The sequence below is a fragment of the Polypterus senegalus genome, chromosome 12, assembly GCF_016835505.1.
Source record: "Polypterus senegalus isolate Bchr_013 chromosome 12, ASM1683550v1, whole genome shotgun sequence".
In the NCBI taxonomy this organism is placed as follows: domain Eukaryota; kingdom Metazoa; phylum Chordata; class Cladistia; order Polypteriformes; family Polypteridae; genus Polypterus; species Polypterus senegalus.
The window spans coordinates 104,175,768-104,247,856 of NC_053165.1; the positions used below are offsets into that span (position 1 = coordinate 104,175,768).

Consider the following 72,089-nt stretch of genomic DNA (forward strand, 5'->3'; position numbering starts at 1 on the left):
CTAAAAGTTCCCCCTCAGACAAATATTGGAAGAGAGGATGCAATTATCTATCTGCTCCACAAGGTTTATTCTCACCTGGGCAAAGGTGGCAGTTCTGTGAGGATTATTGTTTTTGATTTCTCCAGTGCCTTCAATGCCATCCAGCCATCCCTGCTAAGGAGTGAATTCCAAAATATGCAAGAGGATGAGCCAAGGGTGCCCTGGGTAATGGACTATCTGTCGGGTAGACCAGAGTTTGTGAGACTCAAGGACTGTGTCTATGATACGGATGTGAGCAGCACTAGAACACCTCAAGGAACAGTCCTGTCTCCTTTCTCTTCGCTCTGTACACCTCAGACTATAAATATAACAGCAGGCCATGTAATTTACAGAAATTATCAGATGATTCTGCACTTATGGGGTGTATGGAGAACTGTTTCTTGGTCCAGAAAGAATGGTCTGTAACTAAACATGGGCAAAACCAAGGAACTTAACTGGTTATTGACTTTTGTTGCATTGAAGAACCTCTATGTCCAGTCAGTATTCAGGAAGTGGATGCAGAGGTGGTGCACTCTTACAAGTTCTCACACATCAATGACAGGTTGGACAGACTGGTCTCACAACACAGGGGAACCATATAAAAAAAAGGGCACAGCAGGCTGCATTCCTTTAATAAGGAACGTGACATCCTTCACATCTTCCACAACTCTGTGATGTGTGATTTTCTACCCTGTGGTGTGATGGGCAATTAATGTCACTTCAAGAAATGCCCACTGAATCAACAGTCTAATTAAAAGGGCAGGCTCAGTTATGGGACACACTCTGGACCCCTGGAGGTTGTAGCAAAGGGGAGAATTAAAACCAAACTGAGTGTCATTATGAACAATGCTACATATCCACTCTCTGACACACTAACACTGAGGACTTTCAGCCATTGAATTATTCAGCAGACATTTGTCCTTTACACCAACAGCAATACATCTTCAAAATGCTTCACTGGGTTTGGGACTGCTAGAAGATTTCTCTCTTTTAAAATGTTTCCTACTTTTTAGTCATTCTGGTGTGTGTTCAGACCATTATTTGTCATTTTATCTATTCATTTATTCAGCTTCTGTTAAAAGCTAAATTTCCCTTTGGGAACAAATAAATTAAATGAAATATCTGTCTATCTATCTATCTATCTATCTATCTATCTATCTATCTATCTATCTATCTATCTATCTATCTATCTATCTATCTATCTATCTATCTATGTTAACAGTAGACACCTGGGGCCTCATGCATAACGCCGTGCATAGAATTCACACTCACACTAAAATATGGTGTACGGACAAAAGCAGAAATGTGCGTATGCACAAAAAATGCAGATTCATAAATCTGTGCATTCACCAACTTCAATGTTCTTCTGCTCCATAAATCTCGGTCAGCGTGAAAGTAACGCATGTGCATGCGCCTGCTGCCCCTCCCCAAACTCCTTTCCAGAATTACGCCTCTTTGAATATGCAAATCAATATATATATCCCTTAAGCTCAGTGTTCTGTGAAAAGGCAATGGCCAAAGCACAGGGGAAAATAGAAGAATTTCAGCGAATACCAAGTGGAGGCAAGGAAAACGTACAATTTGTTGGTTTAAACAGTAAGTATAAACAACAAAAGGAAGTTGATTGAGTGACATAGAGTGTTGGAGAAACTCGAAAGCTCAAGTTCACAAAGTTGCACAGTGCACAAAATAAAAAAGATGTTGTCAGATATCAAAAAAGAAAACAGAAAAGGTGAGTTGTAGCAAAACCATCTGTGTCATATGAAAGCTTATTAGGGTACAGAGAAAAAAAAAATAGGCACACAGTGGGGAAAAAAGCTTGAAATGTCAACTTTAATCTTCCGCTTTAATTACGTAGTTTATTTTGTCATTAAAGTAGAACATCATAAACTTCATCTTTAAATTGTTTGATTTACTAGTTTCTCAAATCCCATCGTAACTAAAGTAGCACGTTATATGCTTTGTTTTGTATTTGATCTTCTATGTGCTCTATGTGTGTGAATCACTATGTACTTCTTAAATGATCTTTATCATTATTATATTATATTATTATTATTTATCTCCTTAGAGACAAGCTGACTGAGATGGGAGTAGATTCACACCTGGTGGCATGGATTGTGGACTATCTTACAGACAGACCTCAATATGTGCGTCTTTGGAACTGCAGGTCTGACATTGTGTTCAGCAATACAGGGGCACCGCAGGGGACTGTACTTTCTCCGGTCCTGTTCAATCTATATACATCAGACTTCCAATACGACTCCAAAGTTCGCTGATGACACTGCTATTGTGGGCTGCATCAGGAGTGGACAGGAGGAGGAGTACAGAAAGTTAATCAAAGACTTTGTTAAATGGTGCGACTCAAACCACTTACACCTTAACACCAGCAAGACCAAGAAGCTGGTGGTGGATTTTAGGAGGCCCAGGCCCCTCATGGACCCTGTGATCATCAGAGGTGACTGTGTGCAGAGGGTGCAGACCTTAAAATATCTGGGAGTGCAGCTGGATGACAAATTGGACTGGACTGCCAATACTGATGCTCTATGTAAGAAAGGTCAGAGCAGACTATACTTTCTGAGAAGGTTGGCATCCTTCAACATCTGCAGTAAGATGCTGCAGATGTTCTACCAGACGGTTGTGGTGAGTGCCCTCTTCTACGCGGTGGTGTGCTGGGGTGGCACCATAAAGATGAAAGACGCCTCACGCCTGGACAAATTTGTTAAGAAGGCAGGCTCTATTGTAGGATTAAAGTTGGACAGTTTAACATCTGTGGCAGAGCGACGGGCACTAAGCAAACTCCTGTCAATCATGAATAATCCACTGCATCCACTGAACAGTGTCATCTCCAGGCAGAGGAGTAGCTTCAGTGACAGACTTTTGTCACTGTCCTGCTTCACTGACAGACTGAGGAGATCGTTCCTCCCCCACACTATGCGACTCTTCAATTCCACCCGGGGGAGTAAATGTTAACATTAATTTTATTTTAATTTTTTTCATTTTTATTACTATTTAATTTAATATTGTTTCTTTGTATCAGTATACTGCTGCTGGATTATGTGAATTTCCCCTTGGGATTAATAAAGTATCTATCTATCTATCTATCTATCTATCTATCTATCTATCTATCTATCTATCTATCTATCTATCTTCCTCCAACAGGACACAGAATCCATTACATTCGTGATATTTATCTATCTATCTTCCTCCAACAGGACACAGAATCCATTACATTCGTGATATTACAGTTCTCTGAATAATTAAAATCCTGAGATGTATACTTGATATCACTTTCATGATGATAGGAGTTAAAGCATGTTATTAAACATGGGAACAGTGTGGCACAGTGATAGTGATGAGCTGGCGCCCTGTCCAGAGATTGTTCCTGCCTCCCGTAAGATGCTTGCTGCGCCGTGCGTGACCTTCGATGAAATAATTTATTGCAGCAGTTCTGTCTCTTTCAAACGTACTAACCCCCAATTCCTGTCCTTCCTTTTCTTTATGTAAGTATCGCCACACAATCAGCTCTGTAATAGATGTTAAGCCATATGTAAGCTTAGAATGCAGATTCTTCAAAAACTTTTAAGGAACTCGTAGTATATGTTTAACTATTCTATCCATTTATCCTTCCAGTATCATGCCAGTCCCAGGAAGAATACAATGCAAGGCAGGAACAATCAATGAACGGAGTACCAGCTCCTTGCTAGCGCTGTGACACCGTGTCCTCACATGTTTAATTATTAAAAATATACTGTAGATTATTTAAATGATGCTAACATTTTATTTGTATAATGTAATAAACATATTTTGTTGCATTTCATCTTAAAAATATGTAATCATATGTAAATACACACTTTATAAAGTGGCTCAGGTTGTGCAATATTATAACTGTATCGCAAGTTTACAGAGAGGTAATTGTACTAATAAGTACAAACAGTTCTCCAAGGAGCACTTGATGGACTGATTGAGTGCGTTTAGAGTTCTTGGGATGAAACTGTTTCTGAACTGCGATGTCAGTACAGGAAAGGCTCTGAAGAGTTTGTCGTATGAGAGCAGTTCAAATAGTGCATGGCCGAGGCAGTGTGTGCTTGATGCTGTATACTGATAATTCTCTTTCCAATCTCTTTTCCTCTCTCCACGGGAGCTTCGTCCTGCTCCCACTCCCAACTCAAGCTCCCAGACTGTAGGGAGGTGGCCCCTTTTATTCCCTCCCGGATGTGCTCCAGGTGCTCTGTCTGATGACACTTCCTGGTGTGGCGGAAGTGTCAGGAGAGCACTTGGAAGCACACCGGGCGTCCCTGGAAGGATCATCCTACATGTTCCTGGGTGTGGTGGAAGTAGATGTTTCCCAGGCCCTCTGAGACTCGGGCGCCCCCTGGCGGTGGCTACGGGCCCCCATGAGCTTGAGCCTCCTTGCTCCTATACCCGTGGTCCTCTCCCAATCCAGGGCAGTTGCCCCCTCATGGCCCGGAGGACATACATGCCACCTCCCTGTCCTTCCAGGGGTCTGGCCCCCAGCTGCTTGTGACAGCGGATAATTTCAGTGTATTTATAAAGCCGCATCAGGGATGTGCATCTAAAAAAGAAAGGGAAACCACACTTGAAGAAAAGCACTGCTTTAACGCTGGGTGCCGCCAGTTTGCAAAACTGAGCGGAGAACTTACGTACACCAAGCATTTAGCTGGTGTGAAAATGTGCACGGCTTTACGCCAAGTTTAGGTTTTATACATCGAGCTTGGAGATGGAAGTACGCAACATTTTTGTGCGTACAGACCATTTATACATGAGGCCCCTGTAGAGTAACAGGAGCCACAGCTGGGATTGGGTTTATGGAGAAGCTTCCCAATGGCAGGGACACATGACATGACATGAATGACCCATGTGCTTTACTAATTTCAGTTACTGCATGAAAGTTTTACACTGCCCTATAGTTTGACGTTATTATCATGGATCTTAGTCTTCATGTCTCACTGTTTCTACTGCCAAGCTAATTGCAGATAGTGGAACAGATTCCAACTTTATTAGGAAAGATGAAAAAGTAGATGTGGACCAACTGGGGCAAATTTGATAGCCTGTAGATGTGCAAAAGCCTGCTACCCTCTAACCCATTTAGATATTTACAAGCCCCTTCACAATGATGCTCCATGATCTTGGAGGATTACAGCCTGAACTTTATGATATGGATGGAGAGAAGAAATGCCTATTGAATAGAGGTAAAATTTAAAATTCTCACTATGCTGTCTGGCACTGCACTGGTTTGTATAAGATATTTTCAATTTTGCTTTCCTCTCCCAGAGTGTGAAAAGCTGTGAGTCTGTACACACTAGATGTTGCCATGGTGATAACCTTTACAAAGCTGGACCAGGCAGCAGCAGATCTTGAAGAAGCAGAATCACCTGATCGACCTTTTATTAGTGTAAGGCAACACAACAGGTAAAAGTGAACTTAGTCCGTCGCCCCTTTATGGCCATTATCCTCAATTTCATTGCAAAATGATTTTGCTTTTGGCTCACAAACAGCACTGGGAGTTCCAGAATGAGTCAAAGGAGATTCTGCTCTGTAAGTCACAGAAAGCCTTATTAATTTGAAAAGTCTTTATAGGAGCTATTATTTACAACAGAATAAAGTCATAATGTCCAACTTAACAATAAAAATTATGCTCAGAGGACTTCGGAGGACAAGAAAATAAAAACTCCAGTTGGTAGAATGATAGCGAAAATAAAACTGTGGAAGATCAAGGCCAAAAAGTCACTCAGATTCGTCTGGCCATTGTCCAGCCCTTGATTGTGCCCTCTTTATTAAGACACTTTGTGGAGCTCCTTTCATCTTTCAGTATCTCAGATAACTTCAGCATACTTAGGCCTCATCTATACTACTATGTTTATGTTCAAAAATGTAGATATTAGTATCCATTTTAGGCTTTTCGTTCATACTACCCTGGTGTTTGTTTTCAACCCCCAAAAATGGAGACTTTTGAAAATGCTGTCCAGAGCAGGACACTTCTAAAAACGGCAGTGTGCTGTTTTAGTGTGGAGGGGTGAGAATGCGATTTTTTGAAAATTCTGATCACACTCTGATTTGTTTGTCTTTTCCTGATTGAATCCTGGTTATTACAATGTCTCACATCACCGTCCATAGAAGAAAACTATAGTTCAACATACCAGATAGAAGAGTTATCTTAATTGAGTTTTGTACAGTTTGAATGCTGCATACAAATGCATAAGGCAAATAATTCATGTGATAAAACCCATGGCTGACAATGTTATGGTTGCAGTAAAAAAATTCAGAACTCCTTGAAAATCAGATTGTAAATAACTCAGTTGACAGCGTCTTATCAATGATTATTATTTAAACTTTATCCATTCACTATGGAGAGTCACTTTCCACAACAAAATTCATAACAATGGGCTTAACAAAGTGGATGGTTGTACAATGCAGCCGAGCTCACAAGAATACAGGTCAGTGCAGTTTAGTGAAGATGCAGACACACACGTGTGCACACATTCATTAATTTTATTTCTCTCTTAAATTACTCTGATTGATGTGATGTGTCTATGTTTAATCCTCTAGCAAATAAACACATTTTTTAAGTGTTTTTTTAACATTTGCATTTATTATTTAATGACAAGACTGCCGTCATTGGTTCCTTTACTTATAACTGGGATCAGATAATTAATATGACATGGGGGGAGATTCGCAGTGGCTCCTTCTTTTTCTTATTTTTTCTATGCTATGAACACAATATCAGAGTTGTGCACATACTAATTTTTTTCCAAATGCATAAAGCACAAGGGAATCTGATTTTCATTGGGATGGGGGGGTATCCAATTTTTTCATCATGTACCGGAAAAAAGAAAACTCACAAACATAGTGACTAGTGAGCTGTCTATAAAACAGTAAATTCAATCAAATTAAAAAAAAAAGAACCAATTTCCTTCTCCCCTCAGTATGATGGAATACTAGGTGATACTAATAAGTTCTTAACTTCTTCATATTTTCCCACTTCTGTGTGGGGTCGATGTGCTCAATCAACCTTCTCCAAACAGCTTAGTCCTCTCCTCGCCAGTCAAGCCCTTTTCCTTCAGATCTTCTTTGACTTTATTCATCTAACTCCGCTTTGGCCTCTGTTGCTTTCTCTTCCCCTGTACTTCCATTTCCATCTTTTTTTCGCCCACATAATCATTTTGTCTCCTCATCACATGTTCATAACAATTCAAACTGTTTTCTTCTACTTCTCAGATACCTCTCCCAATTTTGTTGTACCTCTGATTGTCTCATTTCTTATTTTAGTAAATTCACACGTCCATCTTGACATTCTTGTTTGTGCCACAACTGACTTCTTCTCCTGTGCTCCCTTTCCTGCCCATGTCTCAGCTCCATGCAACATTAATGGTCTTACCACTATTTTAAAAACCTTACCTTTAACCTTCACCTCAATTCTTTGACCACACAGTACTCCTGATACTTTCTTCCAGTTGTTCTATCCACACTGCACTCTATGGGTTATCTCTGCATCTAATTTTCCATCTTGGGCTACCACTGATCCTAAATATTTAAACTTATCCACTCTTTAATAGCCCGCAGGCTAACTTCTGAACCCTTAAACCTCATCTATTCTGTTTTCTTCTTATCTATCTTCAGTCCTGTATCCTCCAAAGCCCTTGTCCATTTTTCCAGCTTCTTTTATTCCATGAATCAACACATCCATAACCAGATCAAAGAGGTAAGGACCTGGTGGTAATAATTTCTTAACTGGTCATGAGAAAGCCACATGAAAGAGATGGGTTTTTAACAGTTGTTTGAAGGGTGCACCCATGCTCTCCAGGCATAAAGTTTTCCAGAGTTCCAGTGCATGGAAACAGATAGCCACCTTAGCAGTTCTTGCATGCTTCACTGAATTCTGATCAAGTCCCTGTTAGAAGATTAAAGATTAAAATTATGAATGGAGGGGGAGAAGGACTCTAAAATATTAAAAGGTTCTAGATTAGTTTAGAGCCCTTATTTAATTAAATTGCTCAAACTAGTCCTAAAGGACATTGCATTGGTACTAAGACTGGTGAGATATGCTCAGATTTTCTATTGCCAATTAAAATTGTTGCTGCTGCATTTTGACCTAACTGCAGCCGAGTGCTATCTTTTTTTTGGAAATCCTGATATGAGTGCATTGCAAGAATGCAGATGACTGAAATAATCTAAATGACAAAAGAGCCATTATGTCACATTTGTGATTACCTAAACAATAAAATGCAAACTCCAAGGACATCTCTATACCCCTAATCTTTCTGGAACTCAGTGCCATCTTTTGGATTTGTTGATGCCATTCATTGTACACATCTAAGTTTAAAGGTTTCTAAAAAGGGAATTATGTCTTGATTGCAAAAGAGTGCAGCTACTGTTAATGGAAACTGAAGTTAGTAACAGTGCAGACTTCAATGTAGCTAGTTTAGAAGATAGTTGGGATCTCTGTCCTGTGGGCATAATTGCAAGCAGTGAGTGGAGGACGTTAGAAGATTTCATCCATTAAACTAATAGAAAACACTAGATAAATTGCTAAGTCATCTCTTAGGTCATCTGCTATTATCTTATTCATTTCTTTGCACTAATTTAAGCCACATTTCGCACTACATTGTACTGTAGGTACATAAACCATTACAAATGAAACAATAATGGACAACAAAATTGGTTGGGAGTGAAAAAGGTTGGAAGCACCAAAGCTTTGATCTTCAGCTCTCACACTTAGTGGAAAATGCAACACATGCAGAATCTGTTGTGTTTCCCAAATATAAAAAGTACAGAGAAGGTACAAAGAGAACTTCTCATGTACAAGAAACATCATGGATGCATCTGCTGTTTAGTAAAAAGGTTTATATATGGAAAAATGATCCCTTTGACAGTGCACATTGTAGTGTCTATTTCAGTTTTTGCATGAATTCCAGACAAACAAAAAACAAATCATCCTTTGTATTATGACATAACATGAAGTTACATTCTTAAATCAATTCAGAGTTTCAGGGCATCAAAGCTTATCCCAACAGCATCAGGTTCAAGGTTAGACATAACTCCATCGCAGGGCCCCCTCACACAAACAAACAGGGCTAGGTTAGCATCTCCCGTTAACGTAATAGTCACATCTTTCTCAGGTGGAAGGAATCCTGGAGAACCAACTGTAAAATCCTACTCAGACATAGGGAGAGGGTGCAAAGTCCACATCAATGATGACCAGCCGGAACTCTAAATGCATGAGGCACAAGTGATAACTACCATGCCAGTGTGGTTCAGTGTGTTCAGTTAACAGCAGTGCACTGAGGATATTGTCTGTTCTGAATTAGTGAAAAGTATAACATACATGGGACCATCAGAAGATAGCTTTGTGTGGTAGCCATTAGCCATTTACAACTTGACACCCTTATAGGAGAATTAATGGCTTCATCTACCACACAATGATACAAATACTATGACAGCAGTAGTTGAGCAGCAAGAGAACTTTACCAAGGGCGTTCTGGGTATGCGGGTTACCTTGTCAACTGATCTGTGCAAACTTCAGAAACAACAGCAAGCAAATACATGTGTCTGAAAAGTAAAAGGTAAAAACTTGCCACCATGGGGTCACATTAAAGGCTCCTCTGCTGCATTATGCAAATTATGGCATGCGTTCCCCAAATTAACACTCCAAACTGAAATACTCTGCCAGGCTACTAAACTGCCTCTACATTCTAATGCTACTTATCAGATTGTTTGACCAGAGGGCCTCATTCTGACAGCTTTAAAACGCTTACATGGTAATGAGTTTAGTGGACACTTGGGGCCAGGATGTAGTGTGAAGAGTCACAAAACTACACTAGTGGCCAACCATGCCCCAGGACATTAGCAAGTTCAGTTCTGACTGTCTTACCCTGTCACAACCATAGTTTTCCCACTCCTCAAGAGAGAACTCGCATGTAGTCAGACCTTTTCAGAAAACTGCAGCTGATCTCACTAATTTACCTTTTGTTACTCAGGGTAAAGGTACGTATTAGTTGTGATGGATAATTTTACACAATGTGTCCTTTTTTCCCTTTGAAAGCTCAGCATGTACCACAGCAATTCCTTTTACCTTTGAACATTACATCAAGCAGCCCAGTATTCTGAAGTCTTTCCACAGAGACCAAAGGCAGCAGTTTGAGTCTGACCTCATTAAACACCTTGCAGCTTACTGGGCAAACTTGCATTTACCACCGTCAATCTAAATCAGGTAGTATGGTGGAGCATGATAAGTACTCATATGTCGATGGTGGTGACTGGCACTCCTATTTGCCATGGATAACTTGCATAAAATGCTAGCATCCAATGATGCGGGTTTTCATTCTTTCTTCTAGCTCATGGCAAAGAGCCCCATTTGACGGTGGATATATCATTGAACTGTGATCCAGCCATGGCATGTTCAACGGTAGGTACACCAGGTACTTGTTTGTTGTAAGCTTTCCTACAGGCCTACAGTAGTCTGCCAGAGCTAAACCTCTACAGAAGCACCATTATGACAAAAAGGCAGTGTTCAGTCCTCAAAAAGAGGGAGACTTTGTGCTTCAGGATAATCTGGAATAAACAATTGAAAAAAATGGCACCCATCTCTTGGAATCCTATATATTGTAGTAGGGTGAATGATAAAGTAGGGCAAACTCAAATAAATGGGGTACCAACCAGGCAAAACAATGTTTAATTCAAACAAAAATCAAAAGCTTCAAAAAAAAGATGTGCTTGATGGTGCTATATTCCTAGGCCCTTTTTAACTGGTTACTTTAGCAAGACCCTCTCTCTCCAGCGGAGTCAGGGCCAAAATGAGACCCCATCTTCCTGATGCACCTCCCATTTATACTAAGCCAACAGAAAGAGGTGGGGCATCTGGCTCTATAGCTCTCAAGGTTCAGTTTCTCGAGTCTGTGAAACAAAAACAAGACAAGATTGTTAGTGACAGGACCCCTTCTCATTCCGCAGTGGTACCACATGCCATAGGTGAGCACAGAAGGTGATCCTCTGGCATTCATATGTGATTCTATACAGTATATATATAAATATATATATATATATATATATATATATACACATACTAGACATTACGCCCGTTACAATAATAGGCGCTAGAACAGTAGTGCATAAACATTAGTAGGAACAGAGAGACAATATATGTGACATTTTGAAGAAATCATTTTTATGGCCTATATCGAACGAATCAGAAAACATCATCGCACTAATGCAATATTATTTGAAAACGACAGCGTCAGATCAGGTCTGAATTTATGCTGGCGCTATTACTCTTAGATCAGGAGGGGCGGGGGGGGATTGGGTGGTGGTGTTAGAGCGTGATTGTGATTGAGAGAATTAAAACTGAAAAAAGCAAATTTTTACCAGTACCATAAATTTATACCCAATGTCCCATATGTGCCTCCTGCTTTGTAATAGAAATCACAGCATAGAAAGTGTGCACATTGCAACAGATACACACGTCGTAAATGTAGGATGGACGGTTCTTGCAGCATGGAGAAAAAAAAAGAAAGAGACATAAAGGCTACTGTGTTCTTGGGAATCTTCAACAATGCAGAAATGTTTTCTAGCCTTCTCCAAATCTGTGGCTGGGCACAATCCTATCTTTTCTCTAAGCTCTGCCAGCAATTCCTTCAACCTCATGGCTTGGTTTTTGCTCTGAGACACATTGTCAACAGTGGGGCCTTCTCTAGACAGGTGTAAGCCTTTCCTAATCATGTGCAACAACACAACATAAACTTTAACTTTATTATCCTACTAGACATTAAGCCCGTTAAAATAACGGGCGCTAGAACAGTAGTGCATAAACATTAGTAGGAACAGTCTATATTAAATGGCAAGGGACCTTGTATGTGGCTGTAATATGTGTCACTGTATTGTGTGCCTTTAATTTTCTCTCGCAGTAATACTGGTTTGTATTTCCGTAAAATGTCTGTAATTTTCTCTGACAGTAATACAGTGGAACCTCAGTTCATGACCATAATTCGTTCCCAAACTCTGGCTGAAACCCGATTTGGTCGTGAACCGAAGTAATTTCCCCTATAGGATTGTATGTAAATACAATTAATCCATTCCAGACCGTACAAACTGTAGTTTTTAAGCACAAATATAGTTAATTATACCATAGAATGCACAGCGTAATAGTAAACTAAATGTAAAAACATTGAATAACACTGAAAAACCTTGAACAACAGAGAAAACTAACACTGTAAGAGTTCGCGCTACATCGCTACGAACCGCTCAGGGAATGCACAGGGAGAGACTGAACACGTGCAGCCCCGTGCATGCGCACTTCACCAGAAGACACACACACAGAAACTTGGACGCACACAGGGGTTTTATTAAAGAAGATGATATACACGTTGTAAGAACACAAAAAAAGACAAGATAAAAGGTTAGTGGTTTCCACCTTATATGTTAAATTCTCTTGATAGCAAAAAAAATAGGAAAGGTTGAGTAGTCACAGCTGGCTGTGTCCAAAACTGAGGGGTGAGGAAAAATTGGGTGTTTTATAGCTTCTGAGGGTGTGTCCAAGGGGCCAGAACTGGAAGTGATGGCACTGATAGGGAAGGTTCTGGAATTATACAGACTTCCGTTTGAGGGTCTGGAAGGAAGAGTGAAACATCCATTAGTGCATCCTGCCAACCCTTGTCTCAGCATATTACTCCCAACCAAGCCCACTGACTGCCTGTGTAACAATATACTGTATACAGTGCCTATAAAAAGTGTTCAACTCCATGAAAGTTATTACATTTTATTGTTATATATTAAATGACAATAGGTTTCATTTGGTTTTTTTGACACTGATAATCAGTAAAAGGCTTTAATGACAAAATAGAAATGTATTTCTGTAAAGTGATCTAAATAAAAAACACAAAATAATTGGTCACATACTGTAAGTATTCACCCCTTTTAATTGGACACACTGAACTCATCACTCCATTGGAGATCACCTGTCTGGAATTTCAGTTGATTGCAGTCGAAATGCACCTGATCTGGAAGATCCAACTTTTGCTGAGACAGTATGGTGAACTAACTTACACAATGAAGACCAAGCAACACACCAAGAGACTCAGAGAGAAGGTGATTGAAAAGCACAAGTGAAGGGATAAAAACAAGAAAATATTCAAGTCACTGAAGATCTTTTGGATTTCAGTTTAATCAATATAATATAATATGGCACAGCTGCAAATCAACCTTCAGCAGGTTGTCCACCAAAACTGAGTGATTGGGAAAGAAGACTAAGAACTCTGAAGGAATTACAAGCTACAGTGTCATAGATTGGAGAGATGGTGCAGACAACAACTGTTCCCCGTGTGCTTCATCCATCACAGCTTAACGGAAGAGTAGATTTTAAAGCCTGATGATCAGGGCCATCTTAACATGTAGGCACAATTGGCACTGGCCAAGGAGTATAGGGGCCCACGATGTTCCTGATGCCTTTGTATGTTTCTGTTCGTTATCAAAACTGGGGCACCAGCATACTAGTTTGCACAGGGTTCCTATGATGCTGCTAAAACGGCCCTGCTGATGATATCAAAATTAAGCTTTTTGGCCATCAGAGTAAATACTGATATATGTCAAACACTGCACATTATTAAAAACACACCATCCCTGTTGTGAAGCATGGCGCTGGAAGTATCATGCAGGTCCTGTTAGGCAAAAATTAATGCAATAACATACAAGGAAAGAAACATCTGATGCAGCCTGCAAGAAACCTGAACCATGGGTGGAGATTTGTTTTCCAGCAAGACAACAACCCCAAGCATAAAACCAAAGGAATGGCTTAAAAACTGCAATATTCATGTTCTGGAGTGGCCAAGTCAGAGTCTAAGACTCAGTGCAATCGTGAAATTGTGTCTGTCTGTTCACTTTCGGCTCTCCACGCAACTTGACAACTGTGCAGTTTAGCACTGAAGAATGGGGACAAAATGGCAGTGTCCAGATGTGCAAAGCTCAGCACACAGATTCAAGGCTGTCATGGGTGACAAAGGTGTACGTACTAGATGAATGCTTATGGGATCAACTGCTTTCTGTTTTATGTTGGTAAATCATTCAAGCCACATAGCAGAGATCTGTTTTCATTTTGACGTTAAAGCGTCTTTTTCTGTTGATCAGTGTCGAAAAGCCGAATTAAACCCACTGTGAGTCATCACTGAACAAAAATAAAATGTGAAAACTTCCAAACAGGTGAGTCCTTTTTTTAATCGGCACTGTATATAGATGTATATATACAGTAAATCATGCCATGAACTGAATAAAGAAAGCGATTACTCTTTTCATTGTCTTGAAATCAGCAGCAGAATGTTTATCCTTTCCCTTTAATATATTCTTGACTCAACGTAGCCTCCCACACATTCATTTACTGAAAATGAGTACGCTGCCCTGCTGAGGGAGTCTTCTAATACAGGAGTCTGATGGGGTTTCTTACTGAGGGGCAGTACTTGAGCCAGCCAGGGTGCAATCAGGGGCCATGCTACTGACGTTGACATTGTCACTGCACTGTCACTGTGCAAATCCTCACTGTCAAAGTCTGGCTCTTTGGCTTGAATTTCACGCTCACATGGCTTTTTTGTTCTCTGTAACAAATTGGATAATCGGTTTCAAAAGAGTTCTGCTTGGTACTAATATTTTACAAATTTATTTTAAACAAAGGTGGTGCGGCAACACACTATCAGCGCATGCTCCCAACCTACAACTATTGCAATAAATAATAATGGAAAAACAATCCTATGAAACCTTCTCATTAAGACTCTGATGAAGAATTATGGGCACAATTTTCATTGCAGCTTAGAAAGGCTAGGAGACATGAGTGAAGGTTTGGGAGGAGAGGTGTGAGCTGATAGGCACCCGTTTTTGACACAGCCCCACATTTATTAAGATTCACAGTGACAGACAGCAGTCTCCATCAGTGTTATTTTAATCACGACTGCCAGTGCATTACGTAGCAAGCTTATCTGTCTGCTTGGCCTAGCGATTTCCTTGAGATGACAAGCTGTAAATGTGGCACAAATAACCACATGGATTAGGAAGAAAATAAAAGCTGGGATGTCGAGCTCTTGTCTAATCACATGATATTTTCAGGCAAGTGGCTATAAAAAAGGCAATGTGCAGAATCCCAGGAGTATCCAGTGTGATGGAGCTGAAGGATGAACAGCGTCACAGAAGTGCAGAAAATCAATCGTGTCATTAAAGAAACCAAAGAGAAAAAACTTTCAAAGTGAACAGGTGACTCACAGGCACTCTGCTGCTTCCTTTAGTGTTAACAAGGTCTTGTTTGAGGGGGGAATAAAACACCAATGAAACGCAAAAGTGGGCTGAGAGGCAGTCCTCATGACTCTACTGTGCTAGAAGAGGTGAGACTGCCTCTATTTGGGCTTCATCTTCCTCCCATAAGTCTTGCATCCAAGCTCATTTGCCTTCATGTATCATTTTTTTTTCTTTTTATCTATGTTTTCAGGCTTTGTTGTACAGTCTTAATATATTGCACACTAATAAAGTTGTAGAATGCTAAGATAACATTAAATGACAAACAGCATGAGGTAAATTTGCAGCATATGGAGATCATGCCGGATTAAACTGCATGATGGCAAAGCCACTTTAAACTTCAAATGTACATGTAGGCAGCACCAGGATGCTTAGAGCTGTGGGGTGAGCAGCAAATATTGGTCTGCAAATCATCCATCCAGGCGTTTCATGAGGGAACCCGAACAAATGATTTTAAAATTAAACTCTTTTAAAGACATCCATTAATCACTTAAGGGACAAAATGGGTAAAGGTTTCGGAGTTATTCTCAAGTTACTACCTAACTTTATGATGCTTAAACTGTATATTTTTTTAACAAACTGAGTACCTCATCTATAATGGTTAGATTACTTCTTCAAAACTGTAGAAGAATAAACAGCATTTGATTTAATTTTTTTAAATGAATAAATACTTATAATACAAATTTATGTTAATAATAATAATAATAATAATAATAATAATAATAATAATAATAATAATAATAATAATAATAATAATAATAATAAATATGATGTTATTTGCATGTGTGGACAAATTTGTTGGTACCCCTACAGCTCATTGAAGAAGTGTTGTATTGTCCCATGTATACCTGCTTGCCTTTGATACATCTTTGAGTAAATCAAAGAAGTGCAAAAAGAGATCAAGTATGGCTTACTCAGCAAAGATATTCTAAAATGGCTTGGACACATTTGTTGGTACCCATAGAAAAAATCATAAATAATCAGATCAGAGTGATTTTGTAAACTAGTTGTTTTCTTTAAGTAGTATCAGACATGCCTCCAATCATGCAATTTGGCCTATTTAATTGGAGAAAAGTCATCACTCTGCTGTTTGGTATCATCATGTGTCCCACACTGAACGTGGACTAGAGAAAACAAAAGAGTCAATTATCTGAGGAGATCAGAAAGAAAATTATAGACAAGCATGTTAAAGGCAAAGGCAAGAAGACCATCTCCAAGCAGCTTGATGTTCCTGTGCAAACAGTTGCAAATACTATTAAGAACTGGAAGGACCATGGGACTGTTGCCAACCTCCCTGGAAGCAACTGCAAGAGGAAAATCAACCCCAGAATGGGCAGAAGAATAATAAGAATGGTAGACCAAAAACCAAGGACAACTTCCAAAGAGATAAAAGCTGAACTCCAAGGTCAAGGCCCATCAGTGTAGATCGCACCATCCATCACTTTTTTAATGACACTGGGCTCAATGGAAGAAGACCCAGGAGGACTCCAGTGTTGAAAGAAAAACATCACAAAGCCGGACTGGAATTTGGAAACCACCCTTGTTTGGCAATCAGGCTTAATTCACTAAAGAGAAGAAACCAGTCTCCCTACTTGGGTTGGTTGACACATACATGGGATAAAGTAGGTTGTGATATCAGAGAAACACCGGTTGAGAGAATGTGCAGCAGGCAAATTAAAAGCAAAATACAATGTTGCATTATATTATAAAAAACTATTAAATACAAACCAACTTCAAATTGTGTAATGTGATAGCTGTTATGTTTCTCAAATATGTTTTATTTTAAAGTTTATGCTGCTTTTCAAATGTTATTTATCACTTTAAGTTAGTTCTATTTTTGGACTGGTAATTTTACGATTTTTGTTAATGTGATACTATTTAATTATTCTGTGCATATGTATTATGCATTCTGCAAATGTTTCATTGCTTTATGCTTTGTGTTCTGTGGGTGGAACACCAAAAGGTTGGCCCACTATGACATCACTGCTGAAGGACCACCCTCAGCTAACTTAATCAGAAACTCATTGAGTTAGTGTAGTAAGGAACATTATTTTGGTTATTTTCTGCCCTATTTTTTGGGATACTGCTCTTGAGCATGCTTGCTTTGGGTTGCCTATTTAGGCAAACCATTTTTTAGTATGCTGTGGATTTTGTTTTCTCTGCCTTGCCTTTTTCTGCTTCCATTTTGATTATTTTACATACACTATTTGTATATGAATGAACATTGTTTGCCTTTACCCTATAAATCAGAGGTTTACAGTCATCCTCTCTCCTAAAGAATATTTTTGATTATTTGGAATTTTTTAATCCTGAGTGCTAGTTTGGATCTATGGAGGCCAGATAGCCTGCCATTTAAGTTTGGGGCTAGGTTGCCTAAGGTGAGACCTACTTCTGAGGCCCAAACCTAGTGGAATCTTGGTCTGCCTTTTTTGATATGAGGCCTACTCACTTTTTTTTTGTGAGACCACATTTGAGTATTGTGTGCATTTATGATTGTCACAGTATTAAACAGACATAACAGCACTGGAAGCTGTGCAAATGAGAGCAGCCAAATGCATCTCAGGGTTAAAAAGCATGTCTGTTATGGTCTGTCACAGGTTGGGTTTTCCCTGTTTTCGTTATATCCTATTTAAGTTGTATTTCTGTTTACTGCATGTTAACCCTTTGAACAATAGGTACAAGTCAAGTTGTATCTTACTGCGCCTGTCTAGGCACAACCTATGATATAACTCATACTTCCATATACAGCCACTATTGACACAGCCAGCTTAAAGTTGAGCTTCCCTGCCTTGTCTCAGTTTATTACTATAGTGCTGCCATCTAGTGGATAGCCATTGAATTTTTTTTTTGGACAGAACCTTGTGCAGAAAATAGTGCTATAAATAGACAGTCTGTCATTATGTTATCAAGAAAAAGGCATAAAGTGGCTGATGTTTTGAAACAACTAAATTTATTACAATATTAATATTTTGATGATAATGACAGTGATTGAGATAGTGAAAATCAATTGGATGGCTGCTCCAAAGGCATTTCATCATCACAAGGCGTCTGAAACATCACGACTGTCAGGACATAATTATATGGACATTCTGTCACTCTCTGACTGTAACCAGTCACCAACTACCAAATGAGTTGTGTGCAACAAGCGTGGACAGGGCAAACAAATGAATTATATTTGTGGCACACATTGTAAGCCTGAACTCTGCGTGGTGACATCTTTCAAGGACTCTCATTCAAATGGAGACATTTAGTCATATTGCTAGTCAGATTAAAGTAATGAACAGTTTCTTTACATTTTTGGACAGAGTTAATATTCATAATAAACCTGATGCTTTCTAGTACATTTCTTTGATTTTTTTTTTTTATGAAATTTGATAGAGCTCATTATTTATCATATTTGCACAGACCTAAACTGCCGTGTCCTGATAATAACTGGACCAGCAATCAATGTGTTAATTTCCTACTATGCGTGTTTCATTTCCACCATTGTATTTTATTTATTAAGATAATTTGTTAATTGCTGAATTGTGGGTTGAGACCCCAGACTAGGTGATTGCCAAGAGATGCTGTCATTCAGTTTTATTAACAGTACTTGAGGGCTATAATTAGCATCTGCTGCCATTGCTGAGGTGCAGTGGCATTGACATTGGATTCAGTTCAATTGAATTCAATTCAGTTTATTTTTGTATACCACTCTTCACTGAGTACAGGTGCATAGCACAGGGATAAGTTCAGAAGTATCTGCAATTAGAAACTTTACAATTTATTAAATCTAGAATTACTACACATAAAGGTACAGATTTGTTTAAACAAACAGGTAAACAAAATTGCTTTACACTGATCAACATAAATGGGAAGCAACAAAGTCTGTCCATTGATTACCAGTTGAACTTGTGTGTGACCTTCTGCTCCCTTTGCTCCCCTTGTCCTGATTTTTGTCTACTGCTCTTATTTTTGGTTTTTCCTTTCAAGCTTTCATATTAAGGATTAGGTTTTTGGTATTGTCTTCCTGCATTGTGTTGGCCATTATAAGTGAAAGGCCGGATAAATTAGTTGAAACTACATTAAGAACTGTGATCCTGAAAGGTGTTGGTCAGGCTGTAGAATGGGGGAAACGCCAGTCTGTTATCTTCAAAAAAAGGGTTCTGTTCTGATCTCATTATTACGTTGTAATAGATATTCAGGCAGCTAAACTCTTCCCTTTATCAATATAACGTCTCGGAGACTGGCTTTACATGAGGTGTACAAATCTCCAGTTTATTAACAAAGAGCAGGTGTGAAACTACAAGTAAAGAAACACAATATTCAGCACGCAAATAACAAACAGTTTGATAACAGCTTTAAACTATAAGCAGCAGTACAGAACGGTAACATTTTGCAAATGTAAACTTACCAGCTATGCTACCATAGGCTTAAACAGGCGGGATGAACTTTGCTGCATGTATTTGTGGCAGATACATTACTTACATTGGGAACACCCCACTGTAAGGTGGCTCAGAAAGGACAAATAGCACAAAGTAAGCATATCCGAACATAATAACAGTTTCCAAAATTGAAATGGTTAATAATTAAGCATTTTGCCCATCTTACCAAACATGACAGATTTAGATCAGACATACTACTACCATAAAGATTAAAGACATAAGGCAAAGTGTAAAATTACAGACTCACTGTAAGCAATTTTTTGAATCTCAAATTCCCCCACGTACCACCCCCACACACATTTCTATTGTGGTTGGGCGCTTTCAAAGGTAAAGACATTTTGGGATGCCAACCAGGTAGTCCCTATTCGCCACCATACAAACTTACATTTTCTAAAATGTGAACAGAAAATGCACTGTGTTCCATTATTTCCCTGACCGGGTTTTCTCTTTAATCACAACAGAAAATATGTTATTATGCGTCACCAAGACAGGGCTCCATCCTCTGGTATGCTCTGGTCTTTATCAGATGCCTTCTCCTGAGACTTCTGGGGTTTATGGCGGGTGGACTGGAAGGAGCAGGAATTAAGTGCCCTTATTGGGTAGTTTCTCTGTACTGTGAGGGCAGAAGAACAAGAAAATAAAGTTAGTGGTTTCCCCACCAGGTGGGTTATTGCACACTTGAACTGAGCCCATGGAGGAGTCCTCCAATGTGCATTCATGACACTTTGTACACCAGCCTTCATTTTCTGAAATTGGTTTACTTGTGTACTTCCCTGTTATGATCACTGAAATGCCCAGCAGTCTGGTGACCAAAATCCTTAGATTTAAATTCAGCATTTGGCTCGTTATGCAAACCTAAACTATCATTGGCATATTTTGTATGAAGCACCACAGAGAAATCAGAGGTCTGAAGGCACTCTGCAGAGCTGCGCTACTCTAGGTGCAGTGTCAGTCATTCTGCTAAAAATTCGTTATAGCAGGAGAGTTTATTTTCTATTTAAGGAAATGGAGTGCAATGTTCATGTAACTGCTGTCTTGGGAGCCGGCTATCTGTCATGGACCTCCAAAGAAACCTTCTCTCTGTGACAGCCGCTTATTAAACAGCATGGAAGAACCACAGCAGCAGACAGGGAGAAGGCAAAGTGTGCAGGCTAATGTGGCAATTAAATGGCCTGCAGCGAGGGGATATTAGGAAGGCAGCTCTGATCTCCAACGTGAGGTCTCCATCAGTATCTGTCAGAGTATGTGATGAAGTGAGAAAGCAAGCTGACGTCTTAGATGACAGGAAAAATTGCTAATGTACCACCTTGCACGATGAGCATGAAAAAAAATATTTGTAGGCAGCCTGGTGACCAAAGGACATGGATTCAGATTCTACCTCTAGTTCACCATGAAAGCCTGGCCAAGCTTCATGACCTTTACTCTGTTCCAGATGGAAGAATCATTTTTTTTCTTAATTGCATTTTGCTTAGTACGTTCAGCTGGCAGCATGAAAATGTTTTACTTGATATGCAAACAATAATCTTCATAGTCTTCTGACTTTGTCAGATCAGAGCAAAGCAGTGCAGACAAGAGAATATAAAGATGTACAATTCATATTACAAACTGAGGGGGTGCTGATGAGCCATCTCCAAACTTAAATGATAGTCTAGGGTGCCAGATGAATAACTTACTTAGAACTTAGCTCCTCCCCTTATGGCACAGGGCAGCAAGCTTCCTCCAATGTGAACGGTCTGTCTCAACATCCGTATCATCAACTTACATCGCGTTAATTTCAATTTCTCGCTGTTTCCATAGTGGTTCATATTTTTATGGTGCAGGGTTGCTAGTCCTGTGTCCTACCCTCCTCGTTACACTGTCAGGCTTGTTGACATGGTGGAGTTTGGTGAATAACAAGTTAAAAAGCGAAAGAATAACTGCAGTCAGGGAGCAACACAGAACAACAACAAAATGGAAAATTGTAAAGTCCTCTCTGCCTACCTGTGGAAGTAGTGACCCCATGGGAAGCAGCTGGTCTATTCATCTAACAATGCTATTCTCCTTCTGCACCATTCACTTCTTCATACCACTTGCACCCTGTGACACCCCGTGTAGTGGGAATTGGAATCACCAGCCTACACTCTAGGTGTCTAGTATGTGGGACCAAGTGTGACCAGGATGATGGTGTAAGACAGGGAGACACAGACACAAAAAGGGTTGGGTTTTTTGAAAAATAAAGTGAGGTTTTATTTACAGGTGCACTTAAAGAAAATAATCAAAAATAATGTCCTGCGGAATTTATATATTAAAACACAGTCCAATGCCGCAAAGGACACACAAAAACAATAATCAAATGGAGCCCTGAAATGACTATATACAATATTTACAGTGCTTCCTGAAAGTCTCAAATAAAAAAGTAAAATACACACACAGTAGTGAAATCCAAATATATACACCAAAGCAAAATGTGAAGCTGTCTTCCTACACAGTAATCCAAGTCAGGAAGCTGCTCCTCCAAACAGTGTATAATACAGGATTCACCCAAAATATTCAAAAATACAGAAAAAGTGTATATACAAAAATAAACAGTGCACCACTAACCACAGCCCAATAAATACCTCCACCAAAGTTAATCCAGAGATATTTATATGAAAAAAAATATTTACAAAAACAATGCACAAGCCGTAATGCTGTTCTGCCAGGTACCGTTCTCTAAGAAGATCTATTCAGAAAGAACCCCCTCTAGAGGCCACGATTCCCTTTTGTATTCGGCGCCCATACGCTGACCAATTAAACCGCTGTACGTCCTCCCTCCCGGGGTACGCGATGACGTGAACGCGTTTGCGAAAAGCGGCGTCTACTCCATCCATCCATTTTCTAACCCGCTGAATCCGAATACAGGGTCACGGGGGTCTGCTGGGTTTCCACCGGGCACTCCGGTTTCCTCCCACAATCCAAAGACATGCAGGTTAGGTGGATTGGCGATTCTAAATTGGCCCTAGTGTGTGCTTGGTGTGTGGGTGTGTTTGTGTGTGTCCTGTGGTGGGTTGGCACCCTGCCCTGGATTGGTTCCTGCCTTGTGCCCTGTGTTGGCTGGGATTGGCGGCGTCTACTATCCCACATAATTACTATAAAAAGTCGAGCAGCCGGCGTGCGCGCGCGCGCGCGCATAGCTATGTCGGCTTTTTAGACGTGGACTACACTTCTACCATAAAGTGAAAGTAAGCACTTTCTATTCTTTTCCTCCTTCCCCTGAGCTACAGCCCAGACAACTACGAACACGGGATCCAAATGCAAACCTGGGTTAAATAATATTAAGGCGCTTCACATTTTCTTTTGCTAGTTTAGAGTTACAGTGTCGCGGGAGGCACACGCAGTGAGTGGAGGACCGACAACGCCATCCCGGCCGGTCAATGGCAAGGCTGTCTCTCCAGTCTACATGAGACCCGCCGTGACACTCCCCAAAAGTCGTCAGCGAAGACGTCTTACTGCACTATATAAATGAAAAAAGGTAAGTTTCCTTTCTTTGTACCTTTTTTCCTCATACAAAAGCCTCCCTCTTTACCCAGCAGAGGACGCTTAAATAATTTTATTTACTTACTGGTAATGCCAGTAGGGCATATTACCACACACCCATCTGCCTGTTATGAGTGTTACACTTTACTTTACTTTACACTCACTTTATTGTGAGTGGAATAAATTCATCCTGCAAAATGTATACATCCGCTTCATATCAAGGAGCATTTTTGGCTACACAGTTTTAACCTTTGTAGCTACTGTAAATATGTTTTATTTTATTTTATGATTATTTTGTTATGGGTGATGCCATTTTGTGAGTCATGAGGAAAAAAACGTTAACAGAAACAGTCCTGACAATAACAAACAGGCTTCAACAGAACTAAAATGACCATAATAGAAATCTCTTATGGAAGATGTAATCACTCATCTGAGCTCCTATCTCCTCTGAAGATGACACTACTTTCCCAGGGTTCCGCTTTTTATGTTCCTCCTTGGAACTGTGGAAGGGGTGGGACTTTCTTCTGACCTTACTGTTGTCCACACTAGGTGTGTTTTCTGAGTTGTGGAAAAAGGAGAGGAGACCGTTAATAAGAGAGCCCCCTCTCACTCTGGAAATGTACCTCGGCTGAGCTGATTGGGAGCCCTCTGGCGCACATGCTTGACAATATGAACAGACAATTATGTTGCATAATAGCAAGCGACACTTACAGGGTAATGTTGATGAATATTTCTACTCATGCCTGGCCAATTCTAAATGGGAACACTGGGTATCATTTTACAGAAATGGCTGTGTTGCATATAGGGGCATCCTGCAAGAAAATCTTTTTTCTATTCCTCTGTTACAGATCATTTGAGAATTCTAATCCCAAGAAATCTTCCTTTATATGTGTTTATTATTAATAAATTAGTTAGGGATTTAAATGTTTTTTTATTTTCAAAGACTTTATATATATTTGATATACTAGTGAGGTCTTAGGTAGCAACTAATAGATTGTTGGAAATCAAGTGAATATTTCCTAACATTTTGGACAATAGCTGCATTTGCTGAATGGGAAGAATACACTCTCATGTCCTTCTTCAAAAAAGTGGCCATCTTCTGAAATTAAAGACGAACTTGCTAGTAGGGAGGTCAGTTCTACTTTGGAAGAAGATTTAGCTTTTAAGGCTGGCATAATGGTACCTCAGAACAATATAAAAATGGGTGACCCTGAGATGAAATGCAAGCTTCGAGATTTAATGCAGACACAAATAGATATAGGAGAAATGGAAGACCATTTTGGAAAGGTCTGCAAGCAGACAAGAGATTGTCACATCCTCTTTCCAACAGTTTGTTGTTGAGTTCAATAGATTAAACAATCAATGTGGAGGGCAGAGGTAGAGAAAAGACTTGCAGGGTGTTGGTATTTTAAAGAAGACTCCAGTTTTATGCTTTTCTGGTGAAAAATAAAATACAAAGAGTTTTTAAATCAGCCGCAGACCTACACTTCAGACAGAGCAAAATGAATTTCTTTGTTGGGTGATAAAAGTTCTTGTAGTGGGCATCATTCCATTATGACACAAATCTTGAGGATTGTAATTCTTTGGAAACAGAACTTTAAAATGCTTTCAATTTACATATGAGGGTTGAGGCAGTAATTAAAAGATTATTGGAAATTCAGGTAGAGAAATATGAGTATGAGCGAATATGTGATAACCTTTCAGACAATAGTAGCAGAAGGGGAAACACATACTCTTGTGGAGTTATTCAAAAAAGACAAGTTCAGCAGATAAACTAGTCAGTAGGGAGGCTCATAGAAATAATTGATATACTTTAAACAGTGGTATAACAGGCCGCATTGTTTCACACCACAGTTTTTTCAAAGCTCCTACAGGAGAGTTCTTTTTATTATTAAAAGATAACGAAATGTGTCTGTTTCCCTTTAAGACACAGATCACAAGCTGAAGTGATTTTTTCAAACACAACGTTTCTCAGCTTTAGATTTCTGAAATGAGTGGCTACACAATGTCTGCTCATTTCACATTCATGTCTGACTGATAAACTATGTGATGCCTTCTCTGCAATATGCCACAAAGTATCTAAAGATGGCAACTTCCCATATGTGATGAAACTACAAGTGAGTCCCTTAGGAGCCGAAACTCATTGAGTTAAAGCTTTCTTTTCACCACTAGCTAATTTTGCTCTTGTGTCCACTATGCTGGTGATCTTCTTGCATTTTTGGAAGGGTTTTTTCGATGAGAAGACTGACAAAGGAGGCCACGTAAAATTACAATTATAGATGAACTACACTGACTCATGACTTCTGACTGTCAACACTCATGGAATTTAAAGTCTGAGAAATCGATGAGATCGTGCTTTACTTAATCCCACTTCTCGGAAACTCTGCTCTGAGACCAAAACACTCAGGCTGAAAACCTAAAGACCTGGATTTGTTATTCAGTAGGGCCATCGTTGGCACGAATCATCGTCCCTACTGCTTTAAGGCAATTGTACTTTTAGGTTTGTCATAATGTAGGAAGTGATTGTGAGAGAATCATTTCTGGAAGAAGCAGTCTGCTTTTCGGCATTTGGGATGAGGGTGTTTCACGCTTCAGGATAGTCGAGGGGTATGTGGTGAGGGGGCTGGGGTAAGTCGATTCCAGTGAATAATGACAAGAAGATGATTGGCATTGGCAATGTGTAGAAAATGTGGCATTCTTTCATTAAATTGGAATTCAACTGAAACAAAATTAAACTTTCATTCTTTTTATCCTCCTAACATTAAATTAAATGTGGAAACTTTTACACCTAGTCAAGGCTGCAAAGACAAATTCTGATTAAATTACATGACAGTAAAATGCCAGCATGAGTCACCACCATGAGACAGCAGTGAATAAGCTCTGGGTCTGTCTGTGGACTGAGGAACACACCAATTCACGCACACACTTACACACGGCCGTCAGCTTAGATTCACACATTGAGTATCCACTATCTGTCTGTGTCACGCTATTTAAATCTCAGATCAGCTCTTCTGAGAATACTGTGGAGCCCAAAGGTTAACAGTTTTAATCTTAGGAGGCTTTTCATTTATGTTGAGTCACTGACTCTTTATGGCCCACATTCTAGTCTCTTCACCTGCCTCTCTCATTCTGGTTTAGAACCTATTAGAGTCAAAACCTAAATGCCCTCCATTCAAATGTTAACTTCTTGTGTGCTTATTAGGTAACTTCATCATCTCTTTGGGCCTGCAAGGGCATCTCTGAAGTAAAGTTGGTAACAGGGTCAAAACCAAAAATCTGCAACTGCACATTGTAGTTTCATCAGAGAGAACCGGGAAGACTGTTGTAGAAGGACCAGGAAGTGAGTGATGTCAGGCAAGACAGAGTACTAGTGACAGACCAAACAACAAGGCAAACTCATAGTCGAAAACAAAATGAAGTCATAACCAGAAAGAAAATGTTGTGTAGACAACCTATACAGCCTTTAGTGTCCATGAGTATGGACAGTGAATGCTTCCACGAGACCATCTTTTGAACCATCACATCCATGATGCAATCTGGTGTGACATCCGGGGACACTCCAGGATGCATGCTAGCAAAATATGGTAGGTTATCTAACTTTAGAAAATTACCGTTGAGAAGAAAATGGTGTTAAGCCACATGATCTCTGACATAAAAATCAGCGTTTACAAATAAAAACAGACACATATAAAAATGTGTTGCTTCTAGGAAAAAATTTCTAACAACAAATTCATAACAATCAGGCTTCCTGATCCACTTATTTTTAGTGAGCCGCACACCACCTATAGCAGTGCTTCTTAACCTATGGGTCAGTTGGCGACATGTTTGTGATAGGTCGCCACTCGCCACATGATTGTGTAGTTAGCAGGTTTGGCTAGCTCTAGCTTTTTTGCTGCTCCTAGACAAATGTGAAGATCCTTGAAGACAATTTCCATATACATAGTTGAAGATTGCTGAGCAGTGTGAGGTAATAATCCATTTTTAGGTGCGTTCACACATAAGGCACAAAGCACCTACTTTCGAAAGCCCATTTCTGTCTGTCTGTCCACATAAAACAACTCAGTCCCCCGTGGACCTATTCTGTTGAGATGTGCCACACGTATTCTTCAAAGGAATTTGTCGAGACGGTTTAATTATCATCACATATCTCAAACTGATCGTGCGTGTATGAAGTTTTAAAATTTCAGAATCTCCCATTGAAAAGCGTTGAATCTAAATCTGTAACTGATATGTTAGGAAAATTTTGTATTAAGTTTAACATTGCCTTCTCATAATACTATTTTTGATTAGCTTGATAAACTTAAACCAACTGATAGCGTGAAGGACTTGTTTGTTGGACCATTGTGAATTGTAAGAACACTGGAAAATGTCAAAAGGGAGAGGCAGGCAGCACATTCAGCACAATGTGTCAGTTTAAACATTGCAAACTGGACTATTTGCCATATTCTCCATTAACATTTATCCTATCACTTGTATAAAATACAAATAAAGCTTACATTTTTAAGAATAATTTAGTTATGTGACCCAACTTTTTCACTCAGTTTAAATACTTTTTAAATGAAAAATGACATTTGCTGCAACATTTGAAAACTCACAAGAATCTATTGCCATATTTAAAAAAAAACGACAAGGTAAACAAACTGCCTCGATCATTTATTTTTGACTGCTTAATTCCTTATTTGGAGCCATTATGCTAATACTCCTCTTATTGGGTCTTTATATGGAACATATTTTTGTTTTCGGCACCTCAGATTAAAATCCCAGGCCTACAGTAACACCCTTCTTTATGTCCTGCATGACAGGCTTTGGTTCTGTTGTCCTAAATCCAGGAGATTCCTTATTTAGACTCCAATTAAGCCTCCATGTAGTGGAAATCAAGCATTTCTGATTATGAATTTGCAAGTCTAGTGTCACAACTCTAGGTTGGAGTTTTAGAATAAGTTTGATACTGTTTTACTTTAAAATATGTTTGTTTTCCTGTTGCCATTTTGTTAAAAACAGATGTTTCCATTTTGTGTTTATTTTTATGGGCAATGCCATACTGTTTATTGTTCTCATAATCGCTTGTCAGTTACGTGATGTACTATGCTGTGGCACTAATCATATAAAATATACTGACACATAGCTGTTGTGCTGTGGAGGAAAAAATGTCAGAGAAAAAAAGTCTTTTGATTGCCATACCAAAAAGCTAGCAGTTTTAACTAGGCCACAGCACAGGCAAAGTCCATCTTCTATTTTAAACTAAACTTCCCTGCTACAAAAATAAGCTGGCAGAAAGAGCTCAGGAGATGAACCTTAAATAAAACAAAGTCAAAACCAGAAGATCAAGAAAATCAGGCACCAAAACCAGGCAAAATAAATCAGGTAAACTCACAGTCAAAATGCTTGATGTAATTCTTAACTGTAAATCATGAAAAATCAAACCCTCTGAAAATGAATCAACACCAGTTTCAGATATCAATGATTGTGCAGTGCCGGCTTTTGAAGGGTAACGCCGTTGATATCATGTGATTTGACTTCTGGGGTGTGTGGACTATCTATTGGGACCTGTATCCTAGCAACGGCTGCTCAAAATGGCGATGGGCACTCATAAACAAAATGGTCCTGTGGTAAAAAAAAAAAACAAATCACATGATAATAACCATTAACCTTTATAGTTATATTTACTAAAGGAAAAACGAGCCAAAAATGTTGAATTTCTTTATCATCATGAAAAATGTTATGACATGTAACAGAAATATGTAAATACCAAAACATCAACATAAATATAGTAGAAAGCCATGTCTAGTGTGCACTGCTGTACAGATGTAGATTAATACTTATGCAGATGTCACATCCATGTGTAATGTGTCTTGAAACAGTCACCAACAAACCACCCGATGTTGCAACTGGGACGGTGTAAGCATTTTTCTTTGAACACATTTCTTATATGTTTTTGGTTGCTTGAGCATGCCAGCATATAATATCGAGCCTGATTTGCATGATTAATGTACCCCTTGTGTTATTGTAGCACATCGCTAGCCTTAGTGACTTCCACATTTCTCTTGATATGAACATTGACAGTTGCCTCATTGTGAACAGTGCTAAGGGGGCTAACATTTTGTTTGTCCTTGCACTCGATCACAATAATTTTGCCTTTTTTTTTATATACAGCTACTGTTATACTATGATTATTCTTCACAGAACCAAACTCTCTGAGCATATCCCAGAATGCTAAATCATGCATCAGTTTAACTTTCCGTGTCAACGTCTGATGACTAATTCACATTATAAATACTATTGCTCAATTCAAACAATGGTTCAGTTTCAGTTTGTTCTAAAACTGCCTTTATGGTTTTTCGTATGTCATTGTGTATTTTGTTGGACTCTCCACCCCAATCTTGAATATTGATTAATTATGTTAGAGTGTCAAACACATAGAAAGGTTAATGATTTTTGCAGCATGATATTATTTTGTCCACTACATGGCAATACTGCCCTAAAAGTTATTCAGGCTTACACATGTAAAGCTAATCATTAAATGTCACCCGAGTCTGCGCCGAGGTTGACCGTAATTGCATAGTTTTCCAAACCCGTGTCACACTCAGGGTAAATGCCCAGGAGGTTAGCATATGCCAAGTGACAGTAACTTACAAACATAACCATACAATTCATAAACTGCTTTTTAATTTCCAAATCTTACAAAATGTCAAAATAACCTTGAAACAAAATGTACACAAACAAAACAAATATTGTTTTGTACTCTACATCCAGGTTTTGGGAATAAACAATAGAAATGCTCAGGTTATTGTTCAGGTCAAGAATCTTTAATGTAGGTAATACTTCTGATTTTGTTCTCATGACTCTTTTGATTTTTTTTCTTACATTTTGATTTTGCTGTTTTCAGCTTATTTTAAGCCAGTCTTTTTGACCATTGTTTTCCCTCATCCTTTTATCTCCCAATCCTTTTCACTTTTGCTATTTTTACATTTTAGCTGTAATACCCTGGTTCAGCCTACCTAAACTGTTAGTTTCTTCTGTGGCAGCATGGCTAAATGCTAGTTTAAAGTTTCAAAAGATCTGGGTAGTTTTTCCGGTTTAAGGCCACAAGAGGGTCAGCTCAGCTCATGCACGACCCCTATGACTGTGATTAAAAAGCCGTATCTTTAAATAGATGCTGGCTAGAAAGTGCATCCTTGTGCTCTTTGGCTTGCGCTATTGGTATTGTTATTTAAAGTGTGACCTAAATAAATAATTGAACCCAGTTGGAAATCTCTCTCTTCCTGCGGTCTTCCCTGATGCTCACAATTAAACTGCTCTTTTAATTGAAGCCTTGATAAAGACTACTGGCCCATTTTCATCTGTTTTGGCATAGATTTTTGCAGCATGGATTTTTATTTGAAGGTGTAAAGTCCAAAAGCCAGCCACTGTTTCTTCTGTGTTCCAATAAATACTGCCAACGTTTGAAAAAGGACTTCATATTCCTCCATACACCGTGAAAATGTTATCCACAATAACAAAGACTCAATTCCCACCTGAAGCCCTGAAACATTATGTGTTTTGTTCAAGAGACTCCCAGCTTCGAACATGAAACACAACATTCAGTGTGATCAAAGCTCCATGGTGCCATAGAAACACTTTGTTCACTTTAGAAATTATTACGCACTATTTCCAATAACACACACTCTTTACAGGAGCAAAAAAAATCATTTTTTGAAATTAACAATACATTCACAATATTGCAACCCTAAAGCACAATATAGCAGTGACATAGACTCATCCAGCCATTGAATGAAGCATTATTATAGATAAAAGACAAATCAGTCTTCTTTCTGCCGCGCAGAATTACAGAATCCCATTCTCCCTAACCTTAGAAACATTATTTCCTCAGGTTGGGGGACATCAGTCTCCTCACTGCAATCCAAAGCTACAGCTTTCCTAGTGACAAAGATCCAGAAACCCATGAACCACAGAGTCTGTAATTCAAGAAACATCAGCAGTCACACTATAGTTGAGAAATAAAATATTTGCTGACTTTACACTCATCTAGCCACAATACTTCCATGGCATTATGTCCTCGGTTCTAGAGACGTCAGTCTTCTCCCTACAACTCTAACCACAATGTCACCATTCATAGATACTCTACAGTACCCGTGATGCCACAGAAACAATTTTGGTTAGATTAGAAATTCTTCATATAAAATTAATAATCCATATTTTGGAGACTGTAAAACAATTGAGATACCAGCCATCACAATGCAATCAAAAACTACAGAAACCCATGTTAAAGACTTGTCTCCTCACTGAATCCCAGAAATGTACTGCCTCCAATGGGCAGCAACAATTGTAGACAATAAGGGATTTGGTAAAAGCTGTGAAGTCAAAATAACAAGCCAAGGTCAAAATCTTGAATATGGTAAATAAATAAATAAATAAATAAATAAATAAAGCATTGACGTGATTCAAAGAGCAAGGTCGGGATACAGTGTAGGAATTTGTAGCCAAAAGGGGATATGTAATCAGAGCTAAATTAAGCAGATTTCCAATGGAGTCAAAGAACAGAAGAAGAATTCATAACTGGAAATGCTAAGTTGACTGGCTGACTTACCCACTCACTCACTCTTCAGCTCAGACACCATTTCCTGTTTAGTTAAAAAGATGAAATTTGGCAGGATGATACATTTAGGTCAGTAGGTATCCACTAATAAATGGCATTTCAATTAATCAATATCTAGGGGTAAGACATCCCACTACAATAGAAAAACTACATAACCGAAAATGTCAAAATTTCTTTGACTGATTTGATCGAAATTTGGGGCTTTTATAGAAAAAAGAAAATTAGACAACCCATGTTTTTTTTTATTTGTTGATACATTTTCTATTTACCGATTTGTATTAATATTATGCTAATGTACATGCTCTGTACTGTACTGAGAGCATGCTTTATGCAAACGAAGGATGGAGCAGAAGTGATTGATGGGCCGAACAGCACCAAAAACCAATAGGGTGGATGAACGAGTGAGAAAGGGGAGGTGTCCTGCATAGCAATAAAGAGACATGATTATGTTTGGTGTTGAAGAAGAATAAAGACAGAGAGATCATGAAGATTTGGAACACCAAAGTGAAACCCCTATATTGTTGATGTTACACAATTGAAAATCAAAAAAATAATCTTCACAAATATGGAACTAAAGCTTGACTTCCTCAAAATGGAGGAGGTGGTGGTTTTAAGAGTGGCAGAAGGGAAAAGGTGGGCTCAGTAGACCATATACTGGAAGAGATACCATCAAAGACAAGTCCATCACCCGTCTTTTCTTCAGAGGGAGAAAGGTAAGAGGCATTAGGTGACAGCACAAAGCCCAGATTCGGAGTGTAATTACAGGGGTTGTGTCCCAATTGCATTTGTGTGACAGCTTGTATATTAAGGTCTGAAACAGAAAGAAAAAGTTCAGGGAGCTCGATGGTTCGCAAACACCATATATAGCTCCAGTGAGGTAGAGAGAAGTAGAAGTGGTAACCTCTGTCCCAAGACAAGCTTGCATCAGCACAGTTGCTTTCAGAGGCTGACGTCCATATTCTATTCTGCCCAGCCCTTGATCTTTTGAAGGTGGAGCACATACAACTGATGAAAAGCACAAACTCAAGAAATATCCGAGTGAATGACATAAACAAATGAAAATCGCAAACATGATAATAGTGTTACTCAAATTTCACAATATTCTGACTGATTACCTGTTTTAATTTAAAAGAACACACTTTCCTGTAAAATTGTGTTTTGCAAGAACAAAAACCAAGTCTTTTGGAAGAGTAGGAAAAAAGCAGGAATTGATCTAATGCAGTCATGCTTTCATCATGAATAATTGTGTATAACATATTCAAGAGTGAATAGCTCCATTGCATCTTGCAATATTATTATTTGCACTTAAAATTTGATAGATTCATTTATCATAGGCAACTAACAATATTCTGAGATACAATTGGTTATAGCACAGGTAGGTGAAGTGAGTCGCTCACGGTTACACATTATCAGTAGCAGGATTTGAACAAACAAACTCAAGGTTTGAGATCCAAAGTCATAGCCACTATACCACACTGTCTGCCAATAACATCAGCTCTTTGTAAAAAAAAAATACTTTGTGAAGAATTGTACAGAATACAGAAAAGTAATTAGTTAATTATATAGTACACCTGATTAACTAACAACAATTTAACTGAGGCTCATTGTCTTACGAAGTTTCCTGGGTGAGGCTGGCTAACACAGATAGTGTACTAATAGGAATGAGCATTAAATGCTTTTTTTTTCTTTTAACAGGAGTCTGAAATACGGTCATGTTAATGACATCATGCATTGCACACTCTCAGTCTATTTGCTTGGGAACTGCAACCATTAATAAACATGCCAGCGTCCATAACTAAAAAAAAATACTGCAAGAGAATGTATTTTATCTTTAACCTCCTTAAGAATACTATGAAACAAAAAACAGGTATAAGTGATACATTTCTTGGTCTTTAAAATTCTAGAAACAATGTTTCTATAAAATTTGAAAGGTGAAGGAACAGTCCTATAAACGTAAAAGCACCAGCCAAATCATGACAAGAAACACTGTCTTATCAATTTTGGGGACACCATACTTGTCTTTTCCCAAAAAACAGCACCTTCAGTGATTGACATTCTACTATCTCTGCTACACCAAATAAGGTACTATCTACGTATATACCGTAGCTATACTATAAAAATCATTTTTTCAAGATCGATTTTTATTAAAAATTTAGTATCCCTTATTTTGTGTTTGTATTCTCTGCTGCAATGATAGAAATGCATTTTTACAATGAAAAGACCCATCAACCCAGAATTTCTAGTGACAAAGGATGGCAATGTGGGAAAGCAATTTGTTCATGCTACAAATACAAACTTCCTCAAAAATTAGTTTAAGAAACTATGGTTTATTCACTGTAACAAATATACATTATTCCAAGTAAAAAAAACACCCAAAAACAGAGATTCCAAAGTCCCAGCAACAGTTTCCTGTCATGATCAAGAAACCCAGTAGTGGCAGCAGTAAGCAGGGGCAGATCTACCATGAAACTTCAGGGCCCTCAATCCCAGAGGGTCCCAGAAGTGACTTTGGTCCACATTGCTTCAAAATTTTGATGCTGGTTGTGAAAATTCTGATGCTGGTTGTAAAAGTGTAGGTCCACCTCGGGTAGTGAGATCTTCAATGTCTCTGTTACAGCCATGAAGCAATCACCTTATGTGTAATCTGAAAAGGTATGATTGGCTTATTAGTGCCGACTGCACTCTATAAAGTATTTCCAGACAAGGAGGAGTCCATGTGTCTTTTAGAATTGCTGGTTTCGGCTCCATTGCGTGGAGACATCGCTCTTCTCACAGGATCTCTGAAATCACTATTTCCTCATCAGCTGCAATACAAATAATCCTCAGTAGTTCCAAACAATAAACTGCCCTAATGCAATCTAGACAACACTACATCTTTTACATAAGTGTTTAGTTTCTTCATTGGAAGCGTGTCTTTCAAAAACAAGTGAATGAAATTTTAGTCTCTTGTTGCACTTTAGGCACACCAGACGCTTAGAGTGGGATATCCCAGAATCTACTTTACATTGAAGAGATGTGACGCCTCCAGTGCTTGAAACTGAACTATAACCATGGGACCCCAGGACCACAAAACAGATATGAACTGTCAAATGCAGATTTCCTTCACAGAGGTAACATGATTTACAGAACAGAATTGATGGTTCATGCTCATTTTAAATAGGGTAACCCCACCACCAGTGACTAAGGCGCCAGGTTCTCCTTCATGCCAGGCTGTGAGTTAAATTTAACAGTGATTTAAGAGCCCTCACAGACTTTTGACTCATTCCCATTATTAAATGCCTTCTGCTGCTGGAGCCAATGCACTCTGTCATCTGCCTATGTTTTTATACATTGCTCTGAAGCAGGACTTTCATCGGTAAATTCCCACATTGCATTCCAGACATTTTAAAGTGGGAATTCTCTTTTGTCCATTTTCTGTGACTCAGACAGGAAGGGGACAATAAGGTTTCAACACATCAGGTTTTGCCTTCTATATTTCTTATTTTAATAATGTACATCTTAATCTGTCTGAAGTTGAGAGATTTTATTTAGATCAGCATCTACATTTCTTTTTAATGGTCACTGGGTTTAGGTCCGTTGCACCTAATATGGTTTACTTTTTACATTAGAATTTATATAAATGCAAATTATCTTGAAGATATCCTTCAATCCATCCAGCTGTTATCAGGCTTGCTTAATCCTTTGCTTGCAGCATCAGGTTCAAGGCAAGGCACCGAGTCTGGACAGAGTGCCAGTAAATCCTACAGTTTAGAATAACCACTTAACCAGCACTGCATGTCTTTGGGGTGGGAGAGAAAAACCTACAGAGACACAGAGAGACTGTGCACACTACGCAAAGACGTTCACCAGGCTGAGATCTTAACCGAGAACTTTGAATTTATAGCAAGCATGGTTTTCATTCATTCCTTCATTTTATTAGTTGTACCTTGATTTCCTGGATTAAATTAATTTCTATTCATGTCATGATTTGTGTGAAAATGTAATTCAAGTCTTTAAAATTCTCGGCAACCTCAATTTACATCTCTCTAGGACAATGGTTGCTTCTTTTGTTCCTGCATTTTTTTATTGACTATGACACCATAGAGACCCATCTTACTAAGTCTGATCCATTTTTAATACACTCAAACAAGGTCTTGTCTACATGTACCCAAGAAATTGTTTATAAAGCGTAAAAAAGCAAAAATAAAAAATTGCAGGAGATTCTAGAAAAGACGTGTTCTTGAGTCAACTTATTTGCTGTGGTGCCTGCACAAGGTATCGTCTCTAACAGAGCCTAAAACTTTAATAAGGTACTGTTATATAATTAATTAATGGTGTGGGGAGAACAGGGTCCCTGTACCTTGAAAGCACACTTTATTATACGGACTTTAGCCTTTTCATGGATTCATCCCTATCTAGGAAGATTATTAATAAGATATCCAATTAACTTCTGGAATTCTGTAAGACTCATGTATATGCAGTCAAAGTGCAGATTAGATTACGTGAGCATGAAGGTAAAGAGCAACTATATAAGAAGAAGTATATTCAGGAAAAAGAAGAGGTGTTATGAGGTTTGATGGACATAGACCCACGTCCTGTAGAAAAACATGGGTGATTATACAGTGCGAGTGCCACAGGGGATGGATGGGCATCCTGAAGGCCGATTCTTTGCCCAGACAGGATGCCACACTGAAGGATGAGAACAGGAACCCTTAACTGGCATGCAGACCAATACATTGGAAAAGACAACAGCTTGTAGATACTATGTCCCCCGATATGCTGGGGTACAGACACCCAGGGCTTTGAGTCTCCTTTGGACACCCACAGGGCATGATGGGAGTTGGAGTCTTGGAGTGTAGCCTTGCTAATTTCGGTGGGTGTCACCAGGGGGAGATGCAAGAAGATACATTCCCTAATTTTTGGGACTTCTGTTTGACCCAGAGGTGTTTCCGATGAAACATGGCCTACCCCCAGACGTATTCCAAGGCCAAAAATAAAAGGAGCTGCTTCACCTTTCCTAGGAGAATCAATGTCGGGAGGCAGAGGATGAAGCTCATCATAGAAGTGGAAGGAGAGAGAAGGTACTGTAATGTTACTGTGGTTGAGGTACTTTGGTTGTTCCTACCTATTCTTTAGGGTACAGTAAGTTAATAAAAGGGACAATATTTTAACCCTTGACCAAGTTGGGTGAGATGATGTCTGAAGTTTGGGGCTCAGTGGTGCCCCATACTGGTTACAACAGTGCATTTTGAATATATATAGAATGCCTTTGGGAAACAGATTCAGAGAACTGTTCCTAGTATAACATCTTCCATATCTATCCTCCATCCACCCATCCATTATCCAACCCGCTATATCCTAACTACAAGTTAAAGAATTATTCAATAGCTCGGATTGGAACTGCAATAAATACAGAATAAGTAGGCCTTATCTAGCTTTCATGATTTATCTGCGAAGTCACATAATTTTACCGGGTGGACAGAATTGCACAAGCTGTTTCTAAATGCTGGGGCACCAACCAGGTGTCCCCATTTAATAGATACAAAGTAATAAGCAAAACTATGTTTGAATGCACTGTTAAATGAAATTCACTGCATGTAGGCCACCTCCACAGAAAAGGGGTTCTGTAATGGAGGGTCAGGTTTCTCATAGGAGCTTGCTTCAGGCCAAGTTCACATACAGAAAGCAGACATCCTCCTCTGGGGACACTCAGGTTTTAGTATAGCTCTGACTGGAAGCGCAGGGTTGGCTTTAGACATTATGATCATGTGAATTGCCTTCACCTGGTGGGCTTCTTTGGGCTGCAGGTGTAAAGGGAGAACCTAGTAGCACGAGCGCCCACTCTTGTTCCATCTTGGTACTGCTTACCTCCACGAAGGAGCCAGGAAGGTGATCTCAAGGTGCACATGCATGACAATAGCTTGTAGTAAGTATTTTTTATATTCCTTGTGAGTGACATTTCTTTCTTTTTTTCCTGATAAAGTTTTACTGTTACACACAATTTAAGACAACCCAAATATTTTGATGTTATTTCAGTGTTAAAATGAGTTTGATACTGTAGTTATGTGATTTGGGCAGCCATCCTTACTATTTACAGTAGAATTACCAGAACCTATGAGAAAACTCGTAAATCCCACACACCTTAAATCCGTTCGCACCTCTCCTTCAGTGTCTTTTGTCCTGTAAATGTGCTGATTAAGACAAGCAGCAAGCAGCCTGCTATTCCATCCCCCCACCGTCGCAGAACGTTCACAAAGTTCTCCCAGCTCATGCCTTGTTTGATTATCTGGGAGTGAAGTGCTGGAGTTTTAGAGTGGAAATAATAGATCGTTATTTGGAACACATGCATTACATGTGCGTTCCGTTTCTACAGTAATCTGTAAACACATCTGTAAACACATTGTTAAAACAGAAACTTTTTCATATTTTAGTAATAAATGTTACAAAATGTAGGCATAAACTATAGAATGTGTGATGCCTGAAGTCCAAAGATCAAATAAACACTTTCACAAAAGGTTCAAGCACAATACAACAGCTTTCATGGCATAGTGGTAAGATTTGCTGACTTGTAATCAAGAGTCCCCGGTTTGATCCTGACTGTGTCCTATATTTGCCATTTTCAGTAGTGAGCTGCTTGTATTGTTAATATCATACAGTACACACATACATTTGGTTTGCGTCTCTAACAGACCGTGTACATTTATAGTACTGTACTTGTAAAAGTTAACTTTTTTTTTTCACTTTTATTCTCTCAGTCACGATCACGATACATACTACCGCCATAAGGATCTGATGCTGTTAGTTTTTATTTGAAACTGGGAATAACTGTAGATGTGAGTAGTGTTTTGAGGCAATGGAACTGGACATTCTCTGATATGGAGGGATAAAAGCTGACACACAAACGCTGGTGAATCTACCTTATTCGTATCTCACTGTCACTTTATTTTTTTTTTATTCAGTTTTATTGAGTGTTCCTGCTCACACAGAATTAGTATGCATCTTATGGTTTATGATGTAAAAAAAAAAACCAGAGAACTAATATGGTACCGAGTATATATATGATATATATTATATATGATATTTGGAATTATTCATTTTATGACCTTTTATGAGGTCAGTTCAGTGCTATATGCAATCATCAGATTCAAATGTTAACAGTTCACACACACGCAAGGACCGCCCTTCCTACATTTACGATATGAGTACCTGTTGCAATGCGCACACTTCTCTCTATGCTGTGGTTTCTATTACACACCTGAAAGAAAGAGGCAATATATGTGACATTTTGAAGAAATCATTTTTATGACCTATATCGAATGAATCAGAAAACATCATCGCACTAATGCAATATTATTTGAAAACGACAGCGTCAGATCAGGTCTGAATTTATGCTGGCGCTATTACTCTTAGATCAGGAGGGCGGGGCGGGGATTGGGTGGTGGTGTTAGAGCGTGATTGTGATTGAGAGAATTAAAACTGAAAAAAGCAAATTTTTACCAGTACCATAAATTTATACCCAATGTCCCATATGTGCCTCCTTCTTTGTAATAGAAATCACAGCATAGAAAGTGTGCACATTGCAACAGATACACACGTCGTAAATGTAGGATGGACGGTTCTTGCAGCATGGAGAAAAAAAAAGAAAGAGACATAAAGGCTACTGTGTTCTTGGGAATCTTCAACAATGCAGAAATGTTTTCTAGCCTTCTCCAAATCTGTGGCTGGGCACAATCCTATCTTTTCTCTAAGCTCTGCCAGCAATTCCTTCAACCTCATGGCTTGGTTTTTGCTCTGAGACACATTGTCAACAGTGGGGCCTTCTCTAGACAGGTGTAAGCCTTTCCTAATCATGTGCAACAACACAACATAAACTTTAACTTTATTATCCTACTAGACATTAAGCCCGTTAAAATAACGGGCGCTAGAACAGTAGTGCATAAACATTAGTAGGAACAGTCTATATTAAATGGCAAGGGACCTTGTATGTGGCTGTAATATGCGTCACTGTATTGTGTGCCTTAAATTTTCTCTCCCAGTAATACTGGTTTGTATTTCCGTAAAATGCCTGTAATTTTGTCTGACAGTAATACAGTGGAACCTCGGTTCACCGAAGTAATTTCCCCCATAGGATTGTATGTAAATACAATTAATCCGTTCCAGACCGTACAAACTGTATGTAAATATATATTTATTATAGTTAATTATACAACTGAATGCACAGCGTAATAGTAAACTAAATGTAAAAAAATTAAATAACACTAAGAAAACCTGGAACAACAGAGAAAACTAACACTGTAAGAATTCGCGCTATAGCCTTACAACCCGCTCGCTAAGAACACTTTTTTTTAATGAGATTTAAGCACAGGGAAAAAAATGAACATTTGAAAAATCCGTAATTTAATAAAGAACCAAAAAAAGTAACAATGCACGCGCGCGCCTGTGTGTGTGTGTCTCTCTCTCTCGCGGGCCTGCGTGTGTGTGTGTCTGTCTCTCACGTGTGTGTCTCTTAAGTGCGCGCCTCTGTGTCTGTGTGTGTGTGTCTGTTTGTCTGTCTCTCTCGCGCCTGTGTGTGTCTGTCTGTCTGTCTGTCTGTCTGGCGCGCGTATTTGTGCGTCTGTGTTTCCCACGGGCGCCTGCCTGTCTTTCTGTCTGTCTGTCTGTCTGTCTGTCTTTCTTTCTCGCGCCCGTGTGTGTGTGTGTGTGTGTGTGTGACTCGCGCACATGTGTGTCTGTCTGTCTGTCTGTCTGTCTTGCTCGTGCCTGTGTGTGTGTGTCTGTCTGTCTCTCTCTCTCTCTCTGCACAGGGAATGCACAGGAAAAGACTGAACACATGCTGTGTGGCCCCGCGCACAGGGGTTTTATTAAAGAGGATATGTCAAAATTAATTTGGTTTGTGCATCAACAATAAGCGTACATAGACATAAGTTTTAAATATTAAAAGACAAGGAAGGACAAAAATACAGTATAAGGAACCACATATGTCTGAACACCAACATGCATGCCTGTATTAAACATAAATACATACATATGCAAATGCATATACTAAAAAACTTTACGTCTACCTTCTCAGTGGTGCTTATGAACCTGCCGTGTCAGTGATGGACGTGTATTCCAGTTTCCTGTTCTCATTAAATAGCCTAGTTGCTGAGGGTACAAATGATCTTCTATATCTGGAAGTTTGTATTTGATATTGTAAGAATCTGTTTAGTACCACCAATCCAAAATTAAACTTGCAGTGAAGTGGGTGTGTGGGATCATTGTGAATTTGGTGGAGCTTTTTATGAGCCAGGTCCTCATAAAGCTGTTGCACTGATTTTCATGCCACCCCACTGACCCTACTTGACACTTTAATTAGACATTGAAGTTTGACCTTGTCTTGGGTTGACATGTTGCCAAAGATGCAGATTAAGCCAAAAGAAAGAACATTCTACAGAACAGATAAGTAAAACATATGGAAAATATGACAGTTGTTCAATTTACATAAGAAAAACAGCCTTCCCTGGAATTTTTCAGCTGTTTGTAAATCACTTTCTTTGAATTGTATTTGTAGGATGTGATTTGTTGTACTTCTTTGTCATTTATTTTCATATGTGGGACCTATGTCTTTATTTTCCTAAATTTGATGACCATCATCTTTTTAGGTTTTTTTTTTGTTGTATTTATTACAAGGACATTTTTAGAGCAGCATTTGGTTAAGTCTTCTACATCTCTGTCAAAATCCTGACTGGACCAAGAGTCAGCCTGGCCGCCACCAGTGCCAATGTTGTCTGCATATTTCTAAAAAGTACAGGCTGGTGGTGACACCCAGCAGTCATTTGTATATAAACACAACACGCAACCCTGGGGCATTCTGATATTGATGGTATTGATGGTTTGTGGAAAAATCTCCAAGATCATCAATAGAATGGGATGTACCTGAGCCATATTTCAAGTGTCATAGCAAAGAGTCTGAATACTTGTGTTAAATGTTATATTTACGTTTCTTATTTTTAATATATTTGCAGGAATTCCTAATGTTCTGGGTTTCCTTTGTCATTCTGGGGTATTGAGTGTTGTTTGTTGAGGTAAACATGAATTTAAACAATTTTAACATAAGGTTGCAACATAACAAAATGTGTAAAAAGGAAAAAGGGTCTCAATCTTTTCTGAAGGCCCTGTAGTTTATTTAGCCTACCAGAAGCCATCTTCAAACCTTCTCCAGGCCCTCTCCCAGCACTATAATCCACCACCATGGGTTCTCTTGGTTATCCTGAACAACAAAAGGTAATTAAGAAAACTTGGCTCTTGCTGCTCCACTTGTAATAAAAGCTGTTTTTGTCCTTTTTTTCCTTTCTTCCACCTCCCCTCTTTTAAAAGGAACTTCCTGGACATGAGTTTCTGTTTTTTTGTTTTCAACGCAGTCCTTAAAACAGAATAACTTATACAAATACAGTAGTGCCTTGTACTTCAAATTTAATTCATTTCAGAAGGCCGTTTGAACTCTGAATCGTTTGAAGTCCTTCTTCCGTGTTAGAAATAATGGAAAGTGAATTAATGTGTTCCTAGACCATAAACAATTTTGGTAAACAGCTAATATGACCTATTTAAGGTAAAAATAACACAATTAATTGCCCAAAATAGTAATTTAAAACATGAAAACAATAAATAAAATATGCAAATACTGTACTGTATAATAAAATGAAAATTGCTTTTCCTGTACCTTAGTGAGGAGTGTTGATGTCCCATGTGGCTGGTGGAGAGGAAGGGAAAGGATACTGTTTGGAAGGGAAGTTACAGATCTGCCACACAAGTACCACTTTCATGGTTCACGGTAAGTTCTTATTTCACTCCAATCGTACATACTACGGCCTTCCTCTTAAGCCTTGTTGTTTCCACACTATACTTGAATGCTATTGTTAATATATATATATATATATATATATATATATAGTGGTTGTCAGTTATGGAAGGACCAGGGGAGAGAGTACTTCCAGTACATTTTCTCCCCCAGACCAACAGAGGACAGCTCCCTTGATTTTCACTGGGGCCATGGGTCACAAGCATAGAACTTCAACTGTTGGGGCCCATGGTCACCACCAGGGAGTGCATGGTGGCAGCACTTCTGCCACATCCATAAATGCTGCCATAAGAAGCTTGTTAGGCATGTGGAGTCCTTCTGGGCACCCTATAAAAAGAGGCCAGTCACCAGCATCCAACAGCCAGAGTCAGGAGGAAGAGGACAAAGCCTATGTGGAGGACTGAAGGCGGGTAAGAAGGGACTGTATTCGTGGTTTGTGTAATGTTCTGGACTGTGTAAATTAAAGTGCATGTTGCGTCAAGGTAGCTGTACCCGCCTGAGCTTCACAATATATATTATAAATATATATATATATATATATATATATATATATATATATATATATATATATATATATATATATATTGTCACACACATAATCATAGGAAGAAGCCGAATGGACCAAATGAAGGTAATTCCATACAAGGCCAGGGAGTGACAGGGTGCAGTAAACCTTCCTCTGTTATTTCTGCAGACTGAATATAGGAAACTCTGCCTGATTCAGTCCTAACAATACCATTTCTGGTTCTGGCTCCAAGGAACTTCCAGTTCCATCCTCAAGAACATCACTTCCAGTTCTGAACCTCGATGACATCACTTCCAGTCCCCTGCCTTAAAAGACCAGCCAAATTCCATGTACCTCAGTTCACTCTTGGACTCAAATCTATGCACATTAATGCAATTTTCATAACACTTTTGCAGCCAGGAATAATATATGCGTGGTTGCCCCAAATCTTTTTTTTGTGTGTGTCGAGGCTGGTTCTTTCACAATATATGTATGTGTGTATATATATATATATATATATATATATATATATTGTCAGGGATGCCAGGGGCCATGACCCGGCCGGGACGACATGAAGGACATAGGGGCCCGTGGTCACCGCCAGGAGGCGCCCCAATGCCTTGGGGACCTGTTACCCCAGCACTTCCGCCACACCAGGAAGTGCTGAGGGGAAGAGTTAGGATGGCGCCCGGAGAGCTGCCAGGAGGACAGCTGACACTTCCGCCACGCTGGGGCGTGGCCAGAGGAGGCATGCTGGGAAAACCTGGAGCTCATCCGGGGACTGTTTAAAAGGGGCCGTCTCCATTCATTCGGGGCTAGAGTCGGGTGGAAGAAGGCCGAGGCAGAAGAGAGTGGAGGTGGCCCGAAGAAAGGCATTTGTGGCCAGGACTGTGTTTGGGGGTTGTGTGCACTGTTTGGACTGGGTCTTAGTGACCATTACTTGGGTCTGAGTGACCATTTATTGTAAATAGTGTATTTAATAAACGTGTGGTGGTTTGAAGACAACATGTCCGCCTGTCTGTGTCCGGGTCGGCTCCACAATATATATATATATATATATATATATATATATATATATATATATATATATATATATATATATATATATATATACATACACTAAAAGTAAAGTGAAAAAGCACTAAAAACACATGAGTATAACACAGGAGATGCTTTCACAGCGAGAGAAAGAGGTGACTTGGTTGCATAACTGATGGCATTTATTGTCATTGCGTAAATGTCATCTGTTACTGCATTTTTTCACTGCGAACACAGTTCTAACATAGAAGCATCATTCGAACTCGATCAGATTTCTCTCGAATCTAGCATTCAAACTCTAGAACGTTCACAGAATCGTTTGAAGTGTGAAACACTACTATACTAATAAAGACAATGTTACAGCAACAGTGCAGAGAACAGTACAGCCACAAGTGACTTGCTACACAATGTCAAAGAAAGAAATTGAAGAAGATGAGAAAGACATAAACACAGAATGAATCCATCTCAGGACCGATATCTTCAGGAAATGTGCTTGCACAATTGGAGGCAGCATTTTCTGGCACGGTCAAGTCATCAGTCTTGTGTTTTTTACCTAATGAAGTCCTTTTTTGTTTGTATTGAATACTCACATTCATATTTCAAGTGTGGAAATGTTGTTCATAATTGCCTAATAGTCTTTTACTCCCAATGATTAAATACGCTTCAATTTTCTTTAGTAGAGAAGACCCCAATAGTTGAGTGAGCCCCTTAACCATTTTTAGGGAATCAAAGTTTATTTTGTGTTAGCTTCAGCAGTTTGTCAGGTGCTCGCCACAGCAGCAGGTGTATTATACTCACCTGGCTCAGTATGCTGAAATGTTAATTGATGCACCATCTAATTTTTCCCAGCCTCATTTGAACTTTAAAGGATTAGCATCAAAAATTAGAAATCATTCAATGTGTCAGTTTCCTTCATCATTTCTCAGTCTGCTCTGGAATCTTGCCAGCTCTTTGCAATGCATTGAGTCTGCAGTTTGATATTTCTGATAAATTAGAATGCCCCCACCACCTTTACTTTTTGAAAGCTGCCTGTCCAGAACATTTCCTCCTCATTTGCTTGCTGATGAATTTGTTCGAGTAACACAGCAGCCGATCAGCCTGAAACATTCCCGGGCTGGCTGTTCCTGACCTCATCTGTCTTCTGCTACATTTGATCAGCAAAATTAGACAAGAAGATTGTTGAAAGGGGCGTGAAAATGGACTGTGGCACTCGGCGGGCTGGCTCAGCTGTCTGCAGGCAGACAGAGGCACAGCTTCTACGAGTAAACAAGAGGGCTGAAGTAAATGGTAATGGCATTAGTGAAGGTAGACAAACCTTTGGTTATTATTGAATAGGGCAAGGAACATAAGGTGGAGGGATCAGATAAATGAATTTCTTTACCAGCCACCTTACTGGATCTGGTTCATGGTTACATTCATATTGGACTTTTTTTTTGTTTTTTGGGAGAGATTCAGCTATCTGAGGTATGATGGATGACATATGTGTAGTTTACTTTTCTCAAATGTAGCAGGAAGAAGATATGGTGTCAAAACAGGGAAATTAATTTTACCCAGGCATTTGCATACTTTACAGTAAATTAATTGAATGGATGTCTCTCACCTCTTTGTTGTCAAATCTTAAAGGTAGGGTGAAACAAAGTGCGACAGTCTTTGAAATACTAACCTTTTGTCATATGTAGCTGCATTTTAAGAGGAGCTACCACACACATATATAGCAGACTTGAAAAGACCAACACCCAACTAGAGGCTGAGGTTCAGATTCTCACTTTAGTTTTTCTCTAAGGATGGATGAGCTTCTAGATCTATCTTTCATTTCTTATCCATGCAATTTATTTTCAAATGAGTTTTCCTTTGAAGGATTTTGGAGAATGAAACCTCAATGGAATGCCACTTGTAGGGAACATTCATGTACTTACCCTCAGTCATTTAGACCACTTATTCTAGCAGGAGAGTCATTAGGGTGTTGGAAGGAACCAGAAAGGAGAATATGGAAAATGTCAAGAAATATCACACTGCATGCTCTGAACCATATGCCTTTCCCTGGACCTGTGCAGTCACTGTGTTAACTACAGTTCCTCCATACCACCCTTCTCCACATCCTCTTGTGAGGTATGCATTGTGTATATGGATTATCTTCCTCCCCATTTACTAAAAAGACAGGGGGGTCTTCTCCACATTGATTGTATGAAAGAGCACAGAACAAGGTTCCATCAACTTATTTGGAAGTGGCGAAGTTCAGAATTCAAATTAGGAGTAATGGACCTCACTCAGCCTTAAATTAAAACACCAAAACCAAAAAATGAAATCTTAAAGCCAAACGTAAATATAACCAAGATCAAAAGGGCATCACCAGTGACATCATAACCACATGAAGGAATTACACGCAGCACCACATCTGCATTGTCGCACTGCCACATAAATTTGTTTCTGGCTTGTCTTTTTGTCTCTCTATGTGAATCTTGTTTCTGTCTGAGCACACTGTAGGATAAGATGGGTGGGTTGGATAGGGAAGACCTTTGTGAGGTATTGTGCGACAGGAGTGCCATTTAAACGGACGCACTATTGAAAAGGAACGCTAAAAGGTAGGAAGAGAAAAGGAAAAAAAACAGCCCGACGGAAAAGATGTGTCCAATCTGAGGCCAGGAAAAAGATTGTTTCTCATGGAGCACCGCAAGTCCGATGCAGTTTGGGGTGGCCACCTCGAAGATTCCTGATACACTGAGGGAAGTGTTCTAGATAGTGGATGGGATTGGAATCAGTGTGAGCCATAAATCTTTTATTCTGGGATTGGCAAACTGAAACTGAAATATTTGGAAATATGATAATCTGATAAAAAGACTAAATTGAGTGGATGTTGTGGGATATTTTTGGGGGTACATGATTTAATGATATTTGTTTAATGTATATATTGGAAGAGGGTGGGCGGTTTTCGAAATCGTTTTATATACGAGGAGTTTGTGGGATTGTAGATAAAGTATTAATCACATTTTTTGCTGCACATTTTCTCTGGATCATTTTTTGCAAAAATCACTTTTATTTGTGGATGTCATTTTCTGGGCTGTGGAAGGGGTCTGAATACAGTTTGAGGTTGACCTGCAATCATTAGTTACATTTTCACTATAAACTTAGTGAAGCGTAGCGGTTACAATCACTACAGCATCATGCGATTAGCAACGGGTGTTATTAATATAAACAATACGGCAGCATTATTGTGAGGTAAAAACTTACATCCACATATTTGCTTATGCTTGTGGAATATCCATTTACAATTGTTTCTTATGTTAGAGTGTTTAGATTTTATCACAATCAACTTTTATGTATTTATAAGTATCAGTTAAACACATTTTAAAAGCTTATGAGTCACCTTGCCCTGTAATGGCATCTGTTCCTTTTAGGTGAATTGGAAGCAAACTGTTATTGCCATATAGGGAAACATAAGTGTCTTGGTTTACTTGCCAGTATATAAGGACTAACCTTATTCTTCAAGTCAGAAGACAAGAAGGTGTTACCAGCTGGACTCTTCAAATCTTCTCTGCAGCATTGTGTGGGTTATTTGAGATTTTTGTTTAAGATAAAGAGCCTTAAGAAAGAATAACAATTAGCAAACTTAGAGCCTACATTTTCTCATGACATGCATAGCAAAACAAAGTGGTGACATAATGATCCACAAATCCAAATGAATAAAGTTTAATAGCAAAAAAATTCAATCAAAACATTAATATAACATGGTCATGTGGTTTTGACAGATTATTTCCTTTTGAGTATGACTTTTGTTTATACATGACAATAAATCAGTGGTGTCTCTTTGCTTTCCTCTCTGTATGTATATGTGTGTGTATATATATATATATATATATATATATATATATATATATATATATATATATATATATATATATATATATATATTGTGACCACTGCTGTAGGGGGACGCAGTCGCCCTTCAGAAACTCCCTCTTAAACAGTTTTTCAATGGGAAATAAACACACTCTTACAGCTTCACTTTGTGGGATCAGGCTTTAAACAATTAAAAGACCGAGCCATGGCTGTCCTGTGTCCTCACTCGCCTGTCTGTCTTCCCCCAGACTCCCTCTGCTCAGGCTGCTGCTACCAAGCCACTGCTCACCCTTGATGAAAAAGACTTTGTGTTCTTTTGTGCAGGAATTGGTGTTGAAGCATCAAGTTTGATAGCTGCTCCTTGCGAGGTCAGATCACCTCTTAAAGAGACTTGTGTTTGTGTCTACCTGAACAACAATAAAGTTTCTTCTCCTTGGAAGACCTTCTATACTCTCCTGTGCAACTTTGTGACCCATGCTTGACAAGTGGCGCCAGAAGTAGGGTGTTGCACAGATGGATACTCATTATGCTCCAGAGGTGTACCCTCAGTATATTCCCCTACATCCGGACCCGGAGGATCTGTGACCTCTTCCCGCTGTTCACCAACGAGACCTGCGGAGGGTTTCCTCCTTGGCTTTGAGTACACAGCAATGTTGATGTGTTGGGGCAGGCGAAACTGGGCTGGCATCATCACCCTGTATTTATCTGGGGATACCCTGCTGGTCTTCCCTCTTTAGAAAATTGGAGATTATCAGTTCTTGAAGCAGCAAATTCTTCTCTGTACAGCTACAAGCTTCCTTGCCAAGGTGCGTTTGGTCTGGCTTTGGCAGTTGGACCCTGACCGCTCTATCTGTTTTCAGCTGCAGGACCTGCTTCATCTTATCCAAGGCAGATTCCAAGGAGATGCCATCAAGCACATAGTGGAAAAGGTCACCATCGATGCAGTGCTGTCCAGAATAGCTGAAGAGCTCCGGGATGAGCTGCTACGCACAATATTGAATCGCTGAACGTCTTGGCTCATAGACTGGAAGGCACCAAGGCAAATTGGAAGCAGGGAAGAAGCTCTTCTCTGGCTCCTAGCCCTCCACAGCCCCCCAAACTCCTTCCTGTTGGCAATCGCCACTTCTTAATCGGGTGATCTGCAATCATGTAAGGGGTTGTCTGATTAAACAGCTGGTCATCCCCGCTGAGCGGAGACAGATAATATTGATGATAGGCCACGCACACATCTTGGGTGGTCACCTAGGCGCTGAAAAAACAGTCCACAGATGCTACCATCTTTCATATTGGGGGAGAAAGAGTTAAAAATCCATTGTCTCCCCCAGTCCTTCTATTGCACTGGTCTTCCACGTGGGTAAGGGACCCTATACCATCCCAGCCAGGATGCCAGTCCATGTGTACCATCTATTACTATATATATTGTGGAAGGTATTCCGACACAGACAGCCAGACACCGCTGGTTTGCACCAAAACACACGTTTATTATTTACGGTTTCCATATTTACTAGTGCACACAACCCAGTACTCTGTACCAAATCACCCTTCAAGTCCAGTAACCTCAACAATGCCTCTCTCTCTTCTGGCTGCCTCCACTCGTCTCCTCCAGGCTTCGTCCTTCTTCCACCTGACTCCAACTATCGAATCCTTTTATGTCCACCCGGATGTTCTCCAGGTGCCTCCCAATGAGCTTCTGCCGGCACTCCCTGGTATGGCGGAAGCGCTGAGGACCAGGCATCTGGGCGGCCCCTGGCGGTGACCACGAGCCCCTATAGGGTTGAGCGTCCATGCTTCTTTCCCGTGGTCCCCATAGCCACCAGGGCGGTCGCCCCCTCGTAGTCCAGAGGAGGCGTAATCCCTCCTTTGGTCCTTCTGGGCGTCCCCGCTCGCCACAATATGTAAAAGTGAAGGACGCCACACAAGGACTGCCCGGAGTTGTGCAGGGCATTGTCGCGCCTGGAACACTAGATGACAGCCCCACTGGGTTCCAGTGTGACCATAGATTCCCATAGGGTATGCGGAGAAATGGAGTTCAGCAGCTCAGCCCTGTGCAGCCAGGGGCACTGGGGGGTGGGAAGAACCCTGCTGTGTCGGGTTCCAACTGCACCCGGAAGTGATTTCTGAGCCATAGTTTCAGAACACCAGACATGCTTCCAAATATTATATAAAAGTAGCAGCCCAACTTCGATCAGAGTCTAGAGTTGGGAGGAAGAAGAAGACAGATGTTGCGACAGGACTGGAGGAGAATGAGACAGAGAGCTGAAGAGACAACAAAGTTGCAGACTACTGTTTGCTGTGAAATAGGGTTTATTGCTGTAGTGTGGGAAACACTTACTGTGAAGGATTTCACACAAAATAATGTCCTTTGTGAAGAGCAAATTTATGTTTGAGCCTGTGTGTTGGGAGTTTGAGGAGCTGCAGTGGCCTCTGGGTTCCATTATATACAGTATATGGTGAGGCACCTCAGTTTGTGTGCTCATGTGTTGTGAGCGCTGCCATTTTGTATTTTTCTTTGCATGGTTATGGCTATGTTTTTTATTATAAATATTTTATTGAATTGCCTTCAATCAAAGTAATCATAATAATAATAATTAAAATATATTTATATACTGCATTTTCCTTGCTCTAACTGCATTTGCAGTTTATTGTATGAGCAAAATTTAGCATTTTTTCAGACAATGATTTTTGTTTAATGTTTTGGATTTGATGCTCGCTACTGAAGGCTCTTTGATGTTTAGACCCATTCTTGTCCTTTGTCTTCCATCTCTCAGTTCTTTTTATATAGTATATGAGTATCTGCATCAATCATTGAACACATACTAACATTTCTGTTTTTTAATGGAAGTATCAAATTGGTCAAGACAATCATTATTTTGTCAGACTCTTCCAGAAATTTCACTTTATCGTCACCACTGGTGATGCAATTTCTGCAAATGAAAAGTTGCAAGTCTCAGTCATTGGTTGTACCTACTCCTGTAAGAGATAACATGGAGCCCCCACCCTGCCTTCTGCTGTTACACCTCCATGTGTCAGATGTATCATGTCCTTCATTCTTTGCAGAAGATGAAAGGAAATAAAATAGGGCTCATATATATTTATGAGATATTAATGTGGAAAACAGAAGCTGCAAGAGTGACTGTGTCAAAGGCTCACACACTGGCCACTATTACCAATATTTCTGCTCTGACCTGGCAAGATGGATAGATGTGATTCATCACAGCTTTAATTATCACCTCTTTCTCATTTTCTTGTTGAAGCTGGGCAGGCATCAGGGCCATCAGTACATATGCAGGCACAATAAGATGCACATTTCTGTATCAGCTTGCTTCTACGGCATGCAATAAAAATGCATCTAGAAAAGGACATCTGTCTATCCCATGCTCCTTATTGGTTTCTGAAAATCTCTCTGCCTTCTTTGATGTACTTTCATTTATATAAACTTGTTCTTTCACTTCCTTATAATTATGAGACCATCTCCCAGTTCCACTCTTCATCAATGTGATGTCCTAGCATGGTCATTACAGAGTAACGCTTTCCAAGCTATTAACTTTGGCCTGTTTTAGACCACATTTTATCTCTTGATGCCCTTTCTTAAAATATTACCACTCTTACCATGTTTGACATAATAAAAAATATGTTTAGTATATAAATAAATAAATATCCTCAAAATTGCTCCAGAGACGCTATACAGTGGCTGACTCTGTGCTCTGACCCCCAAGGGTCATGCGAAAAGACAGTCTCCCCTCTGGGATTAGAAATCATATAAAAAAAAAATCAAAATATACTGTCACATTCATGCACATGGTAGCTAATTTAAGGGCTTTGGGGAAGATAATTCTCTGCCTCTCCAGGAGGTGACACTTTATGGTAATGTTCTCCCTTTTCCTCCCTCTGCAGACCAGAAGATTGACAGCTCTCACCACCAAGGTCACTTCTGGTGTCTGTTCACTTGGACCCGCCTCTTCCTGCCTGATCACCATATGACTAGAAGAACCGCCATCTTGAGTAGTGACAATAGGACTCTAGTCAGACCCACGCTCTTTGTTAATTATATGGGGTTTGCCCAATGGTTCCCCAACACTGTGACTGTCTCTTATCTTATTACAGTATTATATATAAATACAGGGTGAGTCAAAATTATATTAACATTTGAATGGCGGAAACAATTTATTCACAAAACATACTTCATATGTGCAAGATGATTACCATATGTGGCACAGAAATTGTCCACAAAAATTGTATATAAGTATAAACATAGCAGTACCATTAGTGTTAATACAATTTTGACTAACCCTGTATGTTGCCTGGGAGTAAAATAAAGTTGTTTTTTTTTTTGTTTTTTTTTTTAATTGTTTGAGAATAAAACATAATAAAAAAAAACACACAACTTTAAAAATAAAAATAAATTAACAAACAATAAACCTGGGTTCACTTCCCAAGTCCTCCCTGAGTGGAGTTTGCATGTTCTCCCCGTGTCTGTGTGGGTTTCCTCTGGGTACTCCGGTTTCCTCCCACAGTCCAAAGACATGCAGGTTAGGTGCATTGGCGATTCTAAATTGCCCCTAGTGTGTGCTTGGTGTGTGTGCCCTGCGGTGGGCTGGCACCCTGCCCGGGGTTTGTTTCCTGCCTTGTGCCCTGTGTTAGCTGGGACTGGCTCCAGCAGACCCTCATGACCCTGCAGTTAGGATATTGCGGGTTGGATAATGGATGGATGGATAAAGATTAACTAATGTGCTTGTCTTGAGGTATTGTATGTATGTTATCATCAAGCTGACGTTCAGAACCGGCCAACTGTATTTAATTTAAAAAGCAACAGGGGTGCAGTGGTGCTCAAAAATAAAGAATGCTGGCAGTCACCTCCAATTTGCCCTCATGTTTTGTTTAATTGCTTGAAAAAAACAATTAAAAAACACAACGTTAAAAATAAAAATAACTTAAGAAACAAAGACTCACTAATGTCCTTGTCTTGCATTCTTGTATGTATGATATCATCTAGTTGATTCTCGGAACCGTCCAACTATTTAATTTGAAAAGCAACAGGGGTGCGGTGCTGCTCAAAAATAAAGAATGCTGGCAGTCGCCTGGTATATACTAACTGTGTAACAGCACGGGATCGCAGAAAGTATTTAAATCATCAGAACTACTCTGGGCATCTCTCTGCTAGAAGGATTCATGTTGGCGAAGTGGTCGTATCGTCTGTGCATTAGCAGCTAAGCGGCTGTCTTTCTTAGGAGGTTTCTTTTTGCCGGTGTACTGGTCTCGCTTGCGTATCCTCGGAGGTGGAGCCCTCACCCCGACTCTGTGTCTCACTTCCGGGCCAGACAGACACACACTCTTCCACACGTAGAACTCTATTTAATTTCAAAAGCAACAGGGGTGCGGTGGCGCTCAAACATAAAGAATGCTGGCAGCTGCCTCCACTTCGCCCTCTGGTGGTCGTTCCGAGTGTCAACTGGATGATAAAATGCATACAAGACAGCAAGATCACCCCCCACCCTACCCAGAAGGGGGTGGGTTATGGATTTCACCCTACAGTATTTTTAGTCGACCAATGAGGAACATGTGTACAAAGTTTCATGAAAATCGCTCCAGCCGTTCGGACGTGATGCTGTTACATACATCTTTCGAGTCCCAATATGCTGAATCTTTTAAATGAGCTCAGTGAGACATGTGTTTAATGACTTTGTACAATATTTCAGCACAGACAAAATTATCTACATCATCAGCAGTTAACAATTTTTTTTGCAAAGTAACCAATAAATACATGTGAGGTAAACACCGTTTTTGAAACTCTCTGACTTAAACTTCAATGCCTTACAATATTTACATACTTCTGACATATCACCTATGTCCATATATTCGATCTCTATTCGCCTTTTCATTATTTCTCAGAGAAATAATTTCTCTTTCTTTGCACTAATGCAATCTTTACTTTCTTTTTTTGACACTGTCATTTTTTTCTACTTTCATATTCTGTTTCTTGCTCTGCATGTGTTTTTCGGTCCTATGTTTTTTTTGAGTTTTGAATTCCAGTGTTCATTATCTCTAACCTGCTCTGCATGTGTTTGGCCCCTTTGTTTTTTAACCTCTTTATGACGTTTTACTTTGTTTTCTATTCTGTCTTTTATTTCTGAACACGCTTTGTCCTGCTTTTTTTCAATGACACCTGGTCCATGGTGATTATTTTCCCTTTTTTCAAGTAATAATTTCCACTTGTTTGCACTACTGCAATCTTTACTTACTAATTTTACTACTTTCATATTCTTTAACTTTCTCCACGTGTATCACGCCATGTTTTTTTGAGCCTTTGGAATTCCACTGCTTTCATAATCTCTAACCTGCTCTGCATGTGTTTAGCACCAACATTTGTGAACGTCTTTATGAAGTTCTACTTTGTCTTTTACTCTTTCTTTTAATTCTGAGCCCAATTGGACGTTCTTTTTTTTCAGTTCTGCACGTTCCAGACTGATAATTACTTTCCTTATTTTCTGAATTTGCACCTAGATTATTCTTTTTTTTTTTTTCTCTCTAACGCTTTTTAATCTCTTTTCTCCACACTGCTTTCTTCTTCGCTTAGTTGTCTATGTTTCATTTATAACGTACTGTCTTTATACGCTTTATATGCACTGAGAGCCCTGGATCTGCGTGTGCTCAACGCCTCCTTTACACAACTGAGTGTTTTGCTGCCTCTTGGCTTATTTGATATTGGTTGTAAGTAGGGCATGTCTTGCAAGAATCTCATGTTCTATATCATCGCGAGATGGTCCTGGGTCAATCTCTTGGCACAAAGTCTCATGTTTAAGGTCCCCGTGAGACGCTCCGTGGCCAATCTCTTTCGTCTTATGGGTCTTTTAAGTATCTTCCGTGATCTTCATCCCGTCTCATATCCCTAGTGTTTCTCTCCAGGATTTTTTATTATATATATATATATATATATATATATGTTGTGACGGACAGCTGGGTCCCATGCCCGGTCGGGACGCCCCTGCTACATATGTTCCGGGGGAGCCATCATGGACAGCTCATTACCTCCCCCGGGACGCTAGGTGGCAGCCTCCTGGCCAATGTTCATTTCCCACTCTCCCACGTGGCTCCCTGGGACATGGAGTCCTCTACAGCCTGGTTGGGAGAGGGGGTGGCCGCTAGGGGGCGCTGCCACGACTCAAGAGCCTGGCTGGACGAATCTTCAGCCCCACCCGGAAGTGCAATTAGGACCAGGTGGTCAAGCACAAGGAAGACTTCCGGGTGGGGTATAAAACGAGCCAGCCTCCATCACTGGGAAGCCAGAATCGGGAGGAAGGGGACGAGGTTGCCTGGGAGGAGTGGTGGTACCAGAGAGGGAAGAGTATTGCTTGTGCTTTGGGACTGTGTTTGGGCTGTGTGGCACGGGGAAGACGTGTCACACAGCTGAAGAAAAATAAAAGCCTGTGTGTTTTTGTACACGTGCCTCTGCGTGGTCTGCGCCTTTTACAATATATATATATATATATATATACAGTGCATCTGGAAAGTATTCACAACGCACCACTTTTTACACATTTTGTTATGTTACAGCCTTATTCCAAAATGGATTAAATTAATTTTTTTCTTCAGAATTCTACACACAACACCCCATAATGACAACATGAAAAAAGTTTACTTGAGGGTTTTGCAAATTTTTTAAAAATAAAAAAACTGAGAAAGCACATGTACATAAGTATTCACAGCCTTTGCCATGAAGCTCCAAATTGAGCTCAGGTGTATCCTGTTTTCCCTGATCATCCTTGAGATGTTTCTGCAGCTTAATTGGAGTCCACCTGTGGTAAATTCAGTTGATTGGACATGATTTGGAAAGGCACACACCTGTCTATATAAGGTCCCACAGTTGACAGTTTATGTCAGAGCACAAACCAAGCATGAATTCAAAGAAATTGTCTGTAGACCTCCAAGACAGGATTTTCTCAAGGCACAAATCTGGGGAAGGTTACAGAAAAATTTCTGCTGCTTTGAAGGTCCCAATGAGCACAGTGGCCTCCATCATCCGTAAGTGGAAGAAGTTCAAAACCACCAGGACTCTTGCTAGAGCTGGTCGGCCATCTAAACTGAGCGATTGGGGGAGAAGGGCCTTAGTCAGGGAAGTGACCAAGAACCTGATGGTCACTCTGTCAGAGCTCCAGAGGTCCTCTGTGAAGAGAGGAGAACCTTCCAGAAGGACAACCATCTCTGCAGCAATCCACCAATCAGGCCTGTATGGTAGAGTGGCCAGACGGAAGCCACTCCTTAGTAAAAGGCACATGGCAGCCCGCCTGGAGTTTGCCAAAAGGCACCTGAAGGACTCTCAGACCATGAGAAACAAAATTCTCTGGTCTGATGAGACAAAGATTGAACTCTTTGGTGTGAATGCCAGGCGTCACGCTTCGAGGAAACCAGGCATCACCAGTGAACTTGTGCATGCCCACCTCCTAGACGCCCATCTTGGGGCTGAGAAAACACTAGAGAGAATAAAACTCCGTTTCTATTGGCCCGGAATAAATGAGGAGGTCCGATATTACTGCCAGTCCTGCCCAGAATGCCAGACACGTCAGATACCTAGGAGGGACTGTGCTCCTCTCGTTCCAATACCCTTAGTTGATATTCCCTTTGAAAGGATCGGGATAGATCTTGTTGGACTCCTGGATCCCTCAAACCATGGCCATAAGTATATATTATTCATGGTCGATTACGCGACTCGGTACCCAGAGGTGGTTCCGCTGCGCTCTGCCAATACAAAAATATTGCACGGGAATTGGTCAACCTTTTTTCCAGAGTGGGAATACCTAAAGAAGTCCTCACGGACCAAGGTACTCCCTTTACTTCGGATATGTTCAGGGAGGTGGCCAAGTTACTCCGTATTAAGCATCTTAAAATGTCTGTCTACCACCCGCAAACTGAAGGCTTGGTAGAACGTTTCAATCAGACGCTCAAACAGATGCTGCGCAAAGTAGTCAGCGCGGATGGTAGGAACTTTGACCAGCTTTTGCCTCTCGTGCTCTTTGCTTACCGGGAGGTGCCTCAAGCCTCCACAGGTTTTTCCCCCTTTGAGTTTCTGTATGGACGCCAACCCCAGGAACTTTTGGACATAGTAAAAGAAGGATGGGAAGCCGAGGCTCTTCCTTCCACTAATGTGTTGGAGTATGTCGCACAACTGCACGATAGACTGAATAAAATTCGACCAGTTTTAAAAGATCATATGATTTGTGCTCAGACAGCGCAGGTACGGTGTTATAATCGGAACGCGGTTCTCAGGGAATTTCACCCTGGGGATTGGGTGATGGTGCTCGTTTCCTCCTCCCTCTCCAAATTACTAGCCCATTGGCAGGGCCCTTACGAGGTTAAGGAAAGAAAAGGGCTCGTTGACTATTTGGTGAGACAGTCAAATCGTTGACTAAATGAGAGGGTGTACCATGTGAACATGTTACAGCCATGGAGAGACTGGGACGACCCCCCGAACTCCGGTAGGGCCCTCTCCCTTTTCTCAGGCAAATCGGCCATTAACCTCGGACCAGAAGACGTCCCAACAATGACAGGAGCTGGAGCAAGCAATCCTGGCAGTCCCCGAAGTGGTTAGCGAGTCACCTGGCTGTACTTCGCTGTACTGTAGTCAGGGAACGGCCCTATCGCCTTCCGGAGGCAAAACGTGCAGAGGTAGAACTGGAAATCCAGCGGATGTTGGACATAGACATTATTGAGGAAGGTCACAGGCCTTGGTCCAGTCCTATCGTCATCGTTTCTAAGCCAGACGGCACCTGGAGATTCTGCAATGACTTTAGACGTCTTAATCAGGTCTCCAAATTTGATGCCTACCCTATGCCCAGGGTGGACGACCTCATTGAACGCTTGGGTATGGCTCAGTATCTGACTGCTCTTGACATGATCAAAGGGTACTGGCAAATTCCCTTAACGGCATCCGCAAAAGAGAAAACTGCCTTTAGTACCCCTAGTGGACATTGGCAATATAAGGTCCTTCCATTTGGATTGTACGGGGCGCCAGCGACCCTCCATCATCTGGTAAACAGAGTGCTTAGGCCCCATCAGTTCTATTGTGCCACCTACCTAGATGACATGATCATTTATTCCATAACTTGGGAGGAACATATATTGCAGGTGTTCGCCGTCCTCGCGATGCTCGTGAAGGCCGGTCTCCGCATCAATCCCTGCAAATGTTTCTTCAGCTTGCAGGAGACCAAATATTTAGGCTACTTAGTGGGGCGGGGACAGGTGAAACCACAATGTTCCAAAGTGAAAGACATCCTCGAATGGCCCCATCCGAATACCAAGAGACAGGTGCAAGCCTCCTTGGGGTTAGCCGGATATTACTGCCGGTTCGTGCCCCGTTTCTCTGAGAGGGAAGCACCCTTGATTAATCTAACAAGAAAACGGGCTCCTTTATATGTGGTATGGACAATAAAACGGAAAAAGCATTCAGTGACCTAAAGAAGGCCCCGACGTCGGCACCAATACTAAAATCCCTTGATTTTTTTTTCTGCCCTTCCTTCTCCGGACTGTTGCTTCGGACACAGGCCTGGGTGCTGTGTTGAGCCAAAGCATTGATGGTGTCGAACTACCTGAGCCGGAAACTGTTGGACCGGGAGACCAGGTATGCGGCAGTGGAGAGGGAAGCCTTGGCTATTAAGTAGGTGGTGACTCATCTGAGGTACTATCTGTTGGGTCATGAGTTCACTCTGGTGACTGACCATACCGCTCTGCAGTGGAAGGCACTTCATAAAGAGTCGAACCCCTGAGTCACCAGGTGGTTTTTGGACCTACAGCCCTACAAGTCTACAGTTACTTATCGTCACGGCAACCTTCAGGCCAATGCCAATGCCCTTTCCCGGGTTCACTACCTCTCAGTTCGGTGTGCCTGATCCGATGGGTCTGGGCTGAGGGGGCGTGGGGAGTCCTGTCACGCACGTGCGATTAGGGGGCCGTGTAAGGACCCGAACTGTAGCGTGAAGTCGCATGCCAGAAGGAAATGGTGAGGTACTAACCTCTCTCTCTTTATTCCTGCAGAAAGAAAGATGCACCGCCGCCATGAATCTGCCACGACTACCTGATCATGCAATACCACTTCCATCTTCCCTCTGTCGATCTCTGATTACATCAGCACTCCCAGCATCCATCTCGGTTCCTTCCCAGCATTCCTCTCTCTGTCTACTTAAAGTCTCCCCAATCCGCCATTTTGACTGTCTAATGTTGTGTATGTAATCTGCTTTATTGACCAGTTGTGCTTTTGTGCATAATCTTTACAGTAAAGGGGGCTGGAAAACCCCAAACCTTGATGACTTGTGTATCTTTCTTTTACTATATATATATATATATATATATATATATATATATATATATATATATACTAATAAAGGCAAAGCCCTCACTCACTCACTCACTCACTCACTCACTGACTCATCACTAATTCTCCAACTTCCCGTGTGGGTGGAAGGCTGAAATTTGGCAGGTTCATTCCTTACAGCTTCCTTACAAAAGTTGGGCATGTTTTATATCGAAATTCTACGCGTAATGGTCATAACTGGAAGCAGTTTTTCTCCATTTACTGTAATGGAGATGAGCTTCAACGCCGTGGGGCGGAGTTTCGTGTGACATCATCACGCCTCCCACGTAATCACGCAGTACATAGAAAACCAGGAAGACTTCAAAAAAGCGCTCAAGAAAACATGCATTATATAATTGAGAAGGCAGCGAAACAATAAAAAGCGAGCGAGTGACATATACAACCATATTCATAAGTTCTACTACTTCGGAAACAAAGCACGATGTAAACCTACACTTTAAATTAAGTTCATAGACAGGCTGCCGCTGGCGTTTGTAATTTAGTGCCTGCCCATATAAGGCCGTCCGTCAGCGGCAATCCAATAGCAAACTGCCACGGGTAAATATTCATGGGTGAAGGACTGTGCTTATGGAGAGGAAGATGAGATGGTCAGGGTGGTGTTTGACACAAACTCAGCGAAACTGCGAGAGAAAGTTTTAAGTGCCAGGACTAAGGTAACATTAAATAAAGCTATGGACATAGCACGAGATGGCACCAGCACAGCTGGGAACCTTCGATGCAAGTACACCGAGTGGCTCACGTGAACTGGCGCGTGCACAGATAAAAGCAACAGTTCCAAAGAGCTGAACAAAACCGAATTACACAATTGAAAAGGCAGCAAAAATATGAAGCGCCTGATAAGCATATTCATAAATGCAGCTACTTTGGAAACAAAGCACACGGTGGAAAAAGTCAATGTCCCGCTAAAGGAAGACAGTGTAAAAAAAACCCGTGCATGCAGTGTGTCAGGTCTCAGATAAAGAAGAAGACGAGCTGTTTATTGATGCAGTAAGAAACGAATCGATGAATGAAACCTGTCATCTTTACAACGATTGACAAACACGGAATGTAAGTTGAACACAACACATCCTACAAATACGAACCTGATTGAAAGAAATAATGATAATCAAATCCTTGATGACAGCAACACTCAGTAACACTCACAAAACAAATACTGTATATTGACAGTCATGTTACGTTATTTTAAAATGTTCCCTTTTCTTTTTCTACCTTTTTTAACACACTACTTCTCCGCTGCGATACGCGGGTATATATATATGTATATATATATATCCCGCTCTACATACTCGAATAATGGATACTTTATTCGCCATCAATGATTGTTTTGGTAAAGCCATATTCAGTGTATTCATTAGATGAACGGTAAAAAAGTAAGAGCGAGGGAGGATGACTTATTGAGGCATGCAGGCTGTAGTGCTGCGTCAACTCTATCTGAATTGCGCGATCACATTTGAGAAAATATATCTTTTCAAGTTCTATTTAGTCCATATGTGTCAAACTCAAGGGCGGGACCACATCCGCCCGTGTGTAATTATATCCGCCCGAGATCATTTTATATACTGTATTATTGTTATTAAAGCCCGGGTATATGAAGCGCTGGTAACACAATAAACTACAGATCCCATAATGCAGCGCTTCAGCTGCCTTGCCGAAACACTTACCGCGTTAATCAAGTCTACCTTATGATGCTGCAAGTTATTGCGAAGCTAGAGTTATTGCGCACTGAGTTTGCACGGCGCTTTGGTGACTTTGAAGAACAAAAAAAGTCCGTCTACATGCGGCTCGAACCTTGTGCATGTTTGGTAGCACATATCTGTGTGAGAAGCTCTTCTCAGTGATAAAGACTAACAAAACAGCACACAGGAGTCGCCTCACTGATGAGCACCTGCAATCCATCCTGAGAATCTCCACAACACAGAACCTCACACCAAACAGAAACGAACTTGTGGCCAAAAAGATGGCAGGCGTCCGGCTCTAAAATGACATATGAGCAAAGACAACTGAATGATTTGATTTGTTATTGCACGTAAGAGCGGAGTCAACCGTTTTAACAAACAGCGTATTGCACTGATACTGAAATAGCTGTGTGTGTATATATGTAGATATGTATGTATATGTATATATATGTTTATATATGTGTGTGTGTATGTATGTATATATATATATGTATTTGTGTGTATATATGTGTGTGTATGTATGTATATGTGTGTATATATGTGTGTGTATATATGTAGATATATATGTATGTATATATGTGTATATGTATAGATATGTATATATATATATGTTTATGTGTGTGTGTGTAAATATATATATATATATATATATATATATATATATATATATATATATATATATATATATATATATATATATATATATATATATGACAACAACACTCATCACTCACAACAGTGACAAAACAATTACATTGACAATCAGGTTACGTTATTTTCAAAATGTTTCCTTTTCTTTTCATTGCTTCTTTAACACACTACTTCTCCGCATGGCTGGTATTTTGTTAGTATATATATATATATATATATATATATACTGTATATATATATATATATATATATATATATATATACTGTATATATATATATATATATATATATATATATTGTGAACGGTACCCGGGCACAGACAGGCGAACATGTTGTTGTCAAAACCACCACACGTTTATTTACAGAATATTTACAATCATGATAAGGTCACCAAGACCCCAATCAATGGTCACAAAGACCCAGTCACGTGCACAAATACCCCAAACACTCAAACACAAAGTCCTGGCCACAATGCCTTTCTTCAGGCCGCCTCCACTCTCCACTGCTTCGTCCTCCTTCCACCCGACTCCAGCCCTGAATGACGGGAGACGGCCCCTTTTATGGAGGACCCGGATGAGCCCCAGGTGTTCCCGGCAATCTTCTGGCCACGCCCCAGCGTGGCGGAAGTGTCGGCTGTCCTCCCGGCTGCTCCCGGGCACCGTCCAAAGTCTTCCCCAGCACTTCCTGGTGTGGCAGGAGTGCTGGGGAAACAAATCCCAAGGCATTGGGCGCCTCCTGGCGGTGGCCACGGGCCCCTACAGGGAAGAGCTTCCAAGCCCTTGACCCGTGGCTCCCAAAGCAACCCGGAAGGCGAACCCCACGTGGTCCAGGCGGGCTCTGACCCTCTTCCGTCCCTCCTGGCGTCCCGGCCGGGTCATAGCCCCTGGCATCCCTGACAGTGCCCCACAGCCAGCGAAGACCACTCGTGGGTAAGAGCGACCCGTCCCGCGAGGGCAGCAGAGCCCCGAAACGGGTCCCACTCGAGGATAGCCGGGGTCCGGCCCGCACTCCTAGCAGGGACAGGGCGGAGACACAATCTGCGCACCAACCCATGGTGCATCCCTGTGCCTCGCACAGGTTGTGCTCCCCCCTTTTACCGGCACCCCGGGGCCTCCTCGGTAGGCACCCCCTCCGGGACCTCCACGCCCCTTTGTTCTGAGCCACTCGTTCCCCCGTTGGCTCCTCCAGCTGTGGGCGCACCTGCGCACCGACAGAAAGATCATTCTGCAGACGGCCCGACATCAGAGGGCTGTTCCGCCACGAAGGGGCTCCTTCAACTCGTCCGGGTCCGTCCCTACAAAAGAGAACACAGGGGCAGAACCGCTGCCAAAGCACCCAGCTCGTGCCACGCACGGGCAGCGTTCCCCTCAACCGGCACCCGGCACTTGCCTGATCGGCACCCTCTCCGCGGCTTCCGTGTCCCTCTCGATGATGGAATCGTCGGCACCGCCCGCTCTCTCTCCGCCGGCCTCAGGGATTCCCTCTGCTCTCCCAGAGGGCAGCCAGCCGCACGCGTGCACCCAGCAACGCGTCTCACCTTATTGGAGGAATCGGCACCCAGCCTCTTAATCCTCCCTTTACTTTCGGACGCCTTGACGATATGCGGCTCCGTATTAATCAACACGAGCCCCTTTCCCGTCTGCGTCCGTAACATATCGGAGGAATCGGCACCCAGCCTCTTATTCCTCCTTCACTCTGGGACGCCATGACGGTTTGAGACTCCTTATGGAATAAAAGGCGCCTCTGTCCCGTCTGCGTCCCTATAGTGCGGCGCAAGACCGCAGCCGACTCGGGCGGGGGCGCTAGGACCCGTGGCACTTAGCAGCCCGTGTCCATTCCGCGTCCTCTCGGACTCCCCCCTCGCCGCGCATACAGTCCGCGGCGCCGCACCTCCTGTCGGAGGGCTGCTTACTCGGAACTGATCATTGTCATCACAGCCTTTTTCAGCAGCCCCTCCCATATGCTTTACGGAGTCGGCTGTACTCACCGTCTCCGCCGTACCTCTCGGCTGGAGATTCCAGCGTCAGCGCCCGTCCGTTGTCGATTGAAACGTTCTCAGCGCCGCGAGCGCCTTCCTCTCCAGTACCAGCACCTCAGCCCGGAGGGCACATAGCACCTGCAACACACGCTGCCCGGCGGGCTGAAGGGACGCCTCCAGCTCCGCCAAAGCAGCCGGCAAAGACAGGAAGTTAACCGGCGCTGAGCCTACCTGACTGTCGGCCTCCGGCGCCGCCACTTCCTGTGGGCCTTCTCCTCCGGCCCAATCGGGTCTCCCCCCTGCCCGTGATGGACATTCCTTGGTCCCGCCTCTCTGCAGTCATCGGCGGGCACACAAGACACACCGTCCAATGGCGTGCCTGTCAGGGGGAGGGACTTCTGGTCCGCGGCCATCTTGGCTCTCCTTCTGCGGCGGCGGCGTGCTTGCCGGCAGCCTTGCTGTTGCCAGCGCCTGTCGAGCTGCAGCGTCTCCTCCTGCGCAGCCCTCGCGGCTGCCGCTGTGCTGCCGGAGCCCGCAAACCAGCATCGCCCGCCACTGGCGCGGATCCTGGAGGTCCCTGCCTGGAAAACAAAACACGCCCCGGCCCCAAGGGCCGGCTGCCGATAGGCAGGGAACTCACCTCCCAGGTCCCGTCAAACCGAGGAAACGTCCTCGGCGAGGCCTCTCTGGACGCCATGCCGTCCCGGGCGCCTCCAGCAACGGCGCGCTCGTTGGAGAGCGCTGCACTCTTCCAATGCACGCCGCCCGCCCGCTTCAGGGAATAACGGCCCTCCTGCGGACCCCTGGCGGTCCGTGGGGTTCCTTTACCCCGCGGGGCTGTGTGCACGCAGCACCCGCGGTACGTGGGTGGGGTCCCCTGCTGCACCGGGCCGTCCACAACACTATTTTTTAGAACAGGTCTCCGCCTTGAAACAGGCGGAGCATCCTGCCGGCTACGCCAGATGTGAACGGTACCCGGGCACAGACAGGCGGACATGTTGTTGTCAAAACCACCACACGTTTATTTACAGAATATTTACAATCATGATAAGGTCACCAAGACCCCAATCAATGGTCACAAAGACCCAGTCACGTGCACAAATACCCCAAACACTCAAACACAAAGTCCTGGCCACAATGCCTTTCTTCGGGCCGCCTCCACTCTCCACTGCTTCGTCCTCCTTCCACCCGACTCCAGCCCTGAATGACGGGAGACGGCCCCTTTTATGGAGGACCCGGATGAGCCCCAGGTGTTCCCGGCAATCTTCTGGCCACGCCCCAGCGTGGCGGAAGTGTCGGCTGTCCTCCCGGCTGCTCCCCGGGCACCGTCCAAAGTCTTCCCCCCAGCACTTCCTGGTGTGGCAGGAGTGCTGGGGAAACAAATCCCCAAGGCATTGGGGCGCCTCCTGGCGGTGGCCACGGGCCCCTACAGGGAAGAGCTTCCAAGCCCTTGACCCGTGGCTCCCAAAGCAACCCGGGGCGAACCCCACGTGGTCCAGGCCGGGCTCTGACCCTCTTCCGGTCCCTCCTGGCGTCCCGGCCGGGTCATAGCCCCTGGCATCCCTGACAATATATATATATATATATATAGTGGACGCGGCCCGGACACAGACAGGCGGACATGTTGTTCATCACCACCACACGTTTATTGTATAACTAATATTTACAAGTTAAAGTGCACACACAAACCCCAGCACAGTCCTGGCCACACAAAGCCTTCTCTTCAGGCCGCCTCCACTCTCTCTTCTCCTGCCTTGTCCTGCCTCCACCCGACTCCAGCCTCAAATGAAGGGAGACGGCCCCTTTTATATCATCCCAGATGAGCTCCAGTTTTTCCCGGCATTCCTCCCTGGACACGCCCCAGTGTGGCGGAAATGCCGGCTGTTCTCCCGGAAGCTCTCCGGGTGTCCCTTCTCTTCTTCCCCCCAGCACTTCCTGGTGTGGCGGAAGTGCTGAGGTCCAGGGTCCTCAAGGCATTGGGGCGCCCCCTGGCAGTGACCATGGGTCCCTACAGGTTTGGGCTTCCAAGCCCTCTACCCGTGGCCCCCAAAACAACCAGGATGGCGGCCCCTACGTGATTCATGGCGGGCGTAGACCCTCAAGGCGTCCCGGCCGGGTCGTTGCCCCTGGCATCCTTGACAATATATATATATATATATATATATATATATATATATATATATATATATATATATATATATATATATATACCATATATACTGTATATACTGCTCAAAAAATAAAAGGAACACTTTTTAATCAGAGTATAGCATCACGTCAATGTAAATTCTGGGCTATTGATCTGCTCAGTTAAGTAGCAGAGGGGGTTGTTAATCAGTTTCAGCTGCTTTGGTGTTAATGAAATTAACAACAGGGGCATTAGAGGGGCAACAATGAGATGACCCCCAAAAGAGGAATGGTTTAACAGGTGGAGGCCACTGACATTTTTCCCTCATCTTTCCTGACTGTTTTTTCACTAGTTTTGCATTTGGCTACGGTCAGTGTCACTACTGGTAGTATGAGGTGATATCTGGACCCTACAGGGGTTGCACAGGTAGTCCAACTTCTCCAGGATGGCACATGAATATGTGTCATTGCCAGAAAGTTTGCTGTGTCTCCCAGAACACTCTCAAGGGCATGGAAGGAATTCCAGGAGACAGGCAGTTTCTCTAGGAGAGCTGGACAGAATTGTCCTTAACCCATCAACAGGACTGGTATCTGCTCCTTTGGGCAAGGAGGAACAGGATGAGCACTGCCAGAGCCCTACAAAATGACCTCCAGCAGGCCACTGGTGTGAATGTCTCTGACCAAACAGGATGGCCTGAGGATGGGTCCCCTAGTGGGCCCTGTGCTCACTGCCTGGCACTGTGGAGCACATGTGACAGACATGAAAGGGTCTGGAGAAGCCATGGAGAACATTATGCTGCCTGTAACATTGTTCGGCATAACTGGTTTGGTGGTGGGTCAATGATGGTCTGGGAAGGTATATCCATGGAGGGACGCACAGACCTCTATAGGCTAGACAACGGCACCTTGACTGCCATTAGGTATCGGGATGAAATCCTTGGACCCATTGTCAGATCCTGTGTTGGTGCAGTGGGTCCTGGGTTCCTCCGGGTACACAACAATGCCAGGCCTCATGTGGCAAGAGTATGCAGGCAGTTCCTGGATGATGAAGGAATTGATAGCATTGACTGGCCCACACGCTTGCCTGACTTAAATCCAATAGAACACCTCTGGGACATTATGTTTCAGTCCATCCAACGCCGCCAGATTGCACCTCAGACTGTCCAGAAATATTGTTTGTCCATTTGGGCTTCTTCTAATACAGTAATTGCTTTGATACAGTGCTGTCATTAAAATGAACTAAAGAATATGGTGTTACATCCCTGTTTCATCTTCATGATGTTCATCATATGCATTTGACTCCAGCTGTTTACCTTGAATCACCTTCTTGATTCCATTTTTTAGCTTCAACAAATGTTTTCTCTTTCACAGTTTTTCTTTTAATGTCAGCTGTCACTAACACTTAGCTGTGAATTCAGTAATGGATGAACGAGTGACACCTTTTTTATGTATAAGCTGTGTCATTTAATGTTTCATCACTAAAGCCTCTCCAGCTCTTTGTCTTTATTTCTGCAACTTCCTGTAAGCTTCAGCATAACATACCACATTTAAGGTCTTTTTGACTGTTTGGAGCTCCAAAATAATAATAATTCATTTGGAGAATTGTATGTTCTTTTGGTCTCCACAGTATGGATGCCCTTGATAGGGTTTGTAAAAGAGCACACCACATATAGCAGTTGACACCAGGATTATAGGGGCTTAGTTGCATAGAAGATTTTGTTAAGTTAATTGGCAGCTCTAAATTGGCTTAGTGAGTTTAAATTCTTCAAACAAAACAGAGTTGAACACTTGTTAAAGGCAGATATCGCACAAATGTTGAAATGTTTGTCCTCACATAAAGAAACATCCATCCATGCATCCATTATCCAATCTGCTATATCCTAATTACAGGGTCACAGGGGTCTGCTGGAGCCAATCCCAGCTAACACAGGGCGCAAGGCAGGAAACAAACCCCAGGCAGGGTGCCAGCCCACCGCAGGGCACACACACACTAGGGACAATTTAGGATCGCCAATGCACCTAACCTGCATGTCTTTGGACTGTGGGAGGAAACCGGTGACCCTGGAGGAACCCCAAGCAGACACGGGGAGAACATGCAAACTCCACGCAGGGAGGACCCGGGAAGCAAACCTGGGTCTCCTAACTGCAAGGCAGCAGCGCTACCCACTGCGCCACCGTGCCACCCCATAAAGAAACAAATATTACTACTGTATATAGTGTGGTGGAGAGTAGGAACTGACTTGAATTTATTTTGGATAGATGAACTTGTTGGGCTGAATGGCCTGGTCTTCACATCATTGTTCTAATGTTCTAAAATATCAGTGTTTCTTGCAATGGAGTGGCCCCTCTTCATCCTTGATCTCAATGCTCTTAGGACAGGCACTGGCTTCCAATGACCCTGGAATGATTTAGAAAATGGACAGCTAAGGAAACACAATCTATGTCACAATGTTTGATGTATAATTATAATCTGACAGGTCTGTCCTTCTGTATTGATATTGATAAGTATTGATTGAATCCACTATTTTCAACTTAGTGTTAGTCTTCAGAATAAAAGTCACATTTTAGTCTTGACTTCTATATTAACTGAAAACAAAACTAATTCTAAAGCAATATTATAGCTCAAAAAATATTTTCTTCTTTTAGTTAAACTTTACACATTTTATTATCTTTGTTTATTTCCCTTAGAATTTACCTTATTAGTTCTGCATTTAAATGAAGGCACTGTGGTACATACTGCTGCATCACCTAACCAGAACCCTGGGTGAAAATCCCAGCCTAGACACTGTCTATGTGAAGTTGACACATTCTCTCTGTATTTGTGTGCTTTTTCTCCAGGTATTCCTAATTCCACCCACATCTCCAAGACATGCAGGTGAGGTTGGCACAGTATGGCTTGTGCTAGTATGGGCGGTCCTCTGAGATTTTCATGTTTTATTGTTATACAACATTGAATTACAGTGGATATGATTTGGCATTTTTGATACTGATCAACAGAAAAAGACTCTTTAATGGCAAAGTGAAATATGATCTAAATTATTTACAAATATAAAATACAAAATAATGGTCTGTGCAAGTATTCACCCCCTTTAATATGGCATCCCTAAATTACCACTGGTGCAGCTGATTGGTGCTAGAAGTAACAGAATTAATTAACTGGAGATTACCTGTCTTTAGCCAAAGGGTCCTTTTGACTACAGTTTAAATGCTTATCTGAAAGTTCTAACTTGTGGTGAATCAGCATGGTCGCCTAACCCATGTAATGAAGACAAAGAACACTCAGTGAAAAGGTAATAGAGAAGCACAAGTCAGGGGATGGAGACAAGAAAACATCCAAGTCACTGAATATCCCTTAAAGTCCAGTTAAATCAGGTATTAAGAAATGGAGAGAGTAAGGCACAGCTGGAAATCTGCCTAGAGCAGGCCATCCACAAAAACTGAGTGGTCATGCAAGAAGAAGACTACTGTGGGAGGCCACCAAGAGACCTCTGAGAAATCAAAAAAAAAAAAAAATAGAGAAAGTTACAAGCCATAGTGTTTGAGATTGGAGAGACTGTGCTGACAAGAACTGCCCCCCAATGTGCTTCACAAGTCATTGCTTTATGGGAGAGTAGCAAAGAGAAAGCAACTGTTAAAAATACAGGCATGTGACATCTCACTGACAGTTTGCCGGAAGGCACATGGGACACTCTGAATTCAGCTGGAAGAAGATTCTATAGTCTGACGAGACAAAAATCCAGCTTGTTAACCATCAGACTCAACACTATGGTTGAACACTACACCTTATTAAAAACACACCATCCCCGCCATGAAGTGTGGTGGTGGTAGCATCATGATATGAGGATGCTTCTCTGCAGCAGGCTCTGGAAGACTGGTGAGGCTGAAATGAATACAGCAAAATACAAAGAAATCCTAGAAGGAAATCTGATGCAGTCTGAAAGAAACTTGCACCTCAAGAGAGGATTTGTTTTCCAGCAAGAACTTTGTTTTCATTAAGCATAAAGTCAAATGACACAAGAAGGACATAAAAGCAATAATATCAATGTCCTAGAGTGGCAGAGCCAGATCTTAATCCAGTTGAGAATTTGTGGTTGAACTTGTCAAAGGCCATTCACACGACATCTGCTTGTAACCTTACAGAGCCTGAGCAGTTTACCAATGAAGAAAGGGAAAAAATGGCAGTGTCCAGATGTGTAAAGCTGATTGAGACTTGTGCACACAGACTGAAGGCTGTCATGGCTGCCAAAATGTATCTGCTAAACACTGATTTGAATACTTATGCAATCAACTCTTTTGTGTTTTACATTTGTTATTAATTTAGACTACATTGCAGAGATCTGTTTTCACTAAATCCACTGTGATTCAATGTTGCATAATAATCGAACACTAAAACTTCCAAGGGGGTTAACATTTTCCATAGGCCCTGTATGTGTTGTGCTTGGTGGGAGCTGCACAGTGCTTAAGGATCATGAGAGGTAACCTTGAAGTTGACGTCATGTTCCCATGGTAGTGGGAGTAACACTGAGCACTTAAGTCTGCTTAACACTCAGTTACATAAATGAAAGACTTAATAAGTTCCTAATTAAAACTAATTCAATTAAAATTCATTTACTTAAAACTAAATTAAAAGAGAGCTTTTTAAAGAAAATAACAAGCACTTTGATTTTAGATTTTGCCTACAAAATTTGCATTCCTGCAATGCTAAATAATGTAAGGCTCAGAATATAATTAGCATAAATCATGGAGCATCATTTGTTTACCCATGTTAATAAAAACGTATAAAGAATCAGTAGCACTTTATGGGGTACATGGGAGCATCTTTTAGGTGGACACTACTATGTAGCAAGACCTTAATGTTATTTGTCATTCTTAATAAAATTAAAATGTCAAAATAGGGACTACTTGTAGTATATCAGTTAAATACTTACTATGTCACATAATCTTACTGAAGCCCTTTAGCCTGTATTCAAAGAGCATCAGCAAAAATATAATATAATTAATATATATATAATTTTATATACATATATGAAAGAGAATGTGATACGATTTGCATATATTTTGATAGTAATCCACAAATGGGAGAAAATGAGTCATATATCTTAAAATAGATTTTTATTCCTAAGCTTTCAACAACCCACCAGGTGTCATCAGCAGAGGAAAATAATTAGACATGCAGGCATTAAAGTCTATATAAATTTATATATATATATATATATATATATATATATATATATATATATATATATATATATATATATATTATATATATACAGTGGAACCTCGAGATACGAGTTTAATTGCTCCAGCACTGAGCTCAGATAGCTTAATTTCTCGTATCTAGAACAAACTTCCCCATTGAAAATAATGGAAATCCAGTTAATCCGTTCCGCACCCCCAAAAATATCAACATAAAAATCAATTTTCCTAACAAATAACACTGATAAATAATATATACAAGTGGAACCTCGGTTTGAAAGTAACTTGGTTTACGAGTGTTTTGCAAGACGACTTAAATTTTTTAATTAATTTTGACTTGATAAAACGAGCGATGTCTTGCAATACAAGGAGTATGGATACACTTTGTCTGCTGAGTGTCATGTGAGCATAACTGAGCTGATGGTTCTTCTCTCTCATGCGCATCTCTCTCTCCTTATCTCTCTTGCTCGCTCGTGCGCGCGCCTCTCTCTCTCTCTCTCTCTCCTCTTGAGGGCAATCGTCTCCTATTCTCCGTCTGCATGTCCGCGATATTTTTGGATGCGCTTATACAGCGAACTGCTACAGTGAAACAATGAAATCACAAGCGCACAAACGCGTAGATCCTCACACTACAGGACACCAAGGAACACTGAGTGAGCTGACGGGCTGGCAGCGTCAGCTTGGGTGAATCCCCGAGTCGAGGCGGATCGGGAAACGCGTCACGCATAACCACAACCTGGCTCGTGGCTCGTTACGCAAGCCAATGCTCGTATTTAGATCTGAATTTTTCGCTCATACTTTCCTCTTATCTTGAATTTCTCGTATACAGAGGTGATCGTATCTAGAGGTTCCACTGTATATATATATATATATATATATATATATATATATATATATATATACACACTGTATATATATTAGGAGGAGAATGGGCATCCTGGCTAGGGATGAGCAGGAGTTATTACCTGGACGTGGGGCCAGAGAAGAATGATAAATGGATTGGCCTGGTAAGCGGAAAGATGACTCTGTGCCCAGCTGGTATAAAATAATTGATTGACCAGTGGAAGCTGAAACTTGGGAGTGATTCC

The 72,089-nt window shown here is 41.1% G+C and overlaps 1 long non-coding RNA gene across 1 annotated transcript; it reads left to right on the top strand.

Annotated features, from left to right (window-relative positions):
- The first annotated feature begins 23,178 nt into the window (after positions 1-23,178).
- LOC120539928 lies at positions 23,179-59,196 on the top strand. The gene is made up of 3 exons (XR_005635733.1): positions 23,179-23,214; positions 42,499-42,604; positions 59,037-59,196. It is a non-coding gene; the product is annotated as an uncharacterized LOC120539928 (long non-coding RNA).
- Positions 59,197-72,089: the final 12,893 nt, after the last annotated feature.